At 40.8% G+C, this 68,627-nt stretch overlaps 1 protein-coding gene across 5 annotated transcripts; it reads left to right on the top strand.

The window, feature by feature from the left end:
- Positions 1 to 20,154: 20,154 nt before the first annotated feature.
- Positions 20,155 to 52,134, top strand: LOC148029064 (bark storage protein A-like). 5 transcript variants are annotated; one of them, XM_087687818.1, is made up of 6 exons: positions 20,155 to 20,547; positions 21,046 to 21,113; positions 21,332 to 21,487; positions 46,903 to 47,151; positions 49,113 to 49,292; positions 51,849 to 52,134. In XM_087687818.1, the coding sequence occupies exons 1-6, from the start codon at positions 20,283 to 20,285 to the stop codon at positions 51,939 to 51,941; spliced, it is 1,011 nt and encodes a 336-aa protein (XP_087543944.1). In that variant the 5' UTR covers positions 20,155 to 20,282; the 3' UTR covers positions 51,942 to 52,134. The 5 variants fall into 5 exon arrangements, with proteins under 5 accessions (XP_087543944.1, XP_087543943.1, XP_087543946.1 ...); XM_087687817.1 differs by lacking the exon at positions 51,849 to 52,134 and adding an exon at positions 50,518 to 51,295; XM_087687820.1 differs by lacking the exon at positions 51,849 to 52,134 and adding an exon at positions 50,495 to 50,693.
- Positions 52,135 to 68,627: the final 16,493 nt, after the last annotated feature.

Here is a 68,627-nt window from a genome sequence, read left to right as displayed (position 1 = left end):
TCTTTCATGCCTTGCTTACCATTGTTGATTACAATGGTACTGAGATGGAGTGCGAAAAAAGAATCGTGCAAATGGGTCAGGGTGACAGGTCTAACCATAGGCGAGACAAGCTCCTTAGGTATGTCCTGCCATTGATGTGCCCTGAACAATTATGGGGGATGTGTAAAGGGCTAGGGGACTAGGGACGGAGCCAATCGACCAAGGTCACTGGGCATACCTAATTTGAGGACCCCCAAGTACTGTGTTGTGAGATCGTTAGTGCTTTTTAAAAAATATATATATATATATTTCTTTTTTTGAATAAAATAGTGCAACCTATGTAATATATTAAGGCTATTAGCCTATTATTTGAATTGAAAAATGTCAAGATCCAAAGGTTGTGAAAAATGGATATTATAACAATTGTTGAGATGGAGAGATGCACTTGAGATTTTGCAAACCTCTTTGTAACATCTGAGACGGGTACAATTGAGGTAGCAACTCAAGTGAGCTATGCATGGACAAGAAACAAAGCATTTGGCGAATTGAATCCTGGTTGATGAAGAAATGTTTGTCATTGCTAAGAGCATGGCTCCTACCCCCATGTAGAGTTTGGCCAAGAAAGAGAGAGTAGCTAATAATTATGCTTTGGGCCATACTCAAATGCAATGTGTACTTTTGCAAGGATGCTTTTCTCTTCCCATGGGGATTCCGTCATGGCTCTTTATTCTTGGTATTTCTGTCACTTTCTCCATAATGGTTCTTTGTGGGGTTGATGGTCTTGTGGTGACTTGGACATTGAACGCCTTCGTACAGAGACCTGTCACGTCTTGCATTCACTTGGCAACTCATGAGAGTACATGCAAGTCCTATGCTTCGACCATAATGAACAGGTGCAGCTCAAAGAGACATCACTTATATGAATCCCATGGTGTTGACTTCAATGCATATCACCTGCACTTGATTATCATTGCTTATGTGTGTGATGGCATTGCTTTTTGGGTATTATCTATACATAGTCATAAAACACATTGTTTATTTATATACACATTTATAAATCCAAATCATTTCGTGAAGATAAAAACCAATTGTAGAACTTAGGATTGTACTAGAGTGTGGCACACACATCTAGTACTCGTGGCAGCCTACTCAATAACAACAAATATTTTTCAACATCAAGTAGCATGGTACCTTATCCAAGTCTATTGGCAACATGCAGCTCCTCCTCTGTGAGAATTTTATCAATCAAAGAGTTCTCTTGGCTAGCTCTAGCTAAGTCCATACCCTAAATGACAATTAGTACTCGAAAGGAAGTTGGTGCCACTTTGAGACTGCCATTTGGCCAATCGCTCTTTTGAGACTGTCATAATCTAAGCTCCAAGTTCGGCCATTGTAGCACAGTTTTCAAACCAATGTTTTTCAAATTGACTTTGACTCTCTAATTGTCGTTTTAATTGCTCTATCTCAAATAGATTTGGTTGGTGTCACTAAATTGATTACTTATTACGCATTCTCTATTTAATAAATCCATGTCAATAAATTAATGACTCACTTTTCTTTAAGTGTTGATGATGATCTAGCATGGCCATGAGACCATTTAAAGACCAGTATTCCTAGTGCATCACTTAATGGGGTGATCAGAGCACTGTGACGGGGATATCTAGTACAGGCAATACAAGTTATGAAGGGGGAAAGAAGTATCTGTCAAGTGTAAGAGTGTACACAAGAACCAAGGAGTTACACATAAATGAAGATGGATTGGGTTCTAAGAAGAGGAAGTGCATCAGCATTGTGTTATGTATTTATGTGTGCATGTTTGCTTGTGTGTAATGAGCATTGCATTCATTTGGGGTCACCCTCTCCCCTACAAGTCAAGGTTTAAGGTATTTTCTTTCATTAAGAAAGACGAGAGAGAGAATTCTCTCATTAAGAAAGACGAGAGACATGATCCTCTGGAAGTGAGGAGAGAAGTGATTTTCTCTTTCTAAGGTCTAAAATGGCACAAACTTTTGTGTGGAATTCAATCTTAAGGTTGAGGCCCAAGGCAATCTAATGAACTCTCCTTATCTATGACTCAAAGTGGTTGCATGGACCACAAGTTAAGAGTACAAATCCATTTTTAAAATATCTCACAATAAAAAAAATATCTCTAAAAACGGGCTGCAAGGCTTATCGGAAACAGCGAGATCTGGAACTTTCGTGTTGGATATTTTTTCATCCAAACAACGCACAAAGAGATATCTCGAAATTAGTGCTGCAAAGTGGAACAACCACATCTTGCATGAAGATCAACTCAACTCTCTCTCCAAGAAAACAAGCTCTTGAAAGCCTATAAAAGAGGAGGCTCTCCTTGGGTGTAAGAGAGGGGTGAAGGAAGCATCACTTTACAAGTTCCAAGAGGAGAAGAGAAGGTGCAAGTACTGCGGAAGCCCTGCTGAAATCAAGTTCCAAGAGGAGAAGAGAAGGTGCAAGTGCTGCGGAAGCCGTGCTGAAATCAAGTTCCAAGAGGAGAAGAGAAGGTGCAAGTGATGCGAAAGCTCTGCTGAAATCAAGTGCCAAGAGGAGAGCCCTACACATATTGTGTAGGAGAGAAGGAGACTCAAGAAGGTTCAAAAGATACCAACTTCCAAGTTGTGCAAGTGTTAGCCAGTTATATACCGTGCAAGGAAACATGATCTTGTTTCCAAGATGTACAAGTAAGAACTGGCTTACGTGTAATGGAGGAGCTTGCTCCTTGTCAATAATATAACTCCACAAGGGGGGGGACTGGCCCATCTTCCAATCCCTAGTGTGTTGCCAATTTCTCTACCTCTCTCTCTACATCTTGCTTTTCTCTCATCTATTCTCCCTCTGTGCCAACATAATATTTGCCATATATATATTTTAAGTATATAAGAAAGTAGAGCGTGTATCTCAGATTTTATAACAGTTGGCAAAGCACTTTGTTGAATGTCACAGTTAAGCATAGTTCATTGGCTTCCTTGTCAAAGATGAGTTGCATGCATTCATATAGGAGCTTGTCATAGTGCTCGTTAAGATATTCTTGCTCTTCCCAAGATAGTGGATATGACAAATATTTCTCAAGCTGCTCCCTAAGGAATGTGCCCATGTCTGCAAGGACACGAGCACGTGCGAATAATTTGAATTTAGCCTCCAACTCGATCAAGCACTTTGTGACACCTCGGTTGCTATCTCATGCAAGGTTCTAGGAGTTTCCCTAGGCTTTAGCATAGCTGGGGGCTCAGGCCTAAATGAGCAAGATTGGTCAATGCTAGGATTGCTTATGTCCTCGGGGTTTTCACGTTTCTCTTGAGGCTTTGCTACTACTGTGTCATGGTTCTCCTTGGATGTGACTGGTATAGTTTTGTCAACCTGTTGTGACAGTGTTGTAGCCACTCTTGATTGGTCTACGCAAGTTCTGTTGTTAATGGAATGAGTGTTGCAAGCAACCATTGATGGTAATGGTTTCTTTGACTTATCAGAACACATGGATGTGTTTGAGGTTTCACCGCTATTAGGAGAGATGGCAATGGGTTCATTCATGGACTCCATGCTTTATTCCTTATCTCTTCATCACTCTTGGTCTCAATCTTCTTAGCGTCTCCAGCCAATTGCAATCGCCATTGTTTTCATTGTTTTCTTCTCTTTTTCTTGGGCAATCAAGGTGTATCCTTTAAAGACTCAGGACCCTGAACTAGGTCAATTGTTGATGTGCTTGGTTGGGCCTTAGCCTTCTCTTTCTCTAGTATATCCTCATGGGACATAGTTGTGGCCTGTTGAACAACCTCACTAGGTTGTGAGGGTACAATTGCCTCTCTTTTTGGAGAGTCCAGCTCTTCAACTAATTCCCCTCCATTTAGCCCCTCATCAAATTGCATTGGCAGTTGCTCCTGGTCGACGAGTGTTTGCTTCCAACTCTTGTCCTTACCCATTAGAACATGTCTCCATTGCTTCTTATCAGAGCGGGTGTTGTGTTTAGAGTTGTTTTTCCCTTACTTAGGAGGTTTGAATGACTCTAGTGTAGAGCCAAGAGATGGTTTAGGGTTCCTACCATGTAGGCTTGGATTAAACCAGCTAAAGAAGTCAGGGTTGTATTGATGGGAAATATAGAGATCTAGGATTGCAAGGTCTTGAGTGAGGCAGAAGACATATGCGCTAACATCAAGTACCATGCTCCCTACTCCTAGCATGCTAGCCACGTGTAGATCTTCTTCTAAAAGCACTTTATCATACAAGGGATGTTTTTGGATAGTGGCAGAAAGTTGAACCTCATGGACCGTTGCCAATACTCTTAATGAGGTTGGGGTAACGTACGTGGGATTGTGTATTGATGTCCAAAGGGCTTCCCTTTGCTCAACAAACGTCATTAGTCGATGGCCAATTTCGGCTACCAAACTTTGGTTGGAGTACCATTTCTGCATAAAGTTACCTTGTCCTTTCCCTTTTTGTTTGATTGCTTCAAGATTTTCCTTGTTTGTCTCACATTGAGCAGTATAGAGTGAGGGTATCAAGTGCAATTGTCTAGATGTGGCCTTTGGAATGCCCTTTATGACTTCCTCAGCACAACAGCTTCATAGCAGGAGCAAACATGTTGTTGCTCATCCCAAGTCAGGGGTTTGATTATGAGCTTTGTGTGCTCTGGTGCTGGCCTTCCAATGTCCACATGGATGTACGCACGTGTGATGGCTGTTAGCTTGTGGTCAAGATTCATCATGCACTTCATCTTTGATTCATTGGTTAGATGCGCCATCTCCTTGGCCAAATCTTTGAGAGATTTCTCCTCACTCCTAGGCTTTAGGTACTTTGGAAGTGGTAGAGTGTCAAGGATATTAGTTGTGATACCTCTTCCGCATGTAAATTGCTAAGGACACGTTCTACAAGGGGCATCATCACGGCCAAAGGCTGTGACTGCTATTATTGAAAGTAGTAGCAGCTAGTTCAATGGACTACTGGCTATTGTTGGTAAACTGTAGTGTCAAGTCCTTAGGGAGATCAGAAGTGGTTGTGTCTTTTGTTGCCCTTTGTGCATTCACTTGTGCAGATCAAGCATTAGTTGAGATAGTCACTGTGGATTGCACAGGCATATCCTAAGGCTGAGAATTAGGGGTGGTGTCATGTCCCGCATCTTGGATATTTGGAAGCTCAGATGGAAATAGTGATTAGGATTGAGCAATTGTACTTGATAAAAACTGATGTTGTACTTTTTGCGTCCGTTTAGGGAAAGGTGTAGGAGATTTGAGACTCCTAGGTGGACTTGGTACTAGCTGGAAGATTAGTTCATGGCTGCTAGACGATTCTGCCATTTTCTTTATTGAGTAATCAATTTTATCATGAGCAACATTGTGCCTATGGTGCTCCTTATCCTCTTGGGAAGTCAAAGGCTCCTTGGGCACTAGTGGTCTTTGTGCACACTCAATGATTACATCTTATATTTGCTTGTTAAGCACGCTAGGCTAAGGATCTACCTTTTGAACAGTCATGTTTGGTTTCTTGATTTTAATCGTAAGGGGCTCAATCACTCCAATGTTGTTAACTAGAGACTTGGGTTACATTTCCTCCTATGCTTCTTCACTTTTGATACAACCTAGTCTTCAGTTGATAGAGGTGGTTTAGTAGGGGGTTTTAGTATCCAAATCCATCGTTTACCTACATAATACCCTTAAGCACCTAGCAACACTTTGGATATCCATCGCGGTGTTGTGCTGGCTCTCCATTGATACCTTCGTCTATAAGGCTTGAGCTTCTTTTGTGGTTTTCTATGATATTTGTAAGTCCAAAGCCTATCCTTGGCATTGTCTCCTAACCTTCTTATTTCAAGCATGGCCTTGCTCACTGGTTCTCTCTGTTTAACATGCGCTTATATCAACTCTTTCAACAAGTCCTTGCTCTCGTTATTGGGCTTGCCTAGTATGTCAGAATATTCATTGTCTTTCCCTCGAGGTTTAATGATGTCACCCTTACTAAATATTGTGATTATCCTCACACCCAGTAGTGTCAAGTGTGTCCTCTTTGCTACGTAATTAGCCTCACACTTCCTCGCCCTTTTGAAGGGTCTTCCTAGGAGGGTTTCCTTCCACAATTAGCACTATTTGGGGGAACATGGAATAGGATAGGCAACTTCCAGTTTCAATAGTTATAAGGATTTTACACATTCATATAAGTGCTTGTGGGTGTCCCCCGTAAGGATTAAGAGTTGCATTAGTTGGTGTGAGCTCTAGTTCGCCTAGTCGAGTCCATGCTTCATAGGTCAAGATATTGAAATTTGCTCCTTCATCGATGAGAGCATTGATACTATACTTTGTTTTTGTGATGAGTTTCACCCTAAGATAAGTAGGTGGTACTATGTCTTCATATTCCAGGTCTTTGCTTATAAATTCAAGCCTTCTAATACATGCCTTTGAGTCCCCAAGTGCACAACTAGATGTGGATTCTCCATTGATATCTTGGGTCATCTGTGCAGTGCCGTTCAAGATGCATCTATCATCAGGACTCTCATGTTTAGTCATCCTCACAATTGTAGCTTGATGTTGTTGCATTCCGCTTTGACTAGATGCAGTCCAAATGCAACATATAAGTGTTTTTGTGGTGTGGCCTTTTTGCCCTTGTCGGCTAGATTGGCCCATTGAGGTTCTAAGGTCTCTGTTTATCTTTGTTTGGGTATGGGCTTTTGGTTGTTATTTTGTAAGTGACAATTTATGCTTGTGTAGAGCCATTACTACACTAAGATTCAATTTGGAGGACTTGTCACGGCGCGTATTTTCTCTCCAGCCTACTTGGGGGAGGCGCGGAGGGGGTAGAGCCCCCTCTGTGGGGGTTTGGGGGCGGAGTCCCCCCTGGCCTGTAGGGCCGTTATGCTAAACACCATCTACGATTTGAAGGATTGTTCATAGCCAAGTTTTGAACTATTTGCTCTAGATTTCAGCTTGGTGATAGATCTATTATGTGCTTTCGGCTCTATACAATCTCTGGGCTGGTTTCAGGGCTTAGATTTGTTAAATTTGTATTCTATTCACCTGTCTGATTCTCAAAGGTCCGATTCTCAAGAGTCTGATTATCAGAATCGAACGTCCGATTGGCCAGTTAGATGGTCCAAGTTCGAGTAGTCTGGCTAGTCCGATTCAGGTGGTCTAATTATGGTGGTCCAATTATGGGTTGGTTCGATTATGGGATGTCTGAATTTCATGTGCTCAATTCCTAGGTAGTCCAATTCTGGGAGTTTAATTTTAGGAATCCGACGTCCGATTTGACAGGTGTTCGATTTTGGAGTGTTTGATTCTGGATAGTCCGATTTTCGTGTTCGATTATGGGATGTCCGATTTTCGAAATCAAACAGGGTATGTTCAATCGGACATGATGGGTTGGTCCGAGAATCGGACAGCAGTCCGAGTCTGATTTTGGGAGTTGGACTCTGGTAATAGTGTCCAATTCCTACATATGAGTTTCCATGGATGACAAAAATCACTTGATTTTAACGATTTTGGTTATGAGGGGTTACACAAACTGCCAGAATGTAAGAATAGTGCATAGATCAACTATTGCTTAGCATTATTATCCATTATATACCATGCAGAGATATAAGAAGTGGGAGTCTGCTCTAAGGATTCACCCATCATACAAGAATCATATTTGTTTTGGACGTACCTGCCAATGTCATATTTGTCCATGTGCTCAAGAGTAATATTTAATGGCATGGCATGAAGTAGTTGCTATTCTTTTTCTTTCATCATTTGAAATGCAAGATGATCCACTCGATCAAATGCTTGTTGATATTCTTTAAGTACTCCAATCTATGAACACCATCTCCATATTCTCATCTAATTCTTGTTTTGTGGGTTTGGCAAATCTATTGCCTAAGGGAACTCTTTTAGCCTTGCCCAGACAATAGAAGAGGTCATGCTTTGGAATCATGTGTTGTTGGTTGGTGGACTTCAGGTTTTAATATGACATCTTCATCATTAGAATCCATAAGAGGAGCAATAACAAGTATTTGTGGAACATAGATTTGTTGGATGTCTAACCAAATACAATCAATTGATTGCTTATCCATTTCTTCCATGCCTTTGATATTATCTTGAATCACAGAATGCACATTCAAAGTTCCTCTTATAGGATAACTAAACACAGGGATCCAACCCTTCCATAGCCCTTTTTTCAGAAAATGTTGTCCAAACATGAGAGTAGACATAGTAGAACTATTTTTGGCAATGACTATTGTTGTTGATGACGAGGATTGACTTTATGGTGTTGGTTTAGTTATCATTATGCGTTCTATCTTTTCTAAAGTTGTTAACCCTCAGACGAACAAGGTGGAAAATTCGAAAAATCTAAAGCAGAAGACAAGGCCAAGGCAAAAGTGAAATGGAAGAGGAAGGCACGCCAAGGAAATATGGAAACACAAGAATTGCAGAAAAGTCCTAAATCAAGGAGAAAGGTGCACAAGAAAAAGTGCAAGTCAATACTTTTGTAAAAGAGTCTCACCTGTGTAAATTGTAAAGGTAGATGGGTGGTAGGAAGGAAGCTAGGAAGCTAGGAAGATAGGAGAACAGCCGGCCATGTAAAAAAGGGGATAAGGGGATGACCACCGAAAAGGGATTTAGGGTGGTGGTCATCCCCTTTTTACATGGCCATGGCCGCGGCCATGTAAAAAAGGGGATAAAGGGATGATCGCCCAAAAGGGATTTAGGGTTTTGTATATAAAGTTGAAAAGTGAACGAGAAGCCCATTCATGTGTGTAGCCAAAAGTAGCTCTCCTCCTCCTCCTCTTCTTTTTCTTCTTCTTCTTGCTTTTTTGAGTTTGTGCTTGAGGGAGGGAGTGTGAGAGTGTGAGGGTGAGGGACCGTGATGGAGAAGCTCTCTGTCTTCTCCTCTCTTCTTTTCTTCTCTTCTCTTCTCTTCTCTTCTCTTGCTTGCGGCAATGGAGCTTGGAGCGTGGAGCTTGAGGATCAAGATCGCTTGAAGCAATTCACTTAGATCGTGGAGCTACCGAAGTGCTCAAGAGAGGAGGCAACTCGATCGGGCATGGAGGTAAGCTCGCTACACTCGTAGAGAGAGATAGCATGTCGGCTATGTGAGAGATAGCCATTAGTGCTCAGCTTGAAAGGTTTGAAACAACAAGCGGTCCATGGATCTTGACAGTTGCTACATTTTGGTTCCACTACTGGGACCAATGGATTCAAGCCTTGAGTGCACACACTTCGAATCGAGTATAGAAGTAGGGTTTTTCCCATGAAAAGTAAGTCAAAACATGTTTCTTCAGACCATCATTCTCCTAATGGTGGTGCTACTACTTCTGATATTGCTTCTGAAGACTCCTCCTCTAAAGACAAAAGGAAATAGAAACATAAGGATAAGTTTAAAGAGGAATTGTCCTCCAATCCTCATGACTTCCTAATAATAGGTACTCCGAGCTTTGACACTCTTAAAAAAACACATATTTTGATCCTCGCAAGTTAGAGAAAATGCATAAACCAAGGACACTCCAATAGTTTGTAGATGATTTCACCAAAAACATCTACATAAACTACATATGAGCTAAGTGAAGTCACCAAGGCTTTTCAAAATATGCAAATGGAATTGCACACCTTGTGTAAGTGTCTCAGAATAACTATCCAAGCTTAAAAGCATATAGCTCAACCTACTACAGAAGTTCTTCGAGACCTTAAATCTTCACTTCCAACTTCTCCTCCTCAGGAAACTCCTCTCAAGACAATCAATCGGATTTGTAACTCTCACCACAGACCTAAACTCAACATCAATGCCCTAGAAGGAGGTGGGCCAATCCCTACTATTTGTATGGAGTTACAATCTTTTGGAAAATTTAACTCATTTGTGGACACTGGCTCCAATCTAACTATTGCTCCCTATGAATTGTTCCCACCTAATGTTATTGGGCATAGTAGCCCTATCATTGTGGCATTGTTTAACAAGTGGATCACTTTATCCACTATCACTAAAGCTTATTTGTATTCGGGTGAGATCAAATTGCCTATTGAGATACAATTAATGAAACAAATGAGGTGTGGTCTGCTCATTGTCATTGATGTCCTTCAACATCTGGTGCCTTAACACTTTGGGGGTTGAACATATAACATTTTCCTATTTGGGAAAGAAATCTAATATTCCTCTACTAGAGAAGTTTGGTCTCAACATTTACACTCTATCCCAACTTACTGCTCATGAAAAGGTGCAACACGCAAAATGATGGCTCCAATAAGAATTACAAAAACATCAAGAAGCCATCCCCCATATCCAGCAAGCCTTAAAAGCTTACATGTCTGAAAATCCTCTTATGTTCAGAGAAAAAAGATAATGATTTGCTATATCACTTCCTCTCAAGAAAAATATTGTACCTACTAAAGCAATGCATAAAGGCATGATAGAGGATGATATTGACTTGTGCAAATGAGAAATTGTTGATCTTCTTAGTAAAGGACTCAGTGAGCCAACTAATTTGCCCTGGTCATGCCAAGCCTTCCATGTTAATAAACACTCAATAAAAGCGTGGGAAGAAGTAGCTTCTCATAAACTATAAACCTCTTAACAAATTTCTAGTTGGCCGTGGGCACCGTGTTCCTATCAAAGATTTGCTTATTAAAAGGATCCACAAAGCAAAATCTTCAGCAAAATTGACATAAAATTTGGCTTTTAGCAATTACCAATCCAAGCAGAGGATCAATATAAAACATCTTTTTGTGTGCCTCATGGACATTATCAGTGGATTGTTCACCCCTTCAGCATCAAGACTACACAAACCTATTTCTAGGGGTGGACTGATTCAATTTTCTTTCTGTTTGGTGTATATAGATGATATTCAAGTTTTTTCAAAAACCATTCTTGAACATATCGAATGCCTTACCCTCTTCATGAAGGTAGTGGATGAAGCTAGGATGGTCTTATCCCCAACAAAATCCATTATGTTTGTTATTAGAGTAGATTTTTAAGGATTGCAGATACATCATGGTCTGATAGAATTGCAGGAAGGAACATGTACTTAAGAAGATTTTAGATTTCCTAGATAATCTCCCAAATGTTAAAAGCCTTTGACAGCTCTTAGGTTGTTTAAATTGGATTAATTCCTCTACCCCAAATATAGATTTATATACTCAAGACTTGTACCCTCTCTCGAGAAAAAATAAATTTCTATGGAAACCACTTCATACAACTAGTCTCCAACAAATTAAAGCCCCTATAAAAAATCTACCTTCTTTCCATCTCCCTAGAAGATACCCATTAATTGTATATACAAATGCTTTTGACATCGATTGAGGAGTTGTCCTTTATGAAGACTTGTCAACTACACCTACATTGAAGCTTGCACACAAAAAAGAATCCCAAAATGAACATCATGCCACCTCACTGGAAATATGTCGATGTGCCTCAGGCATCTTCTTCTAAACACAAAACAATTACCCCTCATATCAGTGGGAGATTTTAGCCAACATCAAGGCCATCAAAGCATTTCACATTTTCATAGAATTTATGCCTTTTATTGTCCACATGGATCTACAACATGTGCGCAGGTATCTCACTAAAAAATCACCTAGTGAAAGCAGCAATAAAAGATTACTTCGATGATCACTATTTTTTGATGAGTTGGATGTGATGTTTGAGCACATTCTAGGAACAGATAATGTCCTCGCCGACCTACTTTCCTACATTCCAAACGTTGTATCCAATTAAGCCATGTACAAGATTTCCACTACCTCAAGATTCCTTTACTCCATGCCACTACCTTGGTGGTTGTTGTTGACTCACCCCGCACTCACCAACTTCTATGCAAGATCTATATAAGGCCCAAGGATTGGCCATTGTAAAACAACAACAAGCAATATATTTGCAATTACACTTCCATCCAAGAGCTCTCGTTTTTTTATATCACTTCTTTCTCCACTTGTGGAGCCCCAAGAGAGACACCAAGGAAAAGGGGTTTCTACTGCAAGAACATCTATCTTATAGCATCAACAAGATTTTGTTTCATTGTTTAGAGAACCACAACAAGGAATAGAACACCACTAGCAATAAATCTTGACGCAACATCATATAAACAATTCTCCCACGGCTTTATCTTCAATAAAATTCATCATTTTCTTCGTATTCTTCATAGAATTCATCAACGAACAAAGAGAACACAAAAGAAACACCACTTTGAATAAAAATAAGATCACATAGTATTCATCTTCATTGTCTTATTAGTTTTTTGTCACAGTCTTTCATAGAAATATACATTGTTTTGCATAGAATTGGCTATCTTTGACTCTCTCTTTCTCTCTCAATCAATAGTATATCATCTTCTCACTACAATACTCAATAATCACTTATAATAATCCTTATTTGGTCGTGGATGCCTCTTCCAAAATGTGTGTCTAATATGAAAGGTCACCAGAGTTACTACAGTGACTCTTCATAGCTCATCACTGTCACTTCATTCTAGTTGCCACAGCAATAGCAAACAATAGTAGAATTTCTAGAACCTCTATTCTGCCATCCACCTCTTCCTCTAGAGATCCCCCTGCCTCTAAAGTTTCCTGGGCAACCTGAAACCTGCATTTCACCAAATTGCTGATTTAACTTGTTTTGCTGGTTATCGCCAGCACATCCCATACTACGACCTCTCGAAAAGGATCTATCACATCCCCTTCCTGAACTTGAGTAAAATGCTTGGACCCGTTCACCATTTCTTTTAAACAAATCACCCTACATATTGATATCTTCGGTAATCATGAGAGAGTTCAGCTCATCAAAATCTGGAAATGGCTTCCGTACATATACTGAAGTAACAAATGATTTTCATGCCTTCTCTTTGTTAAGGCTACTCAAAGTGGATGAAACCAAATCATCATCATCAGACATTGCATCAATCATTGCTAAAGCATCTACAATGCTCCTCACCTTCAACACATACACATTGATAGATATTTTCTCTTTCTTCAAGGCATTCAACTCTTGCTTGAGTTGAATCTTTCGTGCCTTTGTAGTTACTGAAAACATGTTCTCAAGCTGCATGTGAAGTTTCTGCATTCCTGATATGTCCCAACATCGCATTATCAATGACTACAGATAACCATTATATCACCTTTTTGTCTTTCGCATTCCATTCCTTCCATGCTTTTAATTCATCTGCAGTCGGAGGGATACCCAGCTCTGGCTCCTTTTCTTCACCTGAAACAAACTCATAAAGGCCCTTTCCAATGAGGAAGTTCATCACACAGAACTTCCATGAAGGGTAGTTATTCTTGTCGAGCTTCTCAATAATGGGATTTCCACTCTTCTCTGCCATTATCGCACAAAAGGATACAACACAGCAAGCTAGTCTTCTACAGCCTTTCACAACTAGTGCACAACAATACACCAAGCAACCTTTTTCACTAATTGCTCAATAGTACATGTAATCTGCAACTTGTTTGTAAATGAACCTTATGTTTGCTTCTTGGCAAACACCTCAAAAATTACAGATTTGAAATTTGTAACCTGTGCACCCACTTTCGGTCAATGTAGTCGAAATCACAGTGCACGCTAAAACTGTTGTCCGTAATCTTGCGCCTCTAAAACAGGGCCTGAAACGGCCTCAGATGCCCAAAAAAATTGCGAAAAAGACCTGAAGGGCTTAATTTGCAGAATATATAGTGCTATACTCGCACACTAAATCTCACAGCAATCTGAGATTTTTGCTCTACCCTGCTTTCGGTGCCTTCACAAGCACTATCCAAGAGAGAGAGTGGAAGAATGGGAGAGCTTCTTACCCGTTGCTTGCTTGCTCGAGCCTTGCTTCTTCTCTTTCACTTCAGCCTTCAAAATCAACTTCTCTCAGTGGCTCTTTGATATCATGTCAAGAATCACGTGGTGGGGGACTTACTTGAGCTGCTACGCCAAAAACACACATTGTATACACAAGAAGAAGCTCACTCAAGAACATAAGAAGAGAGATGGAGGCCAAAACGTTTTCTTGCTTATTTTTTCTTCTTTTTCCACACACTATACAATATACAAAAAGTATAGATAAGATACAACATAAAGGAAAGTGGCCTTCTAAGTCAAATAGTGCATAACAGACTACACTAATTGACTAGTGCTATATCTTTGCCAGAAGTAGGTGTAATAAACTAAATATAATAAGTGATAAGTAAATGGCCATATGAGTATCATAATGACCACCAATGTGCTAAGTGTAGACGTCCGAACTCATCTAGCCACGCAGTCCATCATCAATGTCCGCACGTGTTGAGCTTGTCATCTCAATAGATGGCAAGATCGAACCAAATCAATGATGGAAACTCTCTCTCTCTCTCTCTCTCTCTCTCTCTCTTTCTCTCTCACTGCTAGGGTGAAAAATGAGCTCTTTTATGGTCTTCTGGCCCTTAAACCCCTTCCCAAGCAAGGTTTTGCTATTCCCAATCACTCCCTTGCCGGCATCAATCACTCCAACCACTCTTTTTTTCCATTTATCCCAATTTGTACATGTTTTACCCTGTTTTATAGCAGTAAACCCTATACATCTCCGATCTGATTTCTTAATCCTAACCTATGCTAAATGCAATAAGAATCAAAAGCAAATAACTGAAATGATCTCCCCTTCTTTCCCAATCATTAAACAACCAAAATAACCAAAATACTTACTTGTATCGAAGATCAAAAGCCCCAACTTTCTACCTATCTCAAGCTCTAGTTCGGGGATAAATCCCTTACTTCGATGCTTGATACGAGGGGCGCAAATGCTTAAGCTTGAATCTGTTGGTCCCGAAAATGGAACCAAAATGTGGGAACTCTTGCTCGACCGCCAAGACCCACGGACCGCTTAATGTTTCAAGTGTTCCAAATGAGCTCTAATGGCTACCTCTCACATAGCCGACGCACCTCCAATCCTACGAATGTAGTGAGCTTACCTCGATGCCGAAATGAGTTGCCTCTTCCTCCACACACACTGGTAGCCCCATGATCCTAGATGCTAGCTTACGCATCCTCAAGCCTCCTCCATCAAGCTCCATCCACCATAGTCGTGGGCACACGAGAAAAGGGAAAATAAGAGAAGAAGAGAAGGAGGAATGGTGAAAATCTTCACCCTCTTGATCCCTCACTCCCACATGCTCACTCCCTCACCCTCTCCATCTCCCTCTCTCATTATCACATGCACACAAACAAGGAGAAGAGAAGAAGAAGAGAAGAGAGATCTCTTGTTAGCCACACACTAAAGAATGAGCTTCCATTCACTTTTTGAACTTTATATACAAGCCTTAAATTTCCATGGGCGCCCATCCCTTTTTACATGACTGGCCTGTGGCAAGGTCTTTTTTTCTATTTCCCTTTTCTTGCCTCATGCCTTAAGCTTACACCCGTCTATCCCTTTATAAATGGCACAGGAGGGAGCCTGGCGCTCTTTTACAAGAGTTTTTTGAGGTGCCTTCTATTTAAAATTACGCTTTTGCCTCAGCTTAGCTTTTAGGAGCCGCCTTTGCGCCTTTGCTCTTTTTCTATTTTTTTTCCGCTTTTTGCTTTATTTTTCTGCCATCTTGAATTGAGGTTAACATGTCCCACGGGTCATAATTTGGCCTTTAGTGTTAGACAATAAAAAACTCCTCTACTCTATTCTACTCTCTCTCTCTCTCTCTCTCTCTCTCCTTCCTCTTCTCTCACATTTTCATTTCTCTTTCTCTCCTCTCTCTTCTTCTTCTCCTTATTCTCTCACCTCTTTTCTCTTTTTATTCTCTCTCTCTCTCTCCTCCTCCTTCTCTCTCTCTCTCTTCTTCTCTTCTCTCTCTTCTTCTTCATCTTCTCCTCTCTCTCTCCCTACTCACCTCTCTCTTCTTCTCCTTCTCTCTCTCTCTCTCTCTCTCTCCTTCGTCTTCTTCTCTCTCTATGTCTTCTTCATCTTCTCTCTCTCTTCTTCTTCTTCTTCTCTCTCTCTTTCCCTTTTCACCTATTATTATTATTATTATTATTATTATTATTATTATTATTCTCTCTATCCTCACCTCTCTCTTCTCCTTCTTTCGCTTACTCCCTCTCTCTCTCCTCACCTCTCTCTTTTTCTTGCTCTTGTTCTTCTTATTCTCTCTCTCTTCCTCTCCTCCTCCTCCTCCTCTCTCTCCCCCCTCTCCATCTTCTCTCTCTTCTTCGTCTTCCTCTCTCTCTCTCTCTCTCCTTCTTCCTCTTCTCTCACCTCTCCTCTCAAAAAGGCTAAAAAATTAACTCTATCAACCAACTCGGCACAAACCATTCTATCATAGTGACATGCTTCAAAAGGTTTGAAAGATTGCTCTAAAATTAGCAAAGTACGAGAATATGGTAGTCCCCTCATTTGGAATTCAATCACGGTGACATAGCTTGCAACCTTTTCAAAGAGGTCTTTTCGCAACAACATGTACATCAAATTAGCAAGTTTTTTGTGAAACACGATATACATAGCACCTTCATGAAAGTAAAATTAAAAAAACTATCTTCCATGCCCATGCAAATGGCTTCAAGTGAGCAAGCATCGAGGAGATGATGTTGTGGCTATTTTGATTAACTCTACTGAATCCACTGCATTCAATGGAGTTGAAAGCACTATGTCTAGAACATCTCCCATGGCTCCGCTTTGTTCCATGACCACACCAAATCTTCAAGAGAATGTAAGAATCACACAATAAACAAATCTCAAAGCTATTCAAGACATAAGTGACAGACACACTCGTAACCTGAAGAAGGCTAGCTAAGCATTACCCAAAGGCCTTGCTAATGGATGTCCATTCATCTACATCTGTACAAATATATATTATTGAGGGAAAAGAATGTGCCCAACGGGAAGGTGTCAAAGTCTCAAAACTGCAAGAAGGTTATTTAGCACCCATTTGATAAACAATTTAATGGTTCATGACCTGCCATTGATGAGTATATCTGCAATAAGAATATCCCACAGGACTACATTTTGAGCAACAAGCATCATCCCCCAAAAGGCCCTAGCCAATTAACAAAACAAAACAAATAGAAGGCACAATAGCCAATACAAGCATGTGCTCATGATTGACTTCAAAGCAGGAATGCCACAAACCCATGGATGTGTCATTACCTACCTCCAGAACACCTAAAGCCTCGATCATTTCAAAAGAAATGAGCATGAGTGACACAACAATATATTATCGAAGAATGCAATGGTAGAGCTTAAGCACACAACTTTTCAACAACGAATTTAATTGCAAATCTTGACCCCAATTTTCAAGTGCAACATCACTTTTTAACATAAAAACATGCTATGAAGTCATTTTTGTGTCCCAATACCTTTGAGATTCAACTATTTTATGTATTTAAACCAAGTAATGGAAGCACTTTAGTCAAATTGTATCCACCATGTTTGATTAAATGAAACTATTTATTGTCACATAAGCTTCAAAGTGGAAATGTTACAAACTCAAAAGGGCTATTTGCACAACTACCTTAGTCAAAAGAAACGACAGAGCATTAGTACATGAAAGTACTTCGAGGTCACAACATTAGCAATCGACAGAGACAAAGGGAAGAATGGACTATTAAAATGGCTTTAAAATAGTTTTATAATCTGCAAGAGTTAGGCAATTTGCTTCAAAATGGGAATTTTCATCAAAAACTCAGTTTACATGTCGTGCAAAGACTATGTATATCAAGCGAACTATGACGATGAGTCTACACAATGATTTATTTGTGTTAACATTGCTGAAAATCTATTAAGATAAACTTTCAAAGAAGTAAGTTGCATATCAAGAGCAATGTTCTCCGGTGCAACCAAACTCTCATTCTTGTGGGCAATCAACTCACACACTCCATCCTCTATATGACCTATACTGTTAATAATGTATTTCAGCTTCTTTTCCTAATCATCCAAAGATCTAGAACATGGCCACCAATTTTTCTAGATGTGTTCATAAATGTTACCTATATAACCCCTAATCTCTTCAAACTTGTAGTGTAACATTAGTTCATCAACAAGGTTTTCTTCATACTTATTTTCCAATATTCTCTCAATCCTTTGCGAACAGTCACCAATGTTCTTGCCAAGAGAAATCAAAGCTTTTTAATGCCAAGACAATGTCTTCACTTGCTTTTCAATCCCATCCAAGCGACAAATAGTCCTCAAGAAACCACTAGAACTATTGTGCCCTCTAATATGCTTGAGCGCACAACAAATTACCTTCTTCCTTATGAAGTCTTTCATTTCGTGCACAACATTTTCTACGGACACATTCTTGTTTGCTGAAAAAGCCTCCATATTGGACAAAAACGCATAGTAACCTTAAGAGATATATAAACCATTCTCTCTTTCTCTCTACCTAACTAACTAACTTACTAACTAAGTAACTAATGTAACCAACATGATCAGCCTACTCTATTGCACTAAGAAGAATAAAGGAGGGGTGAGAGAGAGAGAGAGAGAGAGAGAGAGAGAGAGAGAGAGAGAGAGGAAGAAGAAGAAGAAGAAGAAGAAGAAGAAGACGAAGAGAGGTGAGAAGGGAGAGAGAGAGAGAGAGAAGAAGAAGAAGAAGAGAGAGGTGAGAAGGGAGAGACAGAGAGAGGCGAATAAGGGAAGAGAGAGAGAGAAGAAGAAGAAAAAGAAGAGAGGTGAGAAGGGAGAGAGAGAGAGAGAAGGAGAAGAAGAAGAGAGAGAGAACAAAATGCAAAATTCATGGCTCTTATGGACAATTGAACCCCAAGAGTCCTTGCATAGAAAAGGGTAAATGTACTAAAGACTACGCTCCAAAATTAGTAGGCATGACAATGATTGATAGTTCAGGCTATTCTATCTATCGAAGGCGAGATAATGAAAACACAATGATCACAGATGGTAATGTTATTGGTAACCAATGAGTTATTCCATATAATCCTTTCCTGAGCAAGAAGTATAATGCACACATAAATATGGAGTTATGCTCGACAGTGGCGGCTATTAAGTATTTGTTTAAGTATGTGTACAAGGGGCATGACCATGCAACCATAAAGTTTTCTACCAGGATTGATTTAGCACAAAATAGTGGCAGTGTTCATGAGGTGGACGAGACCTAGAGTTATTTGGATGCACAATATGTTTTTAAATTTAAGGTATGTTGACAGATCTATGATTACCCATTGCACAATGATGGCCTGAATACAACAGTTGCAAATGCACATGTCTGGTGAGAACTATGTTATGTTTCGAGATGCAGATAATATATTGGATATTGTGCAAAATGAAGACCTCCAAAAAACTACTCTTACTGAATGGTTTGGTGCAATTGCATTCATCCGGAGGCTAGAACTATCCGCTATCAAGATTTTCCAATGTACTGGGTGTAGAATGCATGACATAAGATGTAGACAAGGAGGAAGCATAGAAATACATGTGGTCGAATGTATTTTGTGGCACATACTTGTGGTGAGCTTTACCATTTGTGGATGATTTTAACAGGGTGTCGGGGGTGTACTTTTTTTGAAGATCTACATACTGTTGACAATATGGTCTATGATACTTTTAGGGATGCTTGCATTGCAAGGGGTATGTTGGAGAGTGATGATGAGTATGCTATGTGCTTGGAAGAAGCTATCTTCATGCAAACCAAACTTCACACTTTGGTTTGTTGCAATTTTGATCTTTTGTGAGCTAGCTTGGCTTAGCCAGTTATGGGAAATATTTTTGTGTCAATGGTAGAGGATATGTTACATAGATTACAACTACAATGCGTGTACGTCTCTCCTGGTGTTCTACAACATGAGGCATCTAATATTGCTTTATTACATCTCCAAGACCTTTTATGCCATACAGGGTGAAGACTTTCTTATAAATGAGAGAGAGAGAGAGAGAGAGAGAGAGAGAGAGAGAGAGAGAGAGAGTAAAATAAAGCAAAAGGTGGAGAGAGAAAAAAATACATAGAGAGAATTGGGAGGGAAGAGAGAGGGAGGGGAAAATAGGGGGGCACAAAGAGAGGAAGAGAGAGAGAGAAATGAAATAACTTAGAAACGAAGAGGGGAAAGAGGAGAGAGAAAAAATGGATTATTGAGTGAAGTTATCGTGCAGTACTTTGCTAATCGCTTTGTGCAGAGAGCTGCTGCGAAACGATCTAACGTTCCGTGCATGAGAAATGCACACACACACTATATATATATAAAGTTTCATAGAATGGGGAGACTACACTAATCAAGCAAATTGAAACCCACGTTTGCATGTATTTGGTATTTATATGTTGAGAATGAGGGATCGCGAGTTGCCCATGAGAAGAACATCTACAAAAACACACACCCTCGCTCACTAACACACTCCTCTCTCGATCTCTGTAGTCAACTTTCCGAATCCCTTGATCTCATCCAATACCACGGCTCCAATTATCATGGGGACGCACATTAAGCTCAAGCGCCCTGTGTCTTCCGTCCCCTGCTGCTGCTGCCTCTTCTTCTTCTTCTTCTGTCGGCTGTCATTGTGGCCTGCCTCTGTTCTGTGTGCCATTAATCCTATGGTTTGGGCAAATGTTACCGCCATCAATGAGAGGGGACCCTACTTGGGCTTGGTGGCTCCCAACACCTTTGAGATGTACCCTATCCTTCAACTTGGCATCTTGGCACTTGACACTTCCTACCCTACCATCGATGCTTCAGGTGAGTGCCCTCTCATCAGCCAGCAGACCCACAAGCGACACAAGTCATATGGCACGAGTGATGATGAGAACTCGGGACTGCTCTTCGTGGTGAGAGAGAGCAAGGCCCCAGAGCTCTCGACATGACTACATTGTAGATGTTAGAATGGCTACTCGGCCTTACTATTCAAAGACCCCAGCTTTATGCTGATGGCAGTGATGAATGGCGCCTGTAACATGTCAGGTTAACTAAGGCCCTTTCATTATGACAAACTGTCTTCATAGCGCTCATCAGTTTGTGTCATACGCAAAATTCGTGCATGCATACATAAGAATACTTACATACATAAATCCTGTGCATACATGTATGTCTCATATGTGCACCAATGTACACAAATACGTACACCTACCTACACGCTTATAGTAACCAGTGCATACATACAAATGCATGATATAGGAGCGCGTAAACATCAGAACACAGATATAAGGGCTTCACCTGAGTATGCATGTATGCTTGCAGGGAGGAGGTTTTACATCGGGGATATCGAGGGCCAGAGAGTGATCATGGTGATGACAGGGGAAGCAATGGTAACAATATGCTTATTATACCTCATGGTTCATATTTTATCAACAACTAAGTCTTTTTTCAGTCCCGACTACTAGGCTCAGAAACAGCCAATCTGTTCAATTGATGAACTTGGCAAATAACTTGAAATTAATGCAGTAAACAATCTACATACGTTTAGGTGGGGTTGAGTAGAAAAAGAAATCTGAATTCATTAAACCTTTCAGATGTTGGATTTCAGCTTAACGCAGGGATAACCACTCAGCTCCTGCTCACATACTTTGACGTAAGTGGGGTGCTTCATTTTGGCATTGCTGGGAATGCAAATGATGAGCTCAACATTGGGGATATCACTATCCCTCAGTACTGGGCACACACAGGTCTCTGGTACTGGCAGGTATCTGGCTGGCACTTCCTTCCAACAGATTTTGGTAACATATTTAAATATGCTATATGTGATTGCTCACATTAAGTAATGAGCTAACAGCTACATATTCATCTTCATGTTGACAACCGGTCACTATCCCCTCAGTGTGCTCAAGATTTGGATGGCACATTGAACCATTGAGCAGGGCTTAATGCAACTCAAAATGACCTTAACCACATTCTGATTGCATTGGCTCTCAGCAATGGCACTTGAGAGGAGTTATGTGAATTCTTTGTTGCAAGTGGAATGTGTGATTGTGTCCACAACTTGCAATCAATGATTATCGAGGTTGGTGAATATTTATGCTATACTATTAGAGCTATGTTAATGTTTTTCATGCAATGTGTAATGAAGCAAATTATTAACATGAGAGTTGAAGCCTATTCCAATTATAAACCTTGTAAATACTCAACCAAGAGAGATGAGAGCTTTAGGTTTTAGTATAAAAAGGCAAGAAGTGCTAATGTAGCATCATTCTTTGGCATTATCACAATTTTATCCTTCTTGTCTTTTCAATTTCTTGTACTTGGTTTGCAGCTCATGGCTACATTTCTTGTTGTGTGTAGCTTAGAATAATTTGATTTCCTGTTCATTTCCATTGTTAGATTAGTCTTTCTTTACATTGATATCAGAGCATTAGTTTAGATCCTTGTTAGGAGTCATTTTCTTAGACTTGATCCAGTTTCACAGACTAGGGAGTTGAAACCGCAGTTAGATCTAAGTTACACGATATAGTTTCTTCATAACCGGGGTTATATTTGAAGGTCTGTTACAAACAGTGACAAAGATGGTGATTCTTGGCATTACCCTGTGGAAAATGGTGGGCTCCAACCAATTTGGCAACTCGTGATCAAGTTCTGGACCAAAACTTGGGGTAAATTGGACTTGGGGTAAATTGGACAAAATGAGGGTTACATGACTTAGTATGGGTTAAACTTGAGTTACTTTTCAAGAACATGGGTTTTTTCCCTTTCCTTTCAAGTTGGCCTCAAGAATCCATGGCCAAAGACTAGATTAATCTCCTTCCCATGCTCTCCATAATGTCATCCATATCTTTGTTCATTACCTCTTTAGCTTCATGTAGAGTAGTGATTTGGTATACTTAGCCTTCTTCTTTCCCCCTACATCTTGTGGAGTGCAGCAGCGTAAACTGCACTTGCTCAAGAAAATCCGCCATATCTTAAAAAAAATGAGCTCTATTGCTCAAGTAATCCATGCTTGAGATCTCCAATCTCTCTGGCAACTGGCCTACTTCAAGCTTGGGCAAGATATCTTCTATTCTTGGATTCTTCTCTCTCCCATGAAACCCTATACTTGATAGTTTTGGACAACAACAAAGAATTTCAGATTTCTTGAAGCAAATGAAGGGAGTTTTGGTGCCAAATCACTCCTGGGGCTTGCTTACACCCGTGGCTTCAATCTATTGTCAACATTGAAGCAACATTGAAGAGTTTTTGGCATATATTGGTCTATGGAAGTTGTGGACAGCAAGCATCTTCAATGTCACTGAAATCTTTGGCTTTTCTCAAAATTTTGAGTCTATAATCTACATTGGAGTTGTTCATTATCATTCTTCAAGCTCTATATTAAATGGAAGAGGATTATACCTTCATCAACTATACTTGAAGCATTGGAGCAACAATGGAGTTCATAGGAGAAGAGTATGAAGCTGAGAGCTTATTCCATATTGAAGCATGCTTAAATTGGGACTTTCTTGGATCATTTGAAGCTGAAGACAAGTCATCTTTGTGAGAGATATCTACATCAACTACACTCTTTACATACAAGCATAAGAGGTACTTTCAATCAACTTTAATCTCTCCCTTTAGAATTCAATTGCTAAGCTAATCCAATTGACAGAAGAGGGATTAAAATGATTAAGAATTCCAATTATTTTCTCAAATGCATTTCATGAATAATCCATAGAGCTACCTTAGTGATTGATCATTGTTTGATCACTTTCATTCATTGAAATAATCACTCTCAGTGCCTTTGATTCTCATCCATTTTACCCTAACCCTGACATTGAATTGTTTGCCTCTTGTTTCATTGCCATGAATGAAAATTTTGCCCCATGGTAAGTGAAATAAAAATTGTAAAGTAGCGAGTCACTGGTGTAGGTATTCCTTACCTATCCCTATTTCATTTTCAATCGAATTCCAATCAAGATTTTGCATATCATGAAATGACAATGAAATTCCTTTCAATAAATGCATTTCTTGCTGTTTCTTTAGCTTAGCATTGATCTGCCCCATGTCTATACCGATGAGGAAAAGTGAATGCCGGGCGAGTTGGTAGGACAAAAGAGAGGTGACCCTCCCCTACTGACGAGGACCCTGAAGGGGAGCACAACCCGGCTTGAGAGGGAAATTTGCACATCCCTCAAGTCTCGGATCCGACGCATTTAAAGTTTGGGTGCAAGTACCATTTCAAAGGTACAAGAATTCAGCCTACAACATGATGTAATTGGCACTGGTTACATGATGTAATGGCAAATGCATGGCAGCCATTGAATAAGGCAAATGTATGACAGCATAATGCAATGCAATTGGCAAATTGGGACAGAGCTATGTTGAGCAAGATATATGTTACTTGTGGCATTTGTACTTTGGGTTAGCATTAAAGAGTTGGAATAGGTCATTCTCAGTTTTACAATTGTATAGAGCTCCTTTGGAGGTCTACATAGTTGGTACATGTATGAAATTGATAGTACAAGTCATTAAATGACCAAAATAGAGCAGTTATAGGTTGCAGGAAATTCCAAACAGCTACAATAAATTACTTATAAAATTTTATGTACTCATTTCAATACTTTATAGCTCATCTAAAAGGGGACATCCTAAGCTTTAAATAGAGTCAGAAAGTTGGTCATTTAGATCACTAGAGCTCAAGATATTTGAGTTTTTCTTCTGCTGTACATCCAAAACGTCCTAGGACATCACCTATGGCTAAAAATAAAATGAAGGATACCATCAGTGAAGGTTTAAGGGACTATCAGTTGGATAAAGAGCGTGAAGCTTCACAAGAGGCATGATTATGAGGAGCTAGAGATTAGTTCAACACATGTTGCAGTAAACAAATAAGTGAATGGGGTTAGCACTACTCATGTCTCTATTGATTCTAATAGTTTTCAACAACTCTCCAATGACATAAAGGACATGAAGTCGGGGCCCGGGCATTGACAAGCTTGTGGCTCTCTTGAGTGAGAGGATATTACCTACAACTATTCCAAATGCTCCAAGTTCTCCCATTGTTCAAGAGTAGTCAAAGACCATAACTCCCAAGGTTGTTGGACACTATGAAGTTGGAGAGCCATCAAGAGCTTAGCCCTCTCATTTTCAGTCTCAATTTCAGTCCCTAAATCAACCCAAGACCTACACTAGCCCTCATGGATAGGATTTGGAAGATAAGATTCATGCTAACTCAAGGCTTGATGATGACACACATGGACGTCATCCTTTTTACAAGTCTTTTTGTGGACAACAATCTACTACCCCTAAATCTACACATGAAGAGAAAGCTAAAGAATAAAAGTCTTATCATGGTTAAGTAAGTGGAGGTGATAATTTTCATGGGTAGCACCATTACATTGGACATGGTCATGTAAATTCAGCTTCAAATTCTTTTGGACAGTAATATCAAGTCAACGATAATCATGTAAATAATGAGCCTTCTAAACAAGGTCCTCATTTAAATTAGTTTTGGCCTCATCAAATAAGTGGACAGCAGCCACCAATGAATGCCACAACAAATATACACTCTCCAATGTATGGACATCAAGTTTACGGGCAGCTTCATGTTGTTGGTAATTCTTTATTTCCAGCAAAATGGGTTTGTACATACTCATGGACAGCAACAACTATATGTTCATGGAACATGGAGCAACGATATTTAAAAGCAAAATTCTTTTGGTCCAAACTTTAATGGATAGCAACACAATAATGGTCAGAGCTCATCAATATGAGCAGGAATACAATGAGAAAATAACCATTTCTAATTTCATGGGTAAAAATCCATCCTCTACTGAATTAGAAGAATGGTTTGACAAGCTTGAGATGTATTTCTCTTTGTATCTTAGACCGGAGAAGGCCAAGATTAAATTTACAGCCCTACATTTAGAGGGATACACAGACTTGGTGGCAGTACATGTCAAGGATTGGTAATGAATTCTTGACATGGGATGAATTAAAGAGGGCAATGATCGAAGTTGTTGTGTTTCCTATTGAAAAAGAGAATCTAGAGAAGAAGTGGTATGCTCTTGAGCAAAGGGGATTATCGGTTAGAGATTATGCTAACCAATTGCTTAAGCCTTAACCTCTCCATGTATGTGGATGAAGTATCCGACAATGCCAAGCTGAATAAGTATATATTTGGGCTTGAATCTTCTCTATCTTCGAAAGTGGGAGCTATGAAACCATCCTCTTTACAAGCTGCCATACAATTGGCTGAAAGGTATGGTAAAAAATATAAGAGTTTTCAGCAAAGAATAGGGCAATATTTTCAGCCAAACCAGTCCACTAGAACAGCTACAAATTATGGGCAAACAAAGACTGAATTTCAGCAAGGAGGGAAGCTAACAAATACCTACAACAAGATTCCTATAGGATCGATGATCCTTTGGACGAATTGAAGGATGCCAAGGTCTTTTCAAAGATCGATTTGCGATCAGGATATCACCAAATATGCATGAAGGAGGGAGATGAATACAAGACTGCATTTAGAACTGAGAGGAGATTGCATGATTTTATAGATATGCCCTTTGGTCTTTCAAATGCTTCAGTCACATTTCAAGCTTTAATGAACAAAATACTTCAGTCACTTTTGTTCAAGATAGTTTTGGTGTTCTTTGACAATATATTAATATATAGCAAGGACAAAAAAGAGCATTTATAGCATGTTAGAGAAGTGTTTGACATATTGAGGAGTCACAAGTTGTTTGCTAAAGCAACCAAATGCACATTCATGGCCAAAGAAGTAGAATACTTGGGATATATTGTTGGAGAAAATGGCATCAAGGTTGACTTGAAAAAGGTCCAATGTGTGAAAGATTGGCCTACTCCAACAAATACTACTTCATTGAGGGGTTTTCTTAGTTTGTCTTCTTTCTACCGAAGATTTATCAATAATTATGCTTATGTGGTTGCACCATTGACCAATAGGTTAAAGAAAGAAGCTTTCTTTCGGGATGAAATAGCCGACAAAAGCTTCAATGAGCGGAAGCAACTCCTCATTTCAGCACCTGTATTGGTTTGTCTCGACTTGTGATCTATGTGGATGCTAGTGGGAGAGGATTGGGGGCTGTTTTAGCCCAAGAACATGGTGTCATTGCATACGAGAGCAAAAAATTTGATGAAAAAGAGAGGCAAATGCATATATGAGCAAGAGATGCTAGCTATACTACATGTAGTATGTTGGACTGTAAGGCCACAGCTTAGAGAGTTTGAGTTCGAACATGAGCATATGAGTATGACGGCTGGAGAGAGTGTGAGCAGAGTGAAAGTATGAGAAGATAAGAGTGTACCAACAATGTGTTGGTACACAAAGAATAAAATGTATTTATACTTAGGGCACGTAAAGAGTGCGTTCACATGTACAATGTGTGTGTGTTATATACACGGAGGTTACCGGGCCTTTATATCCCAACAACCTCCCACTTAAAGGTCCGATATGAACCTCTAGCTAACCAACTCCCACTAGTCGAATGCAATGCTCGTGTTGAGCTATGGTTAAACTTTTAGTGAGAACATCTGCAGGGTTATCTTGTGTTTTAATCTTGGTCAATATGATTTGACCATCTTCCAGAATCTGTCTGATGAAGTGATATCGCACATCTATATGCTTTGTGCGTGAATGATGCATGGCATTCTTAGCCAGATACACTGCACTCTGGCTATCACATCCCAAAATTGCAGTACCCATAGACATGCCGAGATCATTTGCAAGTCTGCTCAACCATATAGCTTCCTTAGAAGCTTCAATAGCTGATATGTATTCAGCTTCAGTGGTACTCAGTGACAATGTTTTGCAACCTGGAACACCAAGAAACAGCCCCACCAGCAACTGTAAAGATATACCTGCTAGAGGACCTACGTGTGTCCAAGTCACCTGCCTTGTTTGCATCACAATAACCTTGCAAACTAAGTGTACCCTGCCCATAGCAAATACTTTTTCTTTGTGTACCCTTAAGGTATCGAAGAATACACTTGACAGCCTCCCAATGTGCTTTGCCAGGATTTGACATAAACCTGCTAATAACTCCCACTGCATGAGCAATGTTTGGACGAGTAGCAACCATAGCATACATAAGAGAGCCACAAGCTAATGCATAAGGAACTCCCTTCATAGCATTTGCTTCCACGTCATCTTTCGGGCTGTTGGCTTTGCTAAGCTTGAGATAAGGAGGTAAGGGTACCCCAAAAGGCTTAGCTTCAGCCATGTTAAATCTGTCCAGTACCTTTCCAATGTACTTTTCTTGAGATAAAAGTAGCAATTTCTGCATTCTATCTCTGCGAATCCTCATGCCCAAAATATGCTCTGCATTCCCTAAATCTTTCATGGAGAAAGCTGATTTCAGCTGATTTTTGAGAGCATCCAAGCTAGTCTTTCTTTTCCCAGCTAGTGATATATCATCCACATACAAAACAAGTATTATGGGGCTGCCATCTGTATCCTTTTTCATGTTCAAGCAATGATCTGCATGGTTGCGTGTAAACTCATGAGATAGCATAAAAGTATTGAACTTTTTGTACCACTGCCGTGGTGCTTGCTTCAGCCCATACAGGCTGCGTTTTAGCTTACACACCATCTGTTCTTTTCCAGGAACTACAAAGCCCTCGGGCTGTTTTTGTTAGCAGTCATGTTTGTCATGCCTTATCATCTCCTGCCTGTGAGCCTCAGTCTGAGTCAGACGAGGACATTAGTGTTAGCAGAGTATTTGTCAGCTCATGTGTGAGTCTGAGCTTGATCTAGGCTGGGCATTTTTATTAGGTATTTTAGGTATTTTTCTGGTATGGCATTTTATGCACCAGTCGGCCAGCATTAAATGCTGTCCGACCAGCATTATTGCTCCCCACTTTTTTAGCCTATTTATACTCAGTGGCTCCTCCTCAGTCAATCACTTCATCTTCACCATCTGCAGACTCTGTGGAGAGAGGAGTGAGTGCCAGTGCCCACGCAGCCAGTGACTCACTGTTGTATGCGACTGTCTCGTGTTCAGATATATGGATTTCATTTCCCGTGCATACATCTGAGTTCTCATCTGTATCGTGTTCTTTTCTTTTCTCTTTTTTGTCTTGTGTTTCAGCAGTTTATTTCAGCACATGTTTATGCTTCCACCGCTGCTCCACTTCTGACATGGTATCAGTTTTCAGGATTTGTGTTTCTGCTGTGTTTTCTTGCTGATTTCAGGACTGTTTTGTACCCCTGCTGATCAGACGACTGCTGTCGCAGCCAGGCGACCTGTTTTGGGGCTGTTTTCAGCCTGCGTTTTTTGCAGTTTTGCCATCGCCTGCTGCCTCCGCACCCTCTGCTGCCTACGCACCCTCTGCTGCCTGCGTTTTTCATCTGCAACTGCTGGCGACAGTTTTCTACCTGTTTTTCTCCAGTTTACAGCCTGCGTTTTACTGATTCAGCGTCTCTCGTGGCTGGGTGACTGTTCCTTCAGGCCGTTTTCTCTGTTTTTGGCAGTTTTTGACTGATTTTTTGACTTTCTGCAGCAGATTTTGTCTTCTATTGATCAGATTTTGGGTTCTATTGCATGTGAACTCTCTTTTTCTGTAGTCTGTGCTTGTGTTTTGGCTGTGTTTCCTCTCTAAATTCCATCTCTTCTCTACTTCTCTTCTTATCCTCTCCATATGGCTCCTCCGTGCACTTCCACTGATGATAAGCATGAGGCATCCTTGAGATTACAGGGGCGGCTTTCGGCACATTATGGAGGTGAGGCTTATGTAGCTTCAGAGAGGGGTGACGGTGTCAGAGTGCAGCGGTGCGGAAGCGTAGGACTGAGAGTGAGAGAACGCAGAGAGAGAAGGGAGAGAAAGAGACAGTGTACACTGAAGATCTGCTGTATAAAGAATGCTGAATACAAAGATATACACGGGCGCAGTGCGCTGGACTGCGTGTCTCCACCTCGACGATGCGACCTGCTGTCCACCTCGAAGTCTGCTGCAGTCTGCACTGTCTGCTGTCTGAAATCTGCGAACAGAGACAGAGATCTGCACGGCACCGGTCTGTAATCTGCGACAGAGAATGAATGCCAGACTGCTGAAAACGTCAGCAATAAATAGGCGAAAATCTGCCTAGGATGGGGCGCCAAAATAGGGCGCAGCCTGATAAAAATCAGCTGCAGGCAGTCGGACTGCCACGTGGCAGTCCGACTGCACAGTCCGACTGTGCAGCTGGACTGTGCAGCTGCTGCCTGCTGCTGCCTGCCTGAAAACAGGCTATGATCTCTGACACCCCCTCTCAGAGCCTGGACAGGGCAGAAGCCTGAGGGATCTGGAATGTTGCCGAAGCAGAGCCTGAGGAAGCGCCTTCGTAAACAAATCCGCAAGATTATCCTCCGTCTTGCAATACTCCACAGTGATGGTCTCATCCAAAAGCTTTTCTCGGATGAAGTGGTACTGGATCTCAATGTGCTTCGTCCGGGCATGAAAAACAGGATTTCTCGCCAAGGCAATGCAACTCTCATTGTCACATCGCAGCAATGTAGGACGAGTCTGGGGGCACCCAAGCTCCTCCAACAATCTCCGAAGCCACACAACCTCGCATGTGGTGGAAGATGCGGCCCGATATTCCGCCTCAGTAGACGAAAGGGCTACCGTGGGCTGCTTCTTGCTACTCCATGAAATAACTCCTGCACCCAAAGTAAAACAGTAACCTGTTGTAGACCGCCTGTGGTCCACGTCACCGGCCCAATCCGAGTCGCTCCAACCTGCAAGTACAAGATCTGACCCATCTGTCCCTGCGGGGTAATGAATCCCCAAATCAGACGTCCCCCTCAGATACCGAAGTATCCTCTGAGCAGCCTGCCAATGCACCGTCTTAGGTTCACTCATGAACCCTGCCAAGAGCCCAACAGCAAAACATAGATCAACCCTCGTGTTGAGAAGCCAAATCAAAGACCCTATCAACTGTCGATAGCGGGAAGCATCCGCCAAAGGAGAAGCTGAGTGGGAAGTGGCCTTCCAGTTCGGATCCATAGGAGTAGAGAGGGCCCAACAATCTTCCATCTCAAAAGACACCAAGAGCTCCTGAACATATCTCTGTTGGGAGAGAAAGATCCCCCTCTGAGACTGAAAAATCTCATGTCCTAAAAAGAAATGGAGTAGCCCCAAATCCGTCATCTCGAATGTCCGATGTAAAGCTGACTTTGTCTCCTGGACCTGCTGTGCATCATCACCTGTGACAATCAAATCATCAACATATAATACAAACAGCACACAACCATCCTCGGAAGTGTGAACATACAGCTGCGGGATCGGCCTTGGACCGCCGATATCCCAACTGAGATTGGAGGAACGAATCAATCTTCTCGTTCCAAGATCGCGGGGCCTGCTTGAGACCATACAGGGCCTTCTTCAACCTGTAGACTTTCCCATCTGAAGAACCAAAGCCAGGAGGCTGCTCAACGTAGATCTCCTCCTTCAAATCACCATTCAGGAAGGCCGACTTCACATCCAGCTGATAAACAGGCCATCTCCTATGGCCAGCCAAAGCAAGAACAGCTCTAATGGTTGCCATACGAGCTGTAGGGGCAAAGGTGTCATGACAGTCAATCCCTGGGCGCTGGGCAAAACCCTTAGCAACAAGGCGAGCCTTGTGCTTATCCAAAGTACCATCACTGAGATATTTGGTCTTAAAGACCCACTTGACTCCAATCACCTTCTTCTTCGGGGGGCGTGGCACAAGTGACCAAGTGCCATTCCTCTCAATAGCCTCCAACTCAGCTTCCATAGCTTTCTTCCATGGGGCGGACTGTAAAGCCTCCTTCACGGAGGTGGGCTCTCGATCCTGCATAACTCGGGACATCAAACAATAATTGGAGCACACAAGCTCCGAAGAATGCACCTGGTGCCTCCGTGACCGCCGCGGACCATCCTGCGGTCCCCACTCCTCAGGAACCCCCTCGATCCCTGAATCACGGAGTGTGTCACGGGCCCAGCGAGGAGGAGGCCGAACCTCCCCTCGTCGTTCTCCATCAGTAGAAGACTCTGGAATGTCCACCAGTGGTAACTCCTCAGAAGGATCCGGTGGAACAGTAGACTCTGTGTCAGAAACAGAATCATAATCAAACGGCACAGGCTCCAGTGGAACTGTAGAAGGTGCCAAACTCTCCCCTGGATCTCCAAGAACGGGATGCTCCTCACCCGTTGAAGAAGCCGGAACCTCCACAAACCGCACATCACGGCTAGTATATACATCCCGCTTAACGGGATCATAGAGTCGGTAGCCTTGGGACTGGGAGCTGTAGCCAACAAATACCTGTTTGCGGGAAGCCGCTTCGAATTTGTCACGGTGAGCTTTGGAAATGTGAACATAGGCATCACACCCAAAGACCCGAAAGTAAGAAACATCTGGCTTCGTTCCAAAATACGCCTCAAATGGAGTCATCCCTTCCATGGCCGAAGTAGGAGATCGGTTAAGAATGTGGACTGCAGTAGCCACAGCCTCGGCCCACAGAACCTGGGGGGTCTGTCGGTGCTCCATCATGGTGCGCGCCATCTCGATCACACTACGGTTCTTCCGTTCGAGAATACCATTTTCTTGTGGAGTATTCGTATTGGCAAACTCCTGGTAAATTCCTCTATCTGCACAAAACCGAGCAAATTCATTAGAGACAAATTCACCTCCCTTGTCGGATCGCAAGGTCTTCAACTTCCGGCCTGATCGGTTCTCCTCAAAGAGAAGCCAATCCTTGAAATGCGAGAAAGCTTCTGATTTTAGTGCCAAAAAGTAGGCCCATGTCATCCTGCTATAGTCATCCACGATCAGCATGAAGTACGAGCTCCCACGCAGGGACTCATTCCTCATAGGGCCACATAGATCCGTAGATACTAACTCCATCGGTGAAGTAGACCGCCGCGAAGCGGTGTGGGGAATGGCATCCCTATGCTGCTTCCCCTTTATGCAGGAGACACATGGCTGCTGGCTCACCACTATATCCGGCAACCCTCGAACAAGCTGTCCCCGTGACGCCTTCCGAAGATAGTCATAGTTTAGATGACCAAACCTAGCATGCCATAATTCAGACTGTGACTGTGAGGTAAGAAGAAGAGTAGAGAGGGCAGTGGAAGACTTCAGTTTGTAAATGCCGTTCTCCTCATATCCAGATGATAGAACCTTCCTCGATTCACGATCAAGGACTCGCACTGTAGAACTGTCAAACTCCACTAGAAGACCAAGGGAACAAATCTTATGGACTGAAAGGAGATGGTACCCCAATCCTGGTACATGCAAAACCTCTGAAGTATGGGTGCCACCTCGTCCATCCGGAATGAGCTGCATCTTACCCCGACCTGCAATAGAAACTGAAGAGCTGTCTCCAATGAGAACCTGCCCACGTGACGGGCGCAGCTGGGCAACACCATCTGATGAAGGAGTCATGTGCCGTGAGGCACCACTATCAATAATCCACTCTCGAGATTGGGAAGCCGCCATCGCAGCATCAGAAGCATTCGGTGAAGCGTCCTCAATGACAACTAAATGTAGAAATGCAGCTGATGAGGGTGCAGCCACCGCTCCAGAATCCTTGGTGTCCTTCTTCTTGGTGTCCTTCGAGTCTTTATCAGGGCAATTCTTCTTCCAATGGCCAGTCTTTCCACAAATATGGCATGTGGAGTCTTTGTCCTTGTCCTTCTCCTTGTCCTTCTTGGACTTGTTATCCCCCTTCTTCTTCTTTTGGTCCTTCCCCTTCTTCTGAGAGGCTTGACCTGTCAACGCCTCCGTCTTGGAAGCATTCTGTCCCTTTAACTGTTCCTCTTGGTCCAAGACCATAGGAACCAACTCTTCCCACCGAAGAGTAGACTCTCGCCCTGAAGCAATAAGGGCAGAGTAAAATGTACCGAATCGTGGCGGCAACTGGGACAAAAGTGTAATCGCCATGTCTTCGGAGGAGATCGGCTTCCCCGCATTCTGAACCTGCATCTGTAGCTGCCTTAGCTTATTAATGTGTTCCCTTAGCGAAGAAGACTTATTGACGGACAAGGTCCGCATCTGTACCTCCAAAGAAACCCTCTTCATTAGGGTCATCCGATTGTACATTTGATCAAGCTCCAGCCATATCTCACGAGCCACCGTCAAGTGCTCGATGTGAGCGATCACGGCTGTAGTGCATGATAGAAAGAGAAAGGATCGAATCCTGGCATTCAGTTTGTCCCAATGAGACTGGGCCCTGGCCAACTCCGCACGAGCATCGGAAGAGAGTTTGGACTCATCTCTTACCGAGGGCCGATCAATATCTTCCTGTACCAACTCCGCCAAATCATAGGACTCCAGAATGGCCAACATCATAACGCGCCAAATGCGGTAGTTGTCGCCGTCGAGCTTCTGATCTGTAGGAAGAGCCGGTAGGACAGGCACCTTCCGGTCCATAATCGCCTGGAACTCCAAGTCCATCTCTGTAGACATCTTCACCTGCAATGCCTTCTCAAACGAAAAAGCAGCCCCCTCTGACTGAGTAGACTCAGCCTGCTAAGGCTCTTCAGCGTCCCGAAGCTCCTTCACCCGCCGGAGGCGATGAAAAAGCAAAACCTGCACTTTTAGGTTGAAAACTCAAACTTTCTCCGCGACAAACAGCAGTAAACAGCAGCAAATCCACCACCTGTACTCCTTTCCTGTGCGCCCACACTCGTTTCAGCCTTGTTCCAAGGCGCAGCCCTCCTGTCTGCCCTTAAACGCAAAAAACGCAAATTTGTGTCGCGATGGAAACTCCTCTTCAGGTTGATTCTGCGCTCAGTCAGCCCTCAAACACTGCTCTGATACCATGTCAGAGTGCAGCGGTGCGGAAGCGTAGGACTGAGAGTGAGAGAACGCAGAGAGAGAAGGGAGAGAAAGAGACAGTGTACACTGAAGATCTGCTGTATAAAGAATGCTGAATACAAAGATATACACGGGCGCAGTGCACTGGACTGCGTGTCTCCACCTCGACGATGCGACCTGCTGTCCACCTCGAAGTCTGCTGCAGTCTGCACTGTCTGCTGTCTGAAATCTGCGAACAGAGACAGAGATCTGCACGGCACCGGTCTGTAATCTGCGACAGAGAATGAATGCCAGACTGCTGAAAACGTCAGCAATAAATAGGCGAAAATCTGCCTAGGATGGGGCGCCAAAATAGGGCGCAGCCTGATAAAAATCAGCTGCAGGCAGTCGGACTGCCACGTGGACTGCCACGTGGCAGTCCGACTGCACAGTCCGACTGTGCAGCTGGACTGTGCAGCTGCTGCCTGCTGCTGCCTGCTGCTGCCTGCCTGAAAACAGGCTATGATCTCTGACAGACGGGAAGAAGAAGTCGAAGGCCCAGTGTTACCATTGTGGCAAGAAGGGACATTTGCGAAAGGACTGCAAGAAGTTAGCGGCTTCGAGGAAGAAGGAGCAGAAGACGAAGCGGGATGCTGACTCTACCGATGAGTCCTCTCCTTCATCAGACTCCGACTCCGATCCTCCGACCAAGGTGAAGTCCAAGGCGCGGAAGGGATCCTCTTCTTCAGATCGCGGGAAGGGCTTGGTGGCCCCTTCCTCGGCTGCTTTCTAGTGGTGGTGATGAGGTCATCCCTCACGACTCTCTTGTGCCAGAGAGGGAGTGTGAGCGGGTGTTCAGATGGGGCAGCCGCGCCTCATCTATATTTTTATACAGGTGCACAGGTTCCAGAGAGGGACGTCCTTGACGCATCGACTTCAGTCTGGCGGAATCAAATCCTGGAGCTGGGATTGACATCCAGGTTCATGATGAGCTGGTCATCTGATAGAGAGCGGGAGGCTTTCGTCTGGAGCTCACATGAGGGGACACTTTGGTGGTCTGGCCAAAGGTGGGGAATCCATGGTCACCTATGTTCAGAGGCATTTTTGACAGGATGGTCTTGTATGCTACTGCGAGACATTAGTGATGGACACAGAGACATGCTATGATCTTCTCTATTTTCAGGTATTTGGTACGATCGACATCGACATCAGGTTCTCTCCGAGGCACCTTGGTGGTGTTAGCAGTCATGTTTGTCATGCCTTGTCATCTCCTGCTTGTGAGCCTCAGTCTGAGTCAGACGAGGACATTAGGAGCTCTGACATGTCTGTCATGTGTTATGATGGGGGAGGCTAGTCACTCTTGATTGGTTGTCTTAGGATGTGTATTTCTTTTTGGCCTCTTTTAGTGGGCAGCCACTGGCTGCCCGGCCACTTTTTAGTCACTGTTGTGGGGCGCCCATTTTAGGGCACTTTTAGGGTTTGCGCCCATTTTAGGGTTTGCGCCCATTTTAGGGTTAGGGTTAGGGTTTGTCCGTTGCCTATTTATTGGCAGCCCCCCTCCCCACTTGGTCAGTTGTCTTCTTGCAGATTCCGACAGTCCTTCTCCCCCGTGGTGGTGCTGCCATCATCATCAGCCTGATCTGGTGCCCTCACTGACGCTGTGGGCTGCGTGCAGGGACTGATCAGTCCATTTCAGTGTATTCAGCATTCATTTCAGTCAGTGCAGATTTCTCTTCGTTATTTTCTGCTTTCTCTCTCTCTCTCCCTCCGTGTTCGCATTTCCTCTTCCGTTGCGCACTCTCACAGGTGGTGGCTTGATCACCCACTGCTTGGGTATCCATGGTTCTACTTGGTGGTTCTATGTTGTATAGTTTCTGATCCCTTTTCATTGTCCTATTGTATTGTATTAGATCACTCATGATCTGAGAGAGGGTGTTAGCAGAGTATTTGTTAGCTCATGTGTGAGTCTGAGCTTGATCTGGGTTGGGCATTTTTATTAGGTATTTTAGGTATTTTTCTGGTATGGCATTTTATGTCATTGGGGCATTTTATGCACCAGTCGGCCAGCATTAAATGCTGTCCGACCAGCATTATTGCTCCCCACTTTTTTAGCCTATTTATACTCAGTGGCTCCTCCTCAGTCAGTCACTTCATCTTCACCATTTGCAGACTCTGTGGAGAGAGGAGCGAGTGCCAATGCCCACGCAGCCAGTGACTCACTGTTGTATGCGACTGTCTCGTGTTCACTCACTGTTGTATGCGACTGTCTCGTGTTCAGATATATGGATTCCATTTCCCGTGCATACATCTGAGTTCTCATCTGAATCGTGTTCTTTTCTTTTCTCTTTTTTGTCTTGTGTTTCAGCAGTTTATTTCAGCACATGTTTATGCTTCCACCGTTGCTCCACTTCTGACAATTAGGAGCTCTGACATGTCTGTCATGTGTTATGATGGGGGAGGCTAGTCACTCTCGACTGGCTGTCTTAGGTTGTGTATTTCTTTTTGGCCTCTTTTAGTGGGCAGCCACTGGCTGCCCGGCCACCTTTTTGGTCACTGTTGTGGGGCGCCCATTTTAGGGAACTTTTAGGGTTTGCGCCCATTTTAGGGTTAGGTTTAGGGTTTGTCCGTTGCCTATTTATTGGCAGCCCCCCTCCCCACTTGGTCACTTGTCTTCTTGCAGATTCCGACACTACTCCTCCCCCGTGGTGGTGCTGCCATCGTCATCAGCCTGATCTGGTGCCCTCACTGACGCTGTGGGCTGCGTGCAGGGACTGATCAGTCCGTTTCAGTGTATTCAGCATTCATTTCAGTCAGTGCAGATTTCTCTTCCTTATTTTCTGCTTTCTCTCTCTCTCTCCCTCCGTGTTCGTATTTCCTCTTCCGTTGCGCACTCACATGGTATCATCGCCAAACTGAGAGCACGGAGGTCTTAATCGACTAGAGAGACACCACACCTATCATCTGTTGCTGCCCCCCTTCTCTCCAACAGCCAGGCGGCCCCTCCAGGTGGTCTGAATATTTGCGTTTGCTGCATAGGTGGTCTGAATATTTGCGTTTGCTGCATCAGCCCCTTCCAGAGGCTGCCACGTCATCAACCAGCCCTGTCTCCTTGCGTTTTCAGCTGGGCGGCCTTCTTTTCAGCTGGGCGACTCCACTACAGGCTGCGTTTTGCATCCACGCTGGTCGTCTACCCTCCTGGCGGCTCATCTCCAGCTGGCGCTTCTTTTTTTGGCTGCGTTTTGGTGCCTGGCAACTCTCCCTCCGGATTTTGTGCCCTACACAGCTGCGTTTTCACCTCCTGGTGATAGGCGACCTAATTTCCTAGAGTTTGGTGGTTCTTCTGGTGGTTGGTGACCCTTTTGGTGGTCATTCTTCGGCATCGGCACAGTTTTCTTTGGTGTTTGGTATTTTGCAGATTGGAAGATGTCTTCTCATCAGTTTACAGGTTTTGATGACTCAGATGACGAGCTTTTGTCTCGACACTCATTTGAACGGAGGCGTGATTTCTATCGCGAGGATCGTCATATGGAGTCTATTCCTCGTTCCTGTCCCTCTTCTATTCATGTATCTCGGCGATCCCCTTCCAGTGGGCCGACGATGCAGCCTTTGGTACCCCCTGTACAGGTACCCGTACTTCCTCAGTTGTCCAAAGAGGACCGGTTGGATGGCTCCAACTTTTCTCTATGGTCTTGCAAGGTGGAGTGTATCTTGGACTCCTTCGATCTTTGGGAGCTTGTTTCTGTTCCTATTCCCCGGCCTAAGGTGGATGCCGCAGATGGGACATCTATGGATCGTGCTGCCTTATGGGATTGGCTCAATTCTAGAGCCAGATCTTTCCTCTTTCTGAGTTTGCAGGATTCTGTCCTTGTTCATGTTCACAGGTTGAAGACTGCAGCAGATGTGTGGAGAAAGCTTGCGTCTCTCTATCAGTAGAAGACGTTTGCCCACCGGATATCTCTTGAAAAGAAGTTGCGGATGCTCGCTATTGATGATAGTCCTTCCATGAAGGACCACATCAACAGATTACAGGATATGAGGGATGAGCTTGCATCCCTCGGTCGGACGATATCTTCTGAAGATATGGCCATGATTCTCTTGACTCAGCTGCCATCGCCTCGGTTTGATGTCTTCTACACCAGCCTTCTTACATCGAGGACCCGCGAGAAGCTTCTATGGGAGGAGCTATTCTCGCTTGTCTTGGAGCATGACGAGCGATTCAGAGAGGTCAGTGCTAGTGGATCCAACTCCACTAGAGCCTTTGTTGCAGGTTCGGGAGGACAGAAGAAGAAGAAGACAAAGAAGTTAAAGGCTAAGAAGAAGGACAGTTCTTCAGGCTCTGACTCAGATTCAGAGAGACCGAAGTGCCCACACTGTGGGAAAGGGACACATCCCGAGAAGAAATGCTGGAAGAAGTACCCTCACCTTCGTCCGGGAGCGAAGGGTGGATCTACATCGGAGCCTTCTTCTACCTCTACACCAGCTGTTACCCATGAGTCAGTGTTCCTTCATATCCATGCTTTGGAGGAGGATCCTTCTTCCGTGGTTGCAGTGTTTTCTGCGCAGCCTTGGTTAGTGGACAATGGTGCTACGAGTCATATGACTCCCCGAGGTGATTTGTTACAGGATCTCCGTTCATCCGAGGGTTCAGTCACTATTGGTGACATTTTATCGGTGCCTATTAGTGGTGTTGGCACATTGCCTTTGTTTACAGACCGACCTACGAGCTTCCTTTCACAGGCCCTACATGTTCCGGACTTGGGCCTTCCCCTCCTCTCAGTTTATGGCCTTACGAGGCTTGGCACATGAGTGATCTTCACCAAGCATGCCGTTGTTATTGAGGATTCTCTTACAGGAGCTGTCTTATCTACAGGTTGGCAGGAGAGCGGGCTTTACAAGCTCCATTCCCCTTCTTTGATGCAGGGTCCTCCGAGGCATTCTATTGCTACACCCGTTCCCGCTCGTGCACCTTCTATTCCACAGGTTCCTTCCCATCCCCCACCTTCTCCTCCAGTGGTTCCCTCGTACCCCCCATCCCTTTCAGAGGGGGACGATCTCGGTGATGCGGCTGTGGATTCCCTGGCCCCTAGTGTTTTAGAGGGGGATTCCCAGGGTCGTGAGGAGCTCCTTCAGCGGCAGTCTACATCGACGGACTTCATCGACATTGGCATTTCTCTTGCCATTCCCGGATCCATTTCTTCTTTGGCCTTCAGCCACATCCAGGATCTGAGAGGGGGGTGTTAGCAGTCATGTTTGTCATGCCTTGTCATCTCCTGCCTGTGAGCCTCAGTCTGAGTCAGACGAGGACATTAGGAGCTCTGACATGTCTGTCATGTGTTATGATGGGGGAGGCTAGTCACTCTCGACTGGCTGTCTTAGGTTGTGTATTTCTTTTTGGCCTCTTTTAGTGGGCAGCCACTGGCTGCCCGGCCACTTTTTGGTCACTGTTGTGGGGCGCCCATTTTAGGGCACTTTTAGGGTTTGCGCCCATTTTAGGGTTAGGGTTAGGGTTTGTCCGTTGCCTATTTATTGGCAGCCCCCCTCCCCACTTGGTCACTTGTCTTCTTGCAGATTCCGACACTCCTTCTCCCCCGTGGTGGTGCTGCCATCGTCATCAGCTTGATCTGGTGCCCTCACTGACGCTGTGGGCTGCGTGCAAGGACTGATCAGTCCATTTCAGTGTATTCAGCATTCATTTCAGTCAGTGCAGATTTCTCTTCCTTATTTTCTGCTTTCTCTCTCTCTCTCCCTCCGTGTTTGTATTTCCTCTTCCGTTGCGCACTCTCACAGTTTCATGTAGATTTCCTCATCAATGTCACCATGCAAGAAAGCTGTTTTTACATCCATTTGATACAGCTCTAAATCCAAAACAACAGTAAGAGCAAAAAGCACACGTAAAGTGGCCATCTTCACAGCAGGTGAGAAGACCTCTTGGAAGTCAAATTCCTTCCTTTTGTGCATAACCTTTGGCAACTAGCCTTGCCTTGTACTTGGGTTTCCCATCAACTGTCTCGACTTTGTACATCCATTTTTTTGGAAGTGGCTTCCTTCCCTTTGGTAATGACACAAGATCCCAAGTATCATTTGCATATAGAGATTTAATTTCTTCCTGTATAGCTAGCTCCCACTTACTGTTGAACTCACATGACTTGGCCCCTTTGTATGTAAGAGGCTCACCCTTATCTGTAGGCATCACATAATGCAAGCAGGGGTCAAACATATGTGGTTGCCTTCTTACGCGTGTAGACCTGCGTACCCAATGATCAACATTGTCAGGAATTGGGTCTACATCAGGACGTATATTATTTTCAGCATTCATTTGTTGCTGTAAACCATTTTCAGCATGCTGTTCATGCTGTACAGCACCTTCATTTTCATTTCCAGCACGCATTTTCATAATCAGCAAGCCTATTTTGCTGTCCATGACCTCCTTGTGCTTCTATTTGCTGTCCATCATCATCTGGCTCAAAAGTGACTGGCTGATCATCAGTTTCAGCCAGTGGTACAGCACCTTGAGGTTCATTTTCTGAAGTTATGGGTGGCTGTATACTTTGAAATTTCACCTTTTTCAGATCTTCATTAGAGGCTAAAGAGCCTTTCAGCAATTTTGCCTCATTAAACACAACTTTACGGCTGCGAATAATTTTCTTGGACTGAGGTAATCACACTTTGTAGCCAAATTCACCCTCATCACCATAGCCCATGAAAATGCCTTTGGTGGATTTTGGATCAAGTTTGTTCCTCAGCTCATCCTGAACATGTACAAAAGCATCACAGCCAAATATACGTAGATGGTCATATGAGGCCGATTTGCCAGACCAAACCTCCTCAGGGATGCCATTATTTAAGGACCTATTTGGAGAGCGGTTGCAAATGTGAACCGCGGTTTTGAGTGCCTCTCCCCAAAATGCATGAGGGAGATTGGCAGTGGACAGCATGCACCGCACTCTTTCACATAAAGTTCTGTTATATCTTTCAGCCATCCCATTTGAAGAAGGAATGTAAGGGGCTGTAAGCTCCCTCTTAATACCATGTAAGTCACAAAATGACTTAAATTTAGTCGATGTGAACTCACCCCCATTATTAGTTCTCAAGCATTTCAGCTTTCTATCTATCTGAGTGGTCACAAATGCATGAAAAGTTTTAAAAACAGCAAACACTTCACTTTTCTTTTTCAGCAAGTACACCCAAATCTTCTTGGAACAATCATCAATAAAGGAGATAAAATATGCAGCACCATCCAATGATTTCACGGCATACTACATACATCAGAATGCACTAAGTCCAAGACATTGGACTTACGAGAGACACTAGAGTAAAAGGAAATTTTTATTTGCTTTCCAAACTGACACTTATTACAAAAATCAAGTTTAGAGCCTTTTCCATCAATCCTCTTCAGAGAGATAAGAACATCAAGTCCTTTTTGGCTCATATGGCCTAATCTCTTATGCCATAACTCTAAGTGGCTGCAAATTTCAGCAATTGTAAGAAACTTGCCATTCAAGGCTTTACAATGCAAACAATACAATGTGCCCTTCTTGGTTTCTTTTGCAATCAGCATGGAACCCTTTTTTACTTTCCACAAACCACCACCAAACAGTGTGGTGTAGCCATGCAAGTCAAGCTGACCAACAGATAGTAAACTCTTTTTAATGCGAGGCACATATCTGACATCTTTCAACACAAGTTCTTGACCATTGTCTAAAGACAAGTGTATGGTGCCAATCCCATCAATGCTGCAAGCATGGTTATTTCCAAGGTACACCTTTCCATGATTGCCTGCATTAAACATAGCAAAATACTCTAAGCAAGGAGTTACATGGAAAGAGGCACTAGAGTCTACAATCCAAGTCTGAGTGACACCATCATCAACTGACAAGAGTGCATCAATCACATCAACCTTGGTAATCTGCATATCCTGCATGTGACATACAAGGGCATCATAATCAAGTGCACATAATACATCAGCCTCTGTATCTGAAAGCTCCTCTATGACCACACTGGAGGCCACATTGGCCTTTTCTTTGCCTTTGGATGTCTCCAATGCATCTGTCTTTTCTTCCTTCTTCTTTTTATCTCCTGCACTCTTCTTTCTCTCTTGTTCCTTCTTGTAGTACCTGCAGTCAGGTTTCTTGTGGCCTTCCGACCATAATGATAGCAAGTGATGCCACTCTTATCCTTTCCTTTACTCTTGCTCCTGTTTCTCTGTCCTGCATATATATTTTTCTTTTCAGCCCTGCCTCTTACATTATAAGCTGAGTTGCTGCCTTCTCCACTAGACATACGTCTAATTTCTTCATTCAAGATAGAACCCCTCACCCCATCATATGAGAGATTGGGGTTATTGCTGAGTGAAACCACCGAGGTTTCCCATGAGTCCGACAGTGCCATGATAAAAAGATCGCCCTCAACTTATCATCAAAGTCCAAGTTTGCATCTTTGAGCTGATTTAGAATCCTTGTAAATGCACTCAAGTGCTCAGCTGCAGGCTTTGACTCATCCAGTCGCATATTCACCAACTTGCACATTAAATGCACCTGATTAACAGGTGTAGTGATCTCATAAGTAGTTTTCAGCTTCTTCCATATTGCATAACCAATGTCTAAGCCCTTAATGTCTATCAGAATGTCATCAGTGACACCCATCTTTATGTAAGCCACAGCCTTTTTATTCACTCTGGCCCAATCTGCATCAGACATTAGTGCGGGTTTATCTTCCTGCAAAGCATCCTCACAATCCTTCAGGAACAAAATGCCCTGCATACAATCTTTCCAAAGGTTAAATCCATGACCATCAAACCGTTTAATCTCCATCAAACTCTTGATGTTTGAATTGGAAGAAGTTGCAGCCATTTTCCTCAACCAGAAATAAATCTCAGCCGTTTATACATTAACTAGCCACTGCACAGGCAGAAAATGCAGAAATTTACCAAATTCTGCGTAAATCCCCAAAATTTCAAGTCCAAAATTGCATGAATGTCAGTCAATCTGACCCAGCTGAGTAAAGCTTTGCCAATATATGAAAAACCTCAAAATTTTGGGATCCAATGTCAGGAAATTTTACCCAAGAAAGGCAAAATTTTGACAAAATTTGCAAAATCCCCAATTTAATTGAGGTCACCGCACGCAATGTTTGCAATTTCTGACTAAAAACTCATTGACAAGCATGAATGATGCCAAATCTGAGAAAAGCCCCAAATTCTGTGGCCCGATTTGCACAGATTTTGAAACTGTGCCTCTGGTGTGTGAACACCCGCCAAGGCTAATGAGGGGATTAGAGAAAATTTGATTTGTTTTTAAAAAAAACGAAGGTACTAATGGGGGGGGGGGGGGGGGTCCGTTGACCCTCATCGCATCACGTCTGACTGACGCTTGCCCGCCAGTTGTTGGACTTGGGGAAGGGGTCTGTTGATCCACTGTCGACTTGCCACATGTTATGCCGTGTATGCCTGTTAGTCGTCGCGAGTCCTACATCTGTTGCCTTTTGTAGCCCGTCACACGATGCGTGTTTGGCGCGATTGCTCGTGCTAGTCGCCCCGACTGCCCATGCTGGTTGCTTGGCCCACGCCTGCTGGATGCCGTTGTTGCCTGGTGTAGACTGGTCATGCTACTCAGCAGCGTTGTCGCCCGACTCCATTCTGGTCACGAACTCCAGCCGAGCTGGACACGAACTCTAGCCGACTGCACACCTATCGCGAGCACCTGCACGACCTGATGATCTTGTACCATAAGCTCTGATACCAGTTGTTGGACTGTAAGGCCACAGCTTAGAGAGTTTGAGTTCGAACAGGAGTGTATGAGTATGACGGCTAGAGACAGTGTGAGCAGAGTGAAAGTACGAGAATATAAGAGTGTACCAACAATGTGTTGGTACACAAAGAATAAAATGTATTTATACTTAGGACACGTAAAGGGTGCGTTCACATGTACAATGTGCGTGTGTTATATACACGGAGGTTACCGGGCCTTTATATCCCAACACAGTAAAAAAATGATATAATTACCTCTATGTAAGTCACTTTAAAGTGAAAAGTGACCATAGGGTGTTGAAGTACTTTCTCTCTCAGCCCAACTTGTCTCCTAAGCAGAGAAGGTGGTTGGCAACTTTTTAATCATATGATTTTGAGATAGCATATACGGCTGGAAAAGGCAATGTAGTGGCGGACGCGCTCTCTAGGATGTGGGCATATAATGTATCTATCGTCTCCACTATATATAAAGATTGGATAAATGACATACAAGAGGAATGTATGATGGAGGTACATGCTGTCACAATAATGCAGAAATTACAGCAAGGGGTAAATGAAGAATATCCAAATTTTAAATGGCATAATAGACTTTTATGGTACAAGGGAAAGGTCTACTTGATCCCTCAAAGCAACTTTAGATTGAAAGTCTTTCAAGAAATGCATTTTTTGCCCTTGGTTGATCATCTTGGTTTCTTTAAGACTTTTGACAAAGTGTACAAGAGTTTCTATTGGAAAGGCCTATGGTGGGATGTGAAGGAGTATGTCTCTCATTGTTTGAAATGTCAACAAAATAAAGATTCATCTTTATTACCAGCCGGTCTCCTTAAGCCCTTGTCTATCCCACAAAGAAAATGGACCGATATTTCAATGGACTTCATTATGGGCCTCCCTATCACAAGGCACGGTTGGAATAGCATTTTTATTGTGGTGGACAGACTTACCAAATCAGTCCATTTTATTCCAATCAAGACACAATTTTCAGCAAAGCAAGTAGCTGACCAATTCATGGAACAAGTGCTCAAGCTACATGGTATGCCTTTGAGGATAGTGTCGGATAGAGACACTAGATTCATGGGAAATTTTTGGAAGGGTTTGTTTATTTCCATGGGCACTACTCTCGCCCCAAGTACCGCTTACCACCCTCAAACCGATGGTTAAACCGGAATGGTTAATTGATGGGTGGAAGTATACTTAAGACATTATTGTCATGACACGCAATCATCTTGGGATAATTGGCTGCACCTTGCTGAATTTTGCTACAACAATACATATCATATGAGCATTGGGATGGCTCCTTTTGAAGCACTCTATGGATACAAGGTTCAAATTCCTTCAGCCATGTTTCATGAAGATGTGAATCCACAAGCGAAGGATGAGTTAGAAAGAATGGATATGCTTATGAAGCAATGTAAAGAAAACATACGAAAGGCACAAGATGTCATGAAGTCCTATGTTGATGATAGAAGGAGGTACATGGAGTTTGATATTGGGGATTGGGTCTTCTTGAAGGTGCCCAAGACTCATTATACATCCCTTAAGGGTGGAAATAACAAGTTGGCTCACAGATTTTATGGCCCATATTTGGTATTGGAAAAGATTGGAGAGCTTGCATATAAGCTCCAATTGCCTTCAACTACTCGCATATATGATGTTTTTCATGTATCACAATTGAAGAAGTATATTGGGCAGGATGTACAAGTTATTGAGGAGCTTCCACCACTTGATGAAGATGGGTTGATTGTCTATGAACTTGAGAAGATTATTGGGAAGCGTGAAAAAGTTCTTAGGAACTGAACTCTCACTGAATTTTTGATCAAATGGAAGGGGCTACCTATGGAAGAGTCCACTTGGCAACCCTCTTCTTATTTGGACACTTTTCCATGGCTTTTGCAAGATAAATGATGATAGTTTGTGCAGGGACAGCTTGCTATTTTAAAATACTGTTATTAATTAAATTGCCTTAATGACATCAAAAAGCGATCTTGATGGTATGGGATAATACCTTAGGTTGTGTACTTCATCTGTGCACCTCAAACACTGAATTTGGACACTCCAGTCAAAAGTTATGGCAATTTTACTAATGCAGCCCTGTTTGGACAGCAAGCAGTCACTTCACTGTTTTGGGTTTATTGTGATGTTTTTTCTCACAAAGTGCTTCCACATGCTTATGGATTTTCATGGATATAATTTGCTTCATTAACAACTTGCCTACTACTTCATTATCTTCAGTTTTGAGGACAAAACATCTCTAGGAGAGGATGATTTGTAATGAAGCAAATTATTAACATGAGAGTTGAAGCCTATTCTAATTATAAACCTTGTAAATACTCAACCAAGAGAGATGAGAGATTTAGGGTTTAGTATAAAAAGGCAAGAAGTGCTAATGTAGCATCATTCTTTGGCATTATCACAATTTTATCCTTCTTGTCTTTTCAACTTCTTGTACTTGGTTTGCAGCTCATGGCTACATTGTGCTATGGTAATAGAAGATGTTCCATGGCAAGCCATGCTTGTAACTTAGCTTGATAAATTTCTTGTTGTCTGTAGCTTAGAATAATTTGATTTTCTGTTCATTTCCATTGTTAGATTAGTCTTTCTTTACAGAGTGTTTGATCCTTAATAGACTCTTTTGCTTGCTTATACCTTTTTCAGCCTGTGGGTCCTCTCCCCTTTTGTTGTGCAGAGGTATGGGGAAGGTGCTGACGATGAACTTGCATTTGAAGAGAATGGAGATTACACAAGAGATATAGGTTATTTGGGTATTGGGAACTACAACGATCCTCCAGGGAACAGGACCAATTTTCTTAACAACATTTGGTACCAGGAAGAGGAGGTGTTTTCTGTCAGAGGAACTCCTGAGGTCAGACAACGCTATTTTTGGGTGCCAGCTGACAAGTCTTACTACACCATCGCAACACGGATTGTTGATGAGGTCCGTTGCTGATTTTTCCAGGGCTTTTCCTGAGTTGCTTCAAATAATTTACAATTCTCTCCTATGTTAGACAGATCAGGTTCTGCATGAACAATCCTCAAGCAGAACCTCCAATTTCATGTAGTTTCTCAGCAGTTCACAACTTGTGCAACTATTAGTTAGAAGTGTATTAATATATTGTAGGGGAGTTGAATTAGGCAGGCATTACATCTAAGACCCACATGTCCAGTGATTGATATGGAGGAGATTTGATTTGGAGGTGGATGGAGTATAGTATCCTTGTCTGGCATCAGATGTCACATTGTGATGAGTGTGAACATTTGTGTCAATGTGACCGACTCTACTATTGTCATAAGCACAAATCTTCATTCTCTTTGCTTGTCAATGTGACCAGCTCTATCTGAGCCTTGTCTGTCAATGTGACCGACACTGTTCATGCTTAAGTGGTGGCATTTCAAGATTTAGGATATGGTACACACTCACAGTTGATGTGTTAAGTATACCGAAAGGTTCCGCTTTGGTGTAGAATGATGCTCGATTTAAAATCACAGATGCTGCATGTTTGGCTTCACGATATTGGCCCAATGGGAAAGTTACAAGCAAATGATGCAGGAAAACGATCCTGAGGGGACATAGAAGCTGGGTGCATGTTTCTTCAGCATGCCACATACATCTGCTGGAATTGATTTAAACATCTGCTTGTGTGACTCGGCATCTTTTCTATGGAGAATAATTCCCCATACACAGTAAACTGAATTTACAGCAGATGAAAAGAATCATGTTGTCAAAACAACTCTTTGTCATTTTCATGGGTTAGCAACCCGACTTCACCTAGCTTCAATATATGCATCTTCAAGCTATTGTTGCATTTTTAATGCTTCATTTAAGTGATTCATTGCAGGCAGGCCTTCTGGACTAGTGCACAAGCAGCACTTGGCATCGTGCCATCTATGCTTTCACATAAATTAAAGGTCAGCAGCCTGCTGCCTTACTTATTGCTTTGCTTAGTCTTTGGGTTTAAAGTTGAGTTTCCACATGGTTTGGACTTTAGAGAAAGTCAGCTGAGATGCAATGAGATGATCCACGAAGTGGGGATGGCACAAGCTCTCTTTGTAGGTAACTTATCCAGCGAAGACCACTCTTGGAACGGACCCATGGCAGCAACAGCCAATGGATGGGGTTGAATTTGTTGGGAAGGTATCTACAACTCCAGAAGCAACTAGCATGTAACACTACAGAAGTAACCAACCTTTGGTCACGGAAATGGATGGGGTTGAGGTTGCTACCAGAATCTTAGGGTAGTCCTGTTTTTTCTTGGAGCACAGAAGATACCAAAGGCATCTTGCAGTTTGTCTGTCATCAAAACTCCAGAAGTTCTCTGTGATTGTCCTTGGACGGTGCAATCCACACAGCAATCACAAATGAACAGATCGGGGTGGGAGGCGTCAGGCTTGAAATGCTGTTCATTAAGCACATCTACAGAGTTAGCAATTTTTACAGTTTTACAGGAAGCCTGAAGTAGGTATCTGTTCTTTGCACTGGTAGGGTAGCTAATGAAGCTGAGTCAATAATATCAGCCATGGGGTACCAGACTCTTTACTGTGGATTAACATATCAGGGCAGATAAGTCCTTTCTAAAAGACAAATTTTCATCTTGGATGTGTCTGTATTCTGTAGAAAGATCATAATGTTTGAGAGATTTACATATAAGGAGTTCTGTGCTGCTGAAAGATCACATATTTGGATGGTATTCTTCAGGCTTAAGCTGTGTCCATGTTTGTTTGTATGCTGAGATTAGGGCAGTAGTGTAATGACGTTTATGAGAGCAGTCTGGTATAGACAACTGACAGCACAGTAACCTCTTCAAATTTTACAATTAATAAGGAGAACCTGTCAAGCATTTTGCCGGTTTGTTTCAGGACTGAACTGGTCACTCATTTGGGTACTGTTTTCTGTTGCAGGGTCTGGACTTACAATACTGCACCAATGAGACCACCTGCCTTTCAACTCAACCTAAGGTGGTGACTGTAGCAAGGGGAGTCTCGTCCAATTTTTTCCTGGATAATGCCGCCTATCGATCTTTCTTGCACGAGACCTTTGATGTATCACCTGTGGACATGGAAACAGCAGCAGTTGCCCTTGTAAGTATTGAAATCCAGAAACCTACACAAAAAAGCATGACAAGAAAATCAGCACTTCATTAAAGCAACGACAATTAAAACAAAAAGGGCAGGAATTTTGGGGCCTTAGTGTAATGTAGGAAAAAGAAAACCTACCCCCCCGAAAAAACACACAAGTGATTGTTTTTGTAATCAATTAATCGACTGGATAGGGGTTTACAAGTATCTATACAAAATAGCATAACAGCCAGAAATTAATTGTAATGTCATGAATCTGTACAGTTTACAAACCATAATCATAAGAAAGAGGTGGAAGAGTAGTCTCACTTTTACCATTAAGGAAGCAATGGCTTCCATTATGTATTGGTTTCTAACCAGGCAAATCTGGCCAAGCATCACGCCAAACTGTAATCGTCAACAATAATTAAAATGAGGAATAGTTGGCTGATGGATGGAACTCATAAAAGGAGGATAAACATTATTTTTAAGCTTAATATGCCAAAAGCAGCTGGGGCAGAAGGCAAATTATATGCAGGTTCTACAATGTAAGAATGACAGTTGAATCAAGATAGGCTTAGTGTAAGTGCAAGCAAACGTAGAATTGAAAAAGCATCAGGTAAGGTTAACTTAAGTTCTTCCTAACTGGAATCATCTGAAAGATTACTTTGTTATTATACAAGAATTCTTGTATCACCCATGCAAACTGCAAAGCCAGCACAAAGTTAGGTTCATTGCATTGTTTTAGTCCTGGTTTAGGGCATAATATCTTATGTTGGCCAAAGAAAACACACTAGAATGAAAATCATGCCATTGGTAGAAATTATTGTATCGCTCATGTAGAGTGCAAAGCCACCACCCAATTGGGTTCATTGCACTGTTTTAGTCCTGGGTTGGGGCAGAATACCTTATGTCCTCCAAAGAAACCATACTAGAATGCAAATCACGCCATTGATAGAAACACTGGTGAAAATATTTTTCTTGGACGCTGGTCTAGAATGGCATATGTTCTGGTGATAGAGGCAGACATGTAAAACCCACATAGGAATGCGGCTGACCAGTTGATCGATTGACTGACCAAGTGAACGACTGAGCTGATGATACAGGCTGACATGAAAAAGCCTCGAAGGAATCGGACTGACCAATGCAGTGATTGACTGACCGATTGATCAATCGATTGATTGATGGATTGACTGACCGATTGATGATTGTTTGATTGATGGAAGGCTGTGTCGATGATGGTGTGCAGACGTGCCTCACAAACAACGTGTCGTTCATAGCGTTCCGAGCCTTATCCGATCTGGCGGGCGGTGGGCCTGACGAGTCCAACGAAGCTACCATATTCTCGAGCCTGGCAGCCATCAATGGCATCATCGTATTGCGCCAATTCCTCTCCCTTCTCTCGTCGTCGTCGTCGTCTTCCATGACAACAGTCTCATCCACCATCAAACAATCCATCCTCTAACTCTCTCGGTTTAACGAGGGAAAACCATAATTCAAATGCCCCAACGTTCCCTTCCCATTTTGGAAGGCAAAACTCCTTTTGCTTTTCATGAGGGAAAACCATCATTCAAGCCCCCCCAAAAGAATCCTTTTAAACTTTGAATAATTACCTGTGCGATGTGGTGTCTCTTGAATCCAAGCTTTCACATCACAAGAACTACAAAAGTTGTTTTAATGCAAAGAAAAATGTACACTAATTGATTGGCAAAATATATACATCTCTTGGTGGAAAACAATTAGGCAAAGGATTTAATTTGTATGCTTCCTAGCTTACAAGATTGTGGTGTCATACCTACCTAGTACTAACAAAAGCTTCACTAATATTGGATCAGCTGCAAAACATGGCTAGATTTGCCCCAAACAATATGACATTCTCGTAGCTCCAAATCTTTTGAATCACATAAGTCTTGTTAGTCAATGGAACCTTCAACATTTTTTTTTCTAATCGTCCTTTATTCCAAGCAAAGCTTGCCTCCAACAAATAGAGCCATAAGAGCCATTGAATTCATAATATGCAATGGTCGCCATTAATCTTCAAAGCATGGCATTGTATCTAAAGGAAGGAGCAATAATCCTTGAATCTTTTAGGCCTTTTCTTCAAAGTCTTTAATGTAGCTCTTGGGCCCAAGCTTTTTCACTTTTGCATTTGTTTAAAACCTCAAATTGTAGAAGTTGGCCATTTTTGTTAGCGTTCTTGAGGGCTTACATTTTTTTTGACACCTTAGTAACCTTGACCAAAAACCATAATGGAGGTGGGCCAATTGTCCCTTCTTTTAGCTATCACCACCACCAACAACTCACATTTTGTGCCCTTGGTTGATATGTCCTTACAATGGCATCAACCTTCATGAGTAGCTTCTTACTAAAATCCCAAATATTGCTCCACCTTTGAATACCTTTGCAAGATGGCAGCCACTAAATGCATTTGGTGGCAATAAAAAGTGAGAAAAGTTCATTTGATGAAACGTTTAATATGCATGCTTTGCCTCTTCATTTCATCCCAAGGAAACAAAAACAGTTATATTGAAAAACTATTGCATACATAAATGTGATATCTTGGTGTTTTATGAATTGCAGGACCTACTTGAGAATGGAATATTTCATGCTAAAACACAACAATTCAAGGGTGTCAAGGATAAAACATTTCATGGTTACCTTGCTTTGCAATAAAGCTTGTGAGAGAGTTTGGGCTTAGCTAATGTCTTAGTAAAATTAGCCTCAAAAGACATCACTTTAAATTGATATGCCATGATTTGTGATGAGTCCCCCCTTATTACCATACTACATGCATAAATTGATTTAAAAAATCATTTAAAAGACTTTTTCACATTCAAAAGGATATCATTAAATGGGGATGTTCACAAATTGAACTGAAAAAGGGTTTGCTTTATTTATGGTAAATTTGCAAATAAGGGTTTTCAAATTAGGCAAACACAATTGGTTAGGAGTCCGAGTCACTATTTGTGCTATCCTCAAAAGCTATAGACTTTGTACTACTTTTCTTTTTGGACTTGTGAGTGCCTATAAATAAATATTATTGTACTACTTTTCTTACTCAAATGTTTAGTCCCTTTGCTTTGGCTTAACATGTCATCTTCTCAAATATTGAGATAGAGGTGTTAATACTAAAAACACGAGGTTTTAAAAAATTTAGTGTATTTTCAAATCAAAGATGTCAAATCATAGGTATGGACAATATATGTACAAGACTCTAAGAAATGAAATTTCTCTTTGTGCAAGTCCAATCATTGTAGCATTGAAGGAACTAAAGTAAAGCAAGACATAGAAGATTAAATTGAGGCCATGAATGGGTTATTTTTCCTTTTTTAATACAACTATAGCTTAATAATGCATAAATTCTCATTGTCCCATCATTGGTAAAGCAAAATTTTGGTGGAACCAATAGTGCATATGGATGATTTTAGTGGTTGATAGTTGCTAGTTGGTTAAAAATTTAATATGTTTTCAATTTATGCTTGAAAATTGAGCAGGTTGAGTTATAGCTTTGAGATTTTAAATTTGCCCACATCTCAATGGTATAAGAAGACTATAAAGTCACCTTTCACGTCTTATGCAAAAGAAAAATTTAAGGATATAAATCCAATTCGCCCTAATATCTATAAGCCCTAATAGATGTGGAGACATTTGCCATATAATATTGTACTTAGAGATTTATATAAATATTGATTAGTTAGTCATGTGTGACTAGACATATTCTAATGTTTCGAGACCAAATCACATTTATGTTAACATAAATGTAGCTCTATTGAGAAAAAGATAAGTGAGAGTTTAGTATTCTTATAGCAATCACCTTTGCAAGAGTAATTCAAATTAAGGAAAAATAGATATTTGAGGTTTGTATACATATTGTAAGCTAGTGTTGCACTCTAATTGAGTAATACATAGTCCATGGACTTTTCCTTGCTAAAAATTTGAGCTTTGATGCTCATGTACTTCGTGATTTACACTACTTCAATTAAAATATTTCTTTTCATTAACATGGTTGAAATTGTGTTTCATTCTATACTTTTCGTAGTTTAATATGGATGAATGTAAACTATTAAGATTTCAAAAACAAAAAAATTTAAGGTTTTATATTTTCATGTTTGATAGAAAGTATTCACCCAATCATGTATAGATTTTTTGGTTCAGAAAAAAAATCACCTCATATGCTAAAATCTAAATTGAAACTTCTATTGCATATTGACAATGTAAAACTATATATAGGTCCTTGAATTCATCCATGATAGTGTAAAGAAAATGATTTGATTGAAGCTCCTCAAAGTTGGGAATTGATTAAAGAAGTAATAAAAGGATGATACTTTTTCCCTTCATTTGAGTCGATCAAGCTCATTGAATCTTATAGTCTTTGCCAATATGACTTAACATTAAAAAAAACTTATTCAAAGTTGATAAGTCTTTGCAAGTACACACTCCTTAGATGATGAAATCCGTAGACATTGTAAGGCATATGCTCCTTAGATGATGCAACCCAATAGATTGTAAGGTTTATCAACCATTGAATATCCTTCTTGACACGTCTTGAGGCAATGAGTCCATATCATTGAAATATATTCTTAATAAATCTAAACCCCTAATGTGAGACATCTCAAGGAATAGCCAAAAATAGGAAGGATACCAAATAAGGGAGTAACTATGTTATTGATGGACGTCAAGCAAACCAAGCTACAACAAATGGGCATGCTTTTGTGTGTATCAAAAAACTGAGAAGTTTGGGCAATAAGTAGTATTTTTAGTGTACTAAGATGGGGGATATCTAAGAGTCTATTATCATAATTATCCTATAGGATAACAACTTAAAATGGAACAATTTAGAGAGAGTGATGCAAAGAGAGGAATTAGAGCCCATGGCAACTCAATGAGTGGAAAATCTAAAGAAGAAGTATCTACCTTGGAAGAAAGAATGAAGTAAATATATATTCATCTTATCATCAAAAGTAGGGGGAAAATTGGTCATGTTCAGTCACCCATATCTTGGTAACCTAAGGTAAAATTTTTGAATTGTAATTGATTATGTTTCTTATTTCTTTTTGTCTCCAAAGGTTGGCAAGAAGATTATAACCAAATGTTGAAATGATAAGGAAAATAACAACAAAATTGGCAGGTAGAAAATGAGATGTATCTACTGAACCCAAATGATAAATCAAATGAGGTTGGGTGAAGATATAAAACTAGCAAATTTCACAGTATAATTATTAGGATATTACAATTGTATCTTGGGTATTACATAGAAAACCATCTAAGTAATTGGATCCACCCATCCTTAGGATACAATCGTTGAGACCACCATCCACATGTTCTACACCATGCAATTAACATGCTTTAGTATTCTAAATAGATTATACCACCACACTCTTTTGACATCTAGAAACACCTCTCCTTTATTATCCTATTATAGAAGGTCCATTATACGTTTCTTAAGTAACACATAATTAATCGACCATTATAAAATAATTTTTTAATTAGAATTAAATTTCTTTATTTATGATATTCACAAGGATCTTGAATTTCACAAAGCCATTCCATCATAGTCCTTGCAAGGACTTGTGAGCCTCAAGGTCATTCCACCTTTTGTCTAGAAATCTTCTAGCCTTATCCAAGAAATGAAAATAAAAAAGTTCTACATCCCTATCATAGGCCATCAAGGTATTTACTTAGAGCCCTTTATGCTCCTTTGTCTAATGTGTTGAAGTAATAACATGTTTGACCTTTTTTTACCACTTAGCTCTTGGCTTTCAATACCACAAGCGATGTCCTTTTGGGCTTATTTCATTATTTCCAACATTCTCATTGGCCCTCAAAGCAAGGCCAACTATCAATGGCCTTTGCTAGTCTCATAGATTCAATAGCTATATATCCACTAAATCTTCTTATATTTTCACAAGTATAATCATCAAAGCACATAAAAGCCATGAATACAATCCTTTTCCATCGACAAACAACCTCAACTCTAATAATCCTTTCAACTTGGATAATATAACTATCTACGAAATGAATAACTCAAGCTTGACTATCATGGCTTGGTATCCGATTTGTATATTCAATAATGTCTTCTAGGTCTATCTTTGGAGTATCCTTAAATTCTCTAGAAGTGCATTCTCTAACCACCTTTATTGCTTTGTGAAGTCTTTTAGAGGTAATAATTTTGGATTAAATTTGGTAGAGCTTCGTGTGATCATGAAAAATAGAAAAAAAGCTAGGTGTATTTTGATAAAGCTTTTAATGATTATAGAAAAAAGGGAAAAAACTAGGTATATTTTAGATTTTTTTGTAATTACGAAAAAGAGAAAAAAGTTGAGAGGATTTTGGCAAAGCTTCCATATGATAGCTAGATAGAGGAGAGAAACCAAGAGAGAGATTCATATAGAAGACCTTAGAAGTTTAGGAGTCCTCATTTTCATTGTAAGAGGTAGAATCAAGACTACATTGTCGGAGGGGTTTTAGTTGAAAGGTTATATATATCCACTAGGAATTAGAGAGAGAAGGAAGTAGAGAATATAAGATAGAAGAGACAAAAAAGAATACGCAAGGGATTCACAAGATAAAGACAAAGCTCAATGAATCAAAGCACTTTGTATTGATAGAACCTGAGAAGATAAATAAAATCCTTGTCTGGGACTACTCGGAAGCAATCTCCAAGCATTAGGTCTCTTGAAGCTCCCTGGTAGACCAAAAACGTGTATTAAACATTAGCTTCTTCTTTGCTACTCAAACCACAAATTTGATGGTTTCGTTGGCTCTGAAAGGGAGGTAAAACCCCATGACACCTATCGAAATTCTCCCAAATTGCTCTTTCTTCTTCCAATTCGGAGTGCTGTTTGTTGCTTGAAAACTGCGATCGCATCACGCGCAAATTCGAAAGTCCCTCTTTGTGTACGAGATCTCCCAAAACTAGCTGAAAAGCCACTTGCTTTTTGCATGTCACCCTATTCTAGAAGTTTTCTACACTGCATTAATATATCATAATGGATAAAATGCACATAAGTTAGATACCAAAACTATGTTTTTGAATGGTAACTCATATGAGAAAATATATGTTTTTCAACCTTATGGTTATGCAAGTTGAAGGGTAAAGAAAACAAAGTATGTAGATTAAAAAAGGATTTGTATTGACTAAATCAAGCATCTCGTATTATAGAATTATGTTTATCATGACATTTTACAAAAAATCATTATTGCGGATTTTGTTCATTTTTTGCATAATCCATGACTTATCGTGTATGTACGATACTAGTTGTATTATTCTCGGTAGATAGATGGAAGGATACTAATGTGTGTTGTGGTGTGGTGAGTAGTAATTAGATGGAGTTAAGTGGAATTATTATTTTTAGAGTGCACAATTGAATGCATGGAATTTATGTGTTCCTCAGTGTGAAAAAATATTATTGGAAGCATTATATTTTATATGTGCCTATTAGCGCAAGGACTTTACTTGTACACATGAGTAATATATTTATTTTTGATATTTTTATTGGAGAATATAAAATACTATTTTTAAAAGGCCATTATAATAGAGTATCTTTTGATTTATTTGTATAAAAGTAAGTAATGCTAAGTGAGAAAAAGCAAGGAACAGAAAAATGATACTTTTAATGTATTTTGGGTAAAAAAGCTTATTCTAATATTATAAATACACGTATTGAGGAGGTGCTCGAGAGGAGATTGTACCCAATCTTGTGCTGTGGATGCTTTCTCTATTTCTCTTATCTTGTCCAATTTGTGCTCCTTTCAACTTTGGTTTAATAATTGGTTGTTTTATGGTGAAGGGCCTCAACATCTCGAGCTTGGTATGATAAGATACATCACACTTGATTGCACATTGGTTTCAAAATAGTCCCATTGAGAGCATATTATATGTTAGATATGACGGTAATATGCCTTTATCATTGTGGCTTATGTTGATAACATGTTGCTCATTGGTCCTAATGAGACACATATTGCTGATTTTAAGATTGAGTTGAATTCATCTTTTGACATGTTAGATTTGGGTCTATTGCATTATTATTTGGGCATTTGTTTTAATCAATGTGATGGAGGTATTACTTTGTATCAAATAAAGTATGTTGAGACATTATTGTAGAGATTTGGTCTTGAAGATTGCAAGCCTATTGCTATTTCTATGGAGGTAGGTTTAAAGTTCAGCCTTCATAATATTTGAGATAGTTTTGATGTCTTCCTTTATCAACATGTTGTTGAATGCTTGATTTATATACTCTCAAAACAAAGACAATGTATTGTCAAGAATGTTGGCTAGACATGCAATTTGTAGTCACACCAATGAGCAAGTTCATGCATAGCCCAAGCACTAAGCATTGATAGGCAATGAATCAAATCTTTCACTAGTTGAGTGTAGTTGGCACCTTGGGGCTATTTTATTTTAAGGGGGGATCATCATTGCTAGAACTTGCATGGTTTTTTAGATTCTTATTGGGTTGGTTGTTATGATATCCATGTATATCCATGAGTGGTTTTTGCGTCATGCTTGGTAGCTCATGTATATCATGGTTGAGCAAGAAGCAATCCACTATGGTAACTTCTAGTTATGAATTGGAGTACATGGTAGCTTCCATGACTATGATTGAGTGTGTCTAGCTTCTTGGTTGATTTGGGTGTTGGATAATCATTTGCCACCACTATCTTCATTGATAGTTAGAGCGGTTTGGTATTTGCATAGAATCCAATGTTCCATGTATGTATAAGCACATTGTATGTATAAAGCACATTGAGGTGCACTATCATTATGATAGGGAGAGACTCTCTGTAGAGGAGAGATCAGCTTGACCTATATGCCAATACGAAAAAACCTTGCAAATCATCTTAAAAAGCATTGCCATGTGAGAAGTTTGAAGATCTCAACAAAGCTTTGGGCTTACTTCCCTTTGTGGATTGATCTAGTTGATTGGGTATGGCACTTCTTGATACATGAGTGTTAGCTCTCATTTATTGTACCACTACGAAGAGGGATTTGTTACTATATTTTGGAAGTGATGTGTGTGAACACACTTAAGATCATTGAGGCACCTTTCTCCCTCATTGGGAAGTTTTTTTCCCTCATCCTTGTATATATGCCTATTCACTTTAGGGTATACTTAGTCTTGTAAATCTTCTCTATTAATACTCTCATCAACACACTTTTGAGTTGTGCCCTCTCAAGCTTCTTCTTCTCTAAGTTTTTCACTTGCAATCCTGCAACCCTAAATCTAATAAAGTCCATGTATACTATTAGCATTCAAATAATGTTGCTCATGTAATAGTGTTTGAGCGACTATTAAATGTTACCTCCTTTAGCTTGAGGTACATCATATTAGATGCCTAAATCAAGTATAAATAAAGAATAAATATTCTATTTCCCAAAGTAATGAGCTTCTAGATAAACTCCATGGAGCAAAAATCTTTGGAAAGATTGATTTGTTATCAAGGTACAAGTACAAAAAATAAAGGATGAAAATAATTTGAAGATAGCCTTTATTACTTGGCTATGGACATTATGAATCCTTATTATTGCCTTTTGGATTACATAATAGCTTGTTCACTTTGAATCCATTAATGCAGGACACATTCCAACCCTACTTAGATAACCTTTTACTAGTGTCCTTCAATGATATTTTAGTGTATTTTGAATTCCTTGAAGATCATGAATGCCAGATTAAGACAATCTTATATATTCTTTGCTATTTTTTGCATTGACCAAATTAAATATCTAGAGTACGTAATTTCGGTTGAAGGAATTTCCATTTAAGGTGGACATTTTAGATTTTTCGCCTTTAAGGTCGATCAAGGAGATTAGAAGATTCTTAGGACTTACAAGATGATACTTGATTTTCATAAAGATACTTATCTTATAGTAGCATCCCTAACCAATCTTCTCAAGCGACATATGTAATCATATGGCTAACTAATCATCATCAAATCATCAAGATGGCACCATTCCAATCCTTGTGTGACCAATAATACTTATCACCCCCTTAAATGTCTCAAATCCAAATGTCAAGATAAAGTTATGAAAAGATAAGCTAGAAGAAATAGATGAGCAAGTCAATCATATCTTCCAAGATATCAAGGTAGCTCAAGAAATATAGAAGGCTTACTTAGACTCTCAAAAGCCCAAGAGAGTGCTCAAAGAAGGTGATATGGTTTTCTAAAGGATAAGACCAAAAAAGAGTTTTAGATCATTAGGAAAGTGCAAGAAGCTTAATTCAAGGTATTCTAGACTATTTGAGATAACCAAATCACTATGAAAGCAAGGTTAGAATCAAGCTATCTCAACACATCAAGATCTGTAATGCATTTCATGTCATTCTATTAAGACCTTTGGTCACCAACCCTAACAATGTCTTGGATGATGAATTGATTGTAATACCAACTCACGGAGTTCTTGAAATGCAAACAAAAATGATATTAGTAGGTACTAGATAAAAGTTTCTTAAGATTTCATTTTTTCTGCCAAGTGTGATGGTCCCCGGCCCTCGGATACCTAAACAGTGCCCTCTCTTGACCTCGTCTAGGCTCCAGAGAAGCGCTAGACCCACTCCCCAACATTTCCATCTCAATACCTCAACATGTCATGGGACACCCCAACATGACACAGAACGCGACACAGATCATAACATGCTCACCAGTTTGCACAAGGGCCCATCTTGAGGGCAACAAGTCATATTCATAGCCAACGAGTATGTACAAGATAGCCGGAGGCACAACAAGGGACTTTGTCACGGGTGGAGGGTGGAGCTATCAACACGCTACAACACGACGCCAACCACATGGGTGAGGGAGCTACATACTTGATATGTACTCCTAAATAGGATGCCATAAGGGTAGAGAAAATCACCCTTATAACTTAGTAACCCACTCCCTATGAAGGGACTTGGAAGCCATTGGCCTCATTTTGATTGAAGTGCATGCTCTTAATATGTCTTTGTTGAGGCTCTTGTGGAGCTACTTCAACTATCTCTACTTTAGTTTCTTTGATCCAAGCTTTGAAGGTAAAGAACGAAATTTTCCTTCACTAAGGTTTTAAATGGGACCATTAGATTGATTAAGCCCAAGTTGCAATGATGCTTGGATCTATATATTGAAATTGGAAGTTCTTGGTTCTTATGTCATAGCTATGTCATCATGAGGGTATGCCACCTTGGAGTTCCTCTTGGTTAGGTGGATTTGAGATAGTAGGTCTCCCAAAGGTGTTAGAGCTAATGGGGGTTGACACTAGTGTAGCATTGGACAATCCAAGTGCACTCATGTCTCCCGCTATCTCTAGCTCTTGAAGCTTAGATTCTACTTCCTAACCAAGTGCTTAACTTTGCTCATCACTTCTAGTTGATGCTTTGGGTTAGGATACTCACCTATTTTGGCAAAAGTTTCCTTTTTAGTATTTGATGCAATGTGTACTAGAGGTGGCTACATTTTTATGGGGAGGAATGAATTCGTCACTTTTCAAAGTAACTTTGATTTCTACAACCTTATTCCTTCTCTTTGATATTTTATTTTTTTATCACACTACTTTATTAGTATTGAAGGGCTAGGTGTGTGTTACGAGGCCTTTCACACAAAAATGGAGCCACCTTGTCTCTGCAATTAACGTTGGACATTTTTTAATCTTTGCACTATAAACTATACCACATTTTGCAAATGATTCCTCTTTTGGTTAATGGACTAACTTCAATGTTCACAAAAATCATTTTTTCCAAGCAATATGAAAACCTTTGGATGTGTGGACTTGCAATTTCTTTTTGATACTTAAAGTTCAGAGCTTTACTGACTAAAATTTCAAGGTATTTTACATTAAAGCTCATAATTTAATTGTCAAATACCTTGTACTAAATAATTTTGCATTCTAAAAATTCAAGTTTGTAAGATAGAGTTGATTGCAAAATGAGGTGTTTTTATATTAAAATTTGCATTCTCAATGACAAACTGAGATCTAAGATAATTCACAGAGAGGTAATGAATCATGCAAGGTAGCTCTATTCATATTACAAAATGAGAGGCAACTACCTTGAAGCTATATTAAGAGCTTACTAGAAGCTTAGCTATTATCTCGATATTGGAGGACACATAATCCCCATGGACATGTTCTTATACAAAGTAAGGCATGCATATGTCCCAAAATTCCATCGTAGGATTCATCTTCAAACAAAAAAGCATCACCTACACAGGGAGATGTTATGTTAGCTTCAAAACAACTCTTTAAGCATCCCAAACATGAATACAAATAGAATGATAAAACTTAACTCCTTAAGTAGTAGATGAAGAAGTCAATTGGCAAGCAAGTTCACACCTACAAAACACATATTATAAAAGCTCAAATACAAGAAATAGTTACATAAATTAACTTTAAGATGACATGAAAGTAAATATAATAAAAGATGATCATAAAGAACCTTACAAGTTAAGGTTGGGAAGCACCATAGATAGCCTTGATGTTTTACAAATTTTCCATGCGACTTCAATGTCTCTAGTAAAGTCCATCTCTTATAGACCACCTCCCTCAATAGAAATCATGATTAAAGCTTCCATATGTGCTGTATCTAGCTAATGTCTTATGCCTTGATTAGGTTTTGAATGGAAAAGCCTCTCATAAATGCCAATACTAGAACACTACAACAATGCAATTTCACTAAGATTTAACAAGTTTTGATACTTCTCCCATAGCCCTGGATTGAAGCTTATTTGAGTCCAAGCATATTTTAAAGATAGGTTTTTCCAATTCAAGGAACCTTGGACTTTGAAAATATGAAATTCTCTCCTCAAGTTCATACCATCAACCACACCTTCGTATACATAACCATCAATTGTTTTAGGAGATGCATATCTACCTTACATGCATCTCATTAAGAATCATATCTACCTTACATGCATAATCACTTCCTCTCATTGCCTTACCTACACATAGATGCACTTGATGTGCAACACAATGGATTGTAGTAAGAAATGGAATACCTTTTTTTAACATAGCGCCAAGGTTGTTTTCTTTACCCACTATTACTAATGCACCATTTGATCCAAAATTGACAATCTTTTGATACGTTAACTCTATGTTTTGCAAAAAATTCTAAGAGCAATGCATGCAATCCTTTTGCTATCTTGTCATATACTTCTAGTAAACCAAGAAAGGAAACATGTGGCTCATGTCTCTACATATAGCTAACATACACAATTATATGTAGAGTAGCTGAGATATCTATAGACTTGCCTACATATAGCCCAAAGAAAGAAGATTGCTTTATCTTGTCAATAATATCGTTTTTCATAGATTTAGTAATAAAAGACACAAAGATGGTTGTAGGCTTGTCATTGTTATACATGTATTCTAAAACATTTTCAGCACCACAACAATGCAACAATTCCAACTATGGAGCAAATTTCATAAAAGACATGTTATGCTTTTGCAAATGAAGTAAGCTACTCTAAATAGACATAGCACACTATCATCTGTATTGTCTTGTTGTTTTTGTAACCCATGTTTGAATGCCTTTTGATTGTGTCCTTGCACATAAGTTGAAACCTTATGTGCCTTGGAGTCTACATGTTGCTTTATTGCACTAAGTTGAATATTAATAGACCCAGTAGTACCATACTCACTTTTATACTTTTTGTGATTTCTGCATATGTTACAAAACACCCCAGTGATTGATCAAAATATGCCCACTCAAAGAGAATTGCCCAAGATTCATTCCATGTACGCCTTGCTTTTTTAATACAAGTCACCTCTTTCTCACCAAATTTTATGTTATGCACAAATTCACCTCCGAGGTACTACCATTACTTTGAACACTTAAATGCTTAGAGTTTTTTGCTTTCGTTGATGAAAAGCCTGGTATGGTTAAGAGACCCATTTGCCTTTGCTTATCTTTTTACTGAATATCTTTTCTTTTTCACAATTAAGCAAAAGAAATTTAAGATCGCTATCTTTCCTTCACAAGGGCTGGCACTTTAGCACTCCAGCTCCTTCAGTTGTTTTTAATTTTGATTGCTTGGTGTTTGATTCATTAGTTCATTCCCATTGCCTTTCATAATAGTGTCCTTAGGTTGTTGCAAAGTATTTTCCATATGGTCTTATTTGGATTGACTAAATTCCTATAGTTTTTACAAACTGAAGGTAGGTTAACAACTTGATCTTGACAAGTTGTGAGATGGACGAGGATTCCAAATTTGACCAAGCAATAGCCAAATTGATGGAGAGACTTAAGAATTGGGATGGGAGATTGCCAAATGTTTGGCCTACAAATAAATGATCCAAGTCTCCATGAAGACTATGAAGCACATCCATCGTGTATGCAATGTGGCTATCTATGGTTATGGTCATGGGTAGCAGCATGCATCCTATGGGCAATAGCATGCATATGATAATTATGCAAATCCTTATAGGCAGCAATATGTGATTGAACATTATGCATATACATATAAGCAACATCTTGCAAATGATCATGCATATGAGCAAAGTTTCATTGGGCAACAACACGAGTATGGGTAGCCGCATGTTCAACATGCAAATGACCATGTCTTTAGTCAAAGTCATTTCTTTGGGTAATGTGAATATAAGTAGCATAATGATGATCATCATTATTTTGGAAAGCATGCTCATAATTAGTATTCTTTTGGGTAGCATGATTCATGTGATCATTGTGCTTTGGAATAGTACTCATATGAGCAATGGTCTTATGATGATGATTTTCATTATAATGATGATTTCTAGCCCAAAACAGGGGGATGCCAACATAACAATAGGTCAATGCAAGAGGAAAGTGTTCCAAATACGTACAGTAGGATATCCATTTTATATACATCATATGCTTCAAAACAGAGTACTACTTTAGGGCCTATTGCTGATGAAAATAGTGAATTCAAGTAGACCGACTTTGTAGTTATGCCTTCATCCAACAATGCCCATATTAGTTACCTATTTAATGACATGCTAAAGGATATGCATTTGAAAGGATTATGCGTAAAATGTAGTGAAAAATGGTCTTCCCATGATAGAGACAAGTGTAGGGCAAAGAATGCTAGAATGATACTTATTATAGAGCATTTGGATGAAGAAGTGGATGATTGAAATGAAGAGTCTCATAAATCTCATGGAAGATAATGTACTCTAGGCTGAAACAACATCCATTAAGGAAGAATCATAGTAGCATAAGGAAGAAGCTTATGAAGATAAACAAGATCTTGAAGCAGATTGTGAGGATGAGAAGATTGAAGAAGATCTTGATGAGGAGTTTAATAACCTCATGTTCCCATTTGACCCAAGTGGTAAAAAGAACATGCATGATCCTTTTATGGATGATAGTTTTCATGCTTATGATGATTATTGTGATGGTTTTTGTAACATGCTTGCCCGATCTTTCCTTGGCGGTACGTCCTTAGTAGCCCATCAAGAGATGTCCTAGTATCAACTACTAATGGGTTGACTAGTGTTAGTGGTTTGAGATTCCATCCCTCATAGAAATTGCTGACTGAAATGGACTTACATGTCACTAGGTTCAAAAAGAATGGGAAATGAAGGGAAGTATAACACTTTGATTCCTTCTGCACATGGTTCTAAAGTGATGTGAGTCAGGCTTTCTAGATCCGTGGGGGTCTATCCTCTCGCTTCCCTTGAGAGAGTATTTTTAATTACCTAATTACCTCCACCTTAGGTTCAACATATAAAAACAACTGCTCTGAATTATCTCATGATAGAAATTCGTTACACACCTTTAATTCATGACACAAAAACAAAGTAAAGAAATCCCTTCTCAATAGGTTCCTTTAAGAAAAATAAAATTTTACAACGTTTTTTGTTCTAACTAGAGTGATGTCAACCCGAAGATATTATTCTTTCCAAGTTTAGTTTCCAACTACTATTGGAATTTCCAGAATACTGTCTAGAAATTGAAGGGTAGTTGGCAGTTCATAAGAGCCTAAGGAGTTTATGACCAGAGCCCCCTGGTATCCTCACAACCTCCTACCGATTAGAGTTCCCTATGACAAGACCTTTCGCATCATGATTGGTCTATAATCATTAATGCAAAACAAAAAAGAAAACCCCTTGGAGTAGGTTTTATTCATGCTTGCCTTAGGGAGGTTTAGCACCATCAAGAACACCGTCTCACTTCGACGTTTTGTGCTCATCGGAATATTGCTTCAGTCGGCGGTCTATACTCGGTCATCCATCTTTTAGCCTGATGATTTTAGGAAAGATTAGTACCTAACTTACAGTCTGAAACATCTAATTCTAATGCATTATACATTTAAAAAAATTATTTCCAAGACAAATCTATTCTTTCAAAAAATAATAATATCAAGGCAAAACTTAGCATAAGTGGCAATACCTTCCAATAGTCTTATCATATTTTCCCTTCCTCGGGATCTAGTTTGGACTAAATCTAAACAAGAATTCTATTTTTGAGAATAACTCCCTTGGAGTTTCATGGGTCCTTGCCCACAACAAAAGAAATCTTGGTTAGTTTTATTATGAAAAGTATTCATTTCGATAATTCCATCTTAATGTCTTTTATATATTGAGAATTTGCATATGTGATTATCCATTAGAGGTTTTGTTAGATCAATACAAATAAAAAATATTAAGTATTTTAGGGACACAATACCTTCCTTGTACTCGCTTAGGTTCATCATATATAAACCCAAGTTACCCCTTGGAATTTGCGGTTAAGAATTCCTTTAAAAGATTATGTGCAAGAAATGAAAAAAATCATATTTTATGAATGTAGCTTTTGTTGCCAATTCATGGGATGATGGCCTATGGGCTGCCTATATTATAAAAATATAGTACCTAGGGATCCATGACGAGTGCTTGGTTGATGGTATTCACAGCTTCATTTGCGCTTCTTTAGCTCTCTTAGTGAGGATTGGAGGCTGGGTGGGTAAGAGGCAATCCACTCGTCTTTTCAACCCTCAGTGCCTTCCTTGTTCAGTAGCTCTCTCAAATTGCTAACAATGCAATAGTTAAGTTGGTTGTAGACTTATGTTTCAGTGGTGGCCAATTAGTACCTATTGTTCTCTTCCTCTAAGAACGGAAGTTGGCCTACCATCTCGAGTTCCTATTATGGCTCGAAAACTTACAATTAGCTCCTTTGAGAGTACTTTTTGCAAAAAAATTTAAGATAAAAAATTATGGAATGGTGCGCTTGTTTAAAAAAAAAAACAAACTTTTTAGACTTCAAGCAATCCACACATTCCAAGCATGAATTCCATAAAATATTTTCTTGAAGAAAATGTTTCCTTTATTCATCCCCCTCCCCCCTCGGTTTGTTTTGCTTTTGAAATTTGGTTTGAAGCTTTGAAGATCAAGTCATGTTTTCTTTTCCATCTTACTCCCCCCCCTCCCCCAGGAATGATGAAAATCCTTTCTAGGATTGGAGGATGAAGGGTTAATGGCATTTAAGCGCATGCCTGTTATGCTTTACTTTGTCATGAGCCACTCATAGAAATTTGGGTTATACTTCAAGTGGGTCATGATAGTCCATGTCATGAGGTCTAATGCCTATATATGTAATGTAGGTCAGGACATCATGAGGAAGTCATCGAAGCTCATCCTACTAGCAATATGCACTTCTTCCTCAGTCAGGATTCTATCAAAATAGGAGTGGTCCATGACATATTCCTCTAAAGGTCGTTTGCACATGATGGCCAAGACTCTGAACAAGGTAGGAGCCACATAGGTAGGGTCATACTCAACAGTTTTGATTCTGTGTCTCTACTCAGTGGAATTAATCATGATTTAATAGCCCTCTTGTGCCCATTGGAGAGGCGCAAAAGCATACCATTTATGTAGAAAGAAAGAGTTAGAGTAGGCTAGCTTTGTCAACTCTTCTAGCTCTTGGCCTATTGCAGAGACTTCTCTCTTGCGATATGATGTGATCAGCCATTGTGTGTAAGCTTGCTCTCGAGAGATCTCATTATCAATCAATTCCTTGGTTACCTAAGGAATCTTAACAAACACAAACTCATAGTCCTCCCAAGTGCATGGCAAGGAGTGCACTTCCATTGCTAATGTCTCATCGAGGAGGGCTAAGTCCAACCGTTCATAGTTCTTAGCTAGTGTGGTGACTATGGTGTCCAAGCATCTGATGCAAGTGACTAAGTCATTCCTTGTATTCATGGCTAGGTCCATGGCCAACGCAAGGATAGATTTATGCTTATAGGAGGGTCTAAGGCCTACCAGAGGTTGGGGTTTGGTTGAGCCAGATAACTCAACTACTGATGCCTACCTCATGGGTGGTTCAATGGGATGTTTGTTAATCACTTGTGTGATAATTTTTTCTTGTGGCTTGGTTGATATACTGCTCTTGTCTTGTAGGGCAGTTGGGACACTAAAAGTATTGGGTTGAGTTGGCCTAGGGCTGGTTGGTTGCGGCTTTGGTTTAATAGACTCTGTGAGGTTCTATGGATTTGGTGATTTTTTAGGCAATGGCTTTCTCATCCCCAGTTGGCTCACCACTTTGTGGAGATGGGCTAGAGGGCTTGCATTGAGGAGCACATGTACCATTCTAGACTTGAGCAATCAAATCCAGTTTTTGCCTTCGTAGTAGCCTTGAGCGTGCAATAGGTGTTTGAATACCCATCATGGCTTGATTGTTCATCTACTTCAATAGCGTCACCTTTGTCTCCTAGTCCTAGGACATGATATTCTGTGGTCATGGGTTTGTGAGGGTTGGCTTCTAGGCAACTACGGTTGTCATTTGGGCACCCATTTGAGCTCTTGCTCAATGGTCTTGGATGTATCTCCTTTAGGTTGCAACTGACTTGTCTTGTGATGGGACCTAAAATGGGCCGACATTGGCTATGGCACTAGCCAGACCTCATGCATACAACAGACAACCTCACCACATGGCCTCATAGGCCAGAAGCATCTGTATTACATCGATGAACACTAGATAGACTTAACTATGTGTTTATAGCTAATATGTAATCCAATGTTTACCTTCCCTTCTCCTCAGAGGGAGATCCAATGTTTACCTTTCCTTCTCCTCAGAGGGAGATCCAATAACATATAGGCATAGTGCCTCATCAAACAAACTTCAGGAAGCTTCCCTCGACTCATTTCTGCAACTTCACTACGACTCTCCTACACCTCGGGGATTGGCCCCAAGATGTGTTGCTCCAACATATAAGACATAACGCACAAACTTCACTCTCTTCTTGTTTTGTAGAATCCAGGAATATATAAATCCTCACCAAACAATCCCAAGGAAAGCGTACAATTGATCTACAACAAAGGCTCCTTTCCACTCAACATATAAGTCACGTCCTAGGAAGACAATTGCTATGTAATTCATGACTGATACCATGTCATGCATCATGCATAGTTCATATGATCCTAGTGCACAAATAATA

The sequence above is a fragment of the Lygodium microphyllum genome, chromosome 11 (genome assembly GCF_053477565.2).
Source record: "Lygodium microphyllum isolate KBCC chromosome 11, Lygodium_microphyllum_v1.1.10, whole genome shotgun sequence".
Lineage (NCBI taxonomy): Eukaryota > Viridiplantae > Streptophyta > Polypodiopsida > Schizaeales > Lygodiaceae > Lygodium > Lygodium microphyllum.
This window is presented reverse-complemented; position numbering and strand designations above follow the sequence as displayed.

Excerpts from the sequence above, each read along its gene's own strand:
- LOC148029064 (XM_087687817.1), top strand. The coding sequence starts at position 20,283 with ATGGGGACGCACATTAAGCTCAAGCGCCCTGTGTCTTCCGTCCCCTGC. Across the intron at positions 21,488-46,902 it reads CAGGTCTCTGGTACTGGCAG|AGGTATGGGGAAGGTGCTGA; the intron begins GTATCTGGCTGG and ends TTTGTTGTGCAG. Across the intron at positions 47,152-49,112 it reads CAACACGGATTGTTGATGAG|GGTCTGGACTTACAATACTG; the intron begins GTCCGTTGCTGA and ends TTTCTGTTGCAG.